Here is a 72,089-nt window from a genome sequence, read left to right on the forward strand (position 1 = left end):
CAATGTGCATAAGGCATTATCAAGATTATCAAGGCCATCGTTATTTTCAGTGTTTGCCATGGTGATAGGTTTGTGATATTTTAATTGTGATGCGAACACTATTAGGAACTTTACCAATCCCGATAATATTTTGAACTTGTTAATATTTTCTATTATTACTATTATCTTATTTTATTTCTAGGGGTATATATGTCAAACTGATAAAGCAACATACCAAATTACCTATTGATATGTCTGGAGCGAGCAGATCGAAAACAGTTAATTATGAAAATCTCGTATGTACAAACGGACAACACTCTCAAATAAAGGGATATTGACACGGAGTTCAAAATCGAACTGAATATCTTTATAACAAAGTCATATTGTGAAGACAATGACGCGTGAAGTTTGTAAAAACGACGGACAAAGGCATCCTTAAATATTCAGTGTTCATTATGCTTCGCAGGTGCCACAAAAATGAACAATTCGAGTAACATTTAGTGGCGATAATTTAAGCTGGGGTTTTGTTTTCTGATTTATAAATTTACGCTTTAAACAAATGCCATGCTTTATTTTTCTTATACGCATGTTCGAGGTATCGTGCACGCATTTTTATACACACATGTTTTTTTTAGTATACATGTACTTATCGTAAAAAAATACGGCATTGCTATCTTTACACCTGTCGACTATAAATCAAGTTGACTTTTAATGGCTTAATTATTTTATTTATTGTTTATGATCAGTGAGGGGACACTTTCCGTGTGTTCCGTTATCGGGTTCGTACCAGCTGCACCGAGTAGGTACGGTATCATATAATGGCATTTATCAGATAGAAGTCACTCTGAACAAAGAACAAAGATAAGAATTTCTTTACTACTTATGTCTTTTAATTGTTCCTAAACGTACAAGTAAATGGCGAATGATGGCCAAAAACTTCAACCAAGTGACAGCTAAAGAGTTGGAGGAAACTGGGAACAGGATATTCCTCCAGACTCAAAAGCTGATACTATAATGTGATGTAAAATGATACAGACTTTCAAAAAAAAAAACAGAGCAATCTGTTGTTTACCAGGAAAATACCGCCAAATGGCAACACTGCATAAATAAAGAGTTGCCACCGCCACAACAGAATGCGAGAAGAATGTCTGGTCAATACAAACAGCATACAAAAATACCCCTCGCCCGGGGGAAAATTATGCCACAGTAAAGGTAGCCGGACCACAAATTGTACCCGGCTACAAACAAAATGCAAGATTTCAAAGCAAAATGCATGTGGTGGGGGGCACCAAAGACCCGCTGACAAATGTAGGCCAAATCCTACATAAATCTACAAGTTGTAGAAAAAATAGGGAGCCGACCCAGACAAAAATATGGGCGATTTGGCGTCCCTCAAAGTTCAGCAAATACACCACACCATATTCAAAAAGCATACTAAGTACAAAAGCAAATGTTCAGAAAACCAATCCACATGGCCATAAATCAAAATTCAAGGCAATATTGGCCAAACATTCTCGCCTGCATGTAAGTTAAAGCCATAACCAAGGACCCCGTTCACCCTTTATGGGCAAAACAGAAGCAGCTGATGACGACAATACTGACTGAAGACCTTGTTGCAACCTATACATTGACTTTTAATGGCTTAATTGTTTTATTTATTGTTTATGATCAGTGAGGGGACACTTTCCGTGTGTTCCGTTATCGGGTTCGTACCAGCTGCATCGAGTAGGTACGGTATCATATAATGGCATTTAATGGAATCTCAAGTGAGTTCCCAAAATGGCGGCCGTCGCTCGCCTCCAGCAACAAAAAACGATTATTTTACCTTTTATCAACGTAATGCATTTCAAATCAATACGTGAATAGTTTCCTAAAAGATAGACATATCATTTATAAAATTTGATTGCAAATGGAGAGCACCCGTATCGTTTTTAACAAATATTACTTTTGCATATCAAATGAAGAATCACAGCTCCGCCATTTTAGATCCAAGTGGTAATCTGAGAAACGATCCACTACAACCGGTTCGGTTCTACTTGAACAGCACGGTCCATTATGAATACAGCAGATTCCTACCGGTACAACTGGTTCGAACCCGATAAGAGAGGGCACGGTAGGGGATTAAATAACCCGTTAAACAATGGTTATCAGAATGTGCTACACTAGGAAGAGTCTGTGACTCAGGGACTTTCCTGATATTGCCCTAAAGTGCCTACTTGGTAATTCCATTGCGTAATATCTGTAATTGAACTAGATCACATAACGTCACAAAATATGTAAATTAACATAGCAACAAAGCTTCAACACGCGACTAATATCTGCCATACCAGTACGGGATCTTCACAGTGTAAATTCGGGTTCGGTACATTCAGCTGTGTGTTGTGAAGTTTTTCATCACAAGTCCAGGTATGTTTAAAAATATTCCACTAATCATACTCGCATTTTCAGGAATGTATGCTCCAAAGGCGGTGTCCCAGATAATTCGCGTTTATGCCTTAAATCCATATATGGTTATACATTTAACAGATTATGTATATTTTTGAACATATAATAAACCGTTATGCTCACCAATGTGCATAAGGCATTATCAAGATTATCAAGGCCATCGTTATTTTCAGTGTTTGCCATGGTGATAGGTTTGTGATATTTTAATTGTGATGCGAACACTATTAGGAACTTTACCAATTCCGATAATATTTTGAACTTGTTAATATTTTCTATTATTACTATTATCTTATTTTATTTCTAGGGGTATATATATCAAACTGATAAAGCAACATACCAAATTACCTATTGATATGTCTGGAGCGAGCAGATCGAAAACAATTTTAACTACATCAGATAACGTCACAAAATATGTAAATTTACATGGCAACAAAGCTTCACCACGTGACATATATCTGCCATACCAGTACGGGACCTTCACGGTGTAAATTCGAGTTTTGTACATTCAGCTGTGAGTTGTGAAGTTTTTTCATCACAAGTCCAGGTATGTTTACCAAACATTCCACTAATCATACCCGAATTTTCAGGAATGTATTCTTCAGTGGCGGTCTCCCAGATAATTCGGGTTTATGCCTTATATCCATGTATGGTTATAGATTTAACAGATTATGTATATTTTGAACATGTAAGCCATTATGCTCAACAATGTGCACAAGGCATTATCAAGGTTATCGAGGCCGTTATTATTTTCAGTGTATGCCATGTTGATAGGTTTGTGACATTTTAATTGTTATGCGACAAATATTATGACCTTTACCACTTCTTCACACTGATGTCGAACTGTTGTTTTCAGTGCGGATTTACAATTGTTGAAATATCGTGGTGAATTATCTCAGTAAATACCTCGGAATGATTGGAGGAACAATATCATATACAAATGTTGAGGCCTTACCATCGCGTAACATAAATTATGCCTACAAGTACAGATATCAAAAGTTTAGTGAACTTTTAAATAGAACTACAGATGATTGTACAGAAATGCTCGCAATTTCAAAAGTCGATCGAATAAATTGATTCCAGCTAATATCACCGATTTTCATTCTCTGTGTATGCATATAATCCTTTTAGAAATACAGCTATAGAATATTTATGAACATACCCTTGGTGTTTAGGAATGTTCAACAACATTTAGGTATATTTTAATGTAATGTTCGTAAAAGTTTCACTGCTTTCGCCTGATTTGACCTGTGAATTTTACGGTCTACAGAGCGAGTATTATCTAGAACAAGTACATGTATATATCATAAAGTTGAAATGATAAGATTAAGCACTTACTATCAACCTTTTGATTAAACATATAGTGCAAGATTGTTTCATGATTATAACTGAAAATGATATATTTTGCACTGCTATGTCCGACATTAGATGGCCACCATGCCACTATTCTCACGCGCCGCAACTCAAAACTGTACATACAAACTCAAAATATACACCGTGGCGTTGTTCCTTTTCTTATTCGTTTTCGATCAATGTCCGTAATATAGAGATTTAATATTGAGATTCCCAACAAATTGAGTCGAAGTTAGTAAATTCAAATAAAACAAGAGCTTTAGCCACTGCATTTTTTAATTTGGAAAGTACATAATGACTTATTTCTTTTATAATATATTTGTAAATTATGAACCGGAGGAAGATTTGCAAAATTAAATATTAGTATGACAATAATTGTATCTTTGTGTGGTTATTGTCAATAGAACGCTTGGATAAACCACTCCAAGCAAATTCAAAGATGACACAACTGACTATCAAACTAGCTTTGTCACTGTGAGATTCAATTATCATTCCTTTCTTGGACTTAGTTGATATGCAATTATTGATTGTGATGTTGTAAAACGTTTATCCTAAAATTTGTTCTTTCATGACTCCGCAAGACAAATGCGTTTCAACAGTATGCTGGAAACTGACCTGGAATACTGAGCACTGTGTTTCACATGTGACAGTGTTATACAAAATGTTGTTATCAATTTACTGGGACGGGACAAGTGTTTTATATGTTTGTGCTAAGGATATAAATTTGCAATAAAATTAAGTGGAATGAATAGTTATTGTTTCTTTATTTGTTCTGTTGGCGACAATAACATACCGAGTGACACTGAACTGTACCAGGGACAAGGATTACGTGTGTGGTATAGACGGAATTCTCGTCGTCTGCGACTTCTGTCAAGTAGCTTAGGCTAATCGGACATTTTGTGGCAAGTGACTCTGTAGTGGTTTTGGTTCTTACTAGGTGTACGTACCCTTAGTCGCGATGTTAGCCGTACTCTGGGGGGTTCAGCCTAGGGTTTTCGGAGGGATATCGTGTCTAGTTTGACATGTGTCTGCTTCGGGTTGTTGTTGCGGCCATCTTTGGAGATGGGCCGTGCTCAGCATGTATCGAGTGCTGTTATTGGTCGAGGCACCGGCGGTGGAGCCAGTCGCTGGGTCTCATAATTAGGTTCACTGGGGTCACGAGGTCACGGGTATAAAAGTCGAGTACGTGTGTGAAATTGTGCCTTTCTGCCGGAGAATTGGTGAGTTGCAGTCGGTTTCCGCAGTATTTCTGACGCTTTGAAAACAGAGCGACTCAGAATAATGAAGCTAGTTTAGACCCTTATGCTTTGAAAACAGAGCAGACTAATGGTTGTTGTTAGGCTCTTTTAGAACATGACACGCTCGGAAAACTGAGCGAGCTTTCGGCATGTTTACATTATTTACGTAGGTTTACTCCAGCTACGCTCTGAAAACAGAGTGGTGGGTTGGACTTTAAAACACGTCAGCTTTGGGCTGGAGTTAATTAAGGAGTTAGTTATGTAATATAAGGATATTAGTACTGTTTGCCTCCACAGTTATGTAGGTTTCGTAATGTTTGACATGTAGTCTTTCCACAGGGAATGGGGTTGGAAGTAAGGCCCGTCTCGTAGGCTCAGTTATGTATTCTTAGTATTAGTTAGGAGTTATAGACACAGCTTTGTCAAGTCACAAGTTCTAGGGACAATGGTTGGTGTGTAATCTTAACTAAGGTATTGAGTGAAGCACCTGCACGGTGACTGTTCCAGCCTCTATGTTAACATAGGTCATATTTGAATTCCCATTTTTCCTAAGTTTATTTATTGTTTATTTTGTTGGTATTTTATTTAGTTGACTATTTTTCTACTGGCTTTACACCTAAGTTTTATTATGTTGAACTTTATTTTTGGTTATCTACAACTGTTTGTTACTTGTTGATTTATATACAGGCTGCCTCCGTGAAACATAATTAAACTTGTAAAACTTATACTGGTGTTGTTGTGGATCTTTCCTAACACTTCGGCTAATCCGGAGAAAGAACCGGAAGGTGAGACCAGGAGTTGACTGTTAGCCACGGTTAAAGTTCTATTTTGTAAAGTTTCGGCCTTGTACAACAGTACATTCTAAAAAATAACACAACGCGAAGTATTTTGTGTGGCAAACTCTCGTCTCCTGACCCCGCCTACTACACGTGTAAGTTAGACGTCGCGACTGATTCATTCACATGACTACAGGTAAGGATAATGAATGAACCACTTTTCTTTCTTTCTTTTTTTTATGAATTTGTAATTCTTTTTGCTCATTCCTGACGATCAGGGTCTGTTGGTCAAAGCGACATATCGCTTTATTTCATAGGACTCAAACCCCAGATTATTCTTTCGTTCCTTGACAACATTCGTCTCACCTAGTATCGCCAATGTTGACTGCCAAAAAAACATGGAAATGTTGACATTTTATTGACAGATGACAACTTTCGTGATTACTTCATTTGAAGATACTACATCGCTTGCCACAAAAATGCAGAAAAGGGCACCCATCATATCAACATGAATATGCACACCCTAAAAACTTGAAAATATATAAGACGCGGCTTATTTTCTTTAACAGCAAGCGAGCACAGGCTTATTTTTTGTTGGCTTGTTTTAGAATGTTAAGGATATCTAATTAAGAACAACAAATAAAAATCAACACCTAAAATTATATTTATTTGACCGACACACACCAAAATAGAGGCAGCGTACTGTATGATTTTTTTGGGATGAAATTATGTACATTCAATATGTATTTAAAAGATATGAAGAGAATATCGAACTTTTGAAAGTTGTCCAAGTGTAAAGTATGAAACTATTGGCATTGTATGAAATATAAAACAGCTTATTCTTGTTTCCAATCAATCATAAATACTTATTGAAGGCGATGTAACAGCTTTGAATTATCTACAATCATGTCAATATATCTCTACTGCTCCATATGTTCCGTGACGCACAATTCCTACCCAACGTTAGCAGCAGCTAGGGCTATCAGAGAGTCTGCATAACGATGCATCCTCATCTCTTTGCCGCAGTTAAATATCAATCGGAACTTAAAATAATGTCTCTTTTCGATAAATTCACTAACGGGAGACTAGCACGCCGAAAGGGTCATATGGCTATAAAGACTTAAAAGAAAGCAGAATTAAAATGTTTTAACTTTCACTGACATCCCCGTAAGAATCAGTTTCCCATTATAGTAGATTTAGTCAGAAGTCCATAACTACTTGTCAGTATACATGTAGTAATTAGAATATGTTCACAGCAAACATTAAGTTTCCCTTTTGGGTCTATGCCCTTCTGTCCAATGGAATTAAAATTACCTCAATTATTTCAGAAATTATTGCCCCCCCTAGATGATGTTTCGAATTTGGTTGTGACATTTTACTGTTAATAAGATAAAGGCCGATAAGTAAAAATAACACATGTCTTTGTTTTGTATACAGAGTAATCTCATTTCAACCATAATCACATATTGATGCAGAGACTAACTGAAACATGAATACGAGACCGCTTGCAAGGAAGACACCGAAAACAGGATCCGTAGTCATCACACAAATTATTAAAAAATATGAAGAATCTTCCAGTACAGAGCCAACCTCAGACCGCATCAATACAGATGAGTATATGTGTGATTTAAATAGTAAGATTAGATAAATGTATTTTTAAAGATAAATACAATATTATGAAACACCTCAAATGTCAATGTTTTCAAGCAGAAGTCATTTGTTCGATATCAATGTCTCAGAGTTCATTCCACAGCCACATAATTGAGCTGTCGTACATTTTAGTGGGCAACACTACGTAGGTTATATCACAGGCCTCTGACACTTTCGAATTTATTAAACATACCTCATAGGTTTTCCCTAATGCTGCGACAAATAACACCTGGTTTTGGTCAACTTGATTCGTGGACAAAGATTCCATTGTTTCTATAAAAGGCCCTTTTGATCAAAGGGGCTTGAAACGTCTCTGTGACACAGAAGAAAATTTTACCCTAGAGCCTGACTCCTAAATCACTTATTATTGACAAATACAGGAATATTCTGACCGCAAATGAAGTTCGAATCTCTCCTGAGTAATGCTCGGGAGATGCTAGATAAACATTTGATATACATGGGCAACCGGTGTAAATTCCCTATTCTACCATGTTTGCTATGTAACGCCAGTTTTGATTGGTTAAAAACCATGTATTATTTTCCAATAACCCACGCTCGTGCCAATAATACACGCTCGTGAGTCACGGCTGTTGCAATTTTAAATATCTAATATTCACCCGTTTCATAAAAGGTTACTATAGCCGAGTGGGCTAATGGGTTAGTCTTTCAATATATTTTTATCACGACGCGAGTTCGAATCCTGCGGAGGCCCCCATTTTTTTTTTCTTTTTTTTTTTTAAATTTTCAAAATCAATGCCATATGATAGATGCTCTAGATCGTAGTACTGTATTGCCTGTATATTTCATCAATAAATAATGCAATACTCAAGAAATAAATTACAAGGTTTTCCCGGGGTTTCTTTGCTGTTTTCCTATTAGAAAGAGGTCGATCTCAGAACTAAACAGTACATGGTAGAATAGAAATAATCAACTTTGACTCGTGTATTGTTGCAGGATATACAACTCGGACTCGGATATTTTGCAATTTTAATTAATAACTCAGGCCTGCAGCCTTCGTTATTAATTTAATTGCAAAATATCCTCGTCCTCGTTGTATATCCTGCAATAATACACGAATCATCGTTAATTATTTCTTAAATATACACAGCTTTATTCGCACAAAATACATATATATATATATTCATATGCTATGCAGTGGTCTCTTGATAGCATCACCACTGATTGATGTCGGAGGTAAATCGATGAATTACTAAATGGTCAACAACATAGTATCCTTGAATACGGCGTCTCTGATTGGTCAGTGTTATAGTAGTTTGCAGCAATAAAGCTAGCATAATCATTTTTTTCAACTATAGTGGCAGAAACATTTTGAAAACGGGTATATTGACGCAATATTGCAATATTGAAGTTCTGCTTTCGAATTCTGTGTGTCGAAATGGTGCTTCAAATAAGGCAAAAACACTCTGAACAGAAACCGTAATTGCTGAATAGGACAAAGGAGTATGGGTAATCCCATGATCCTCTGTAAAAATCGGTTTTAAAATAGTTGACCCCAAAATCAAACAATATGATCGATATTTGCTGAATGAGGGATAAAGGTACAGATTAAGGAGACATTTTAAACCAAATTTACTAAAAAAAATGTATCTTGTGCATGTATGTAACAAGAACTGAAATGATTCAATTTATGGACTGCATAAGATATTACCTTTTGACGAGGATTAATATGATTATTTTAAGTGAGGCAAGGACAAAAACAGACTCTGGCTGTGGTTTAAAAAATGAAGCCGTCAAGCAAAGAGGTATTCCAAGTGAAGAAAGACAAGATCAGTCGATGACTTCAAGTACGGCAAGGTCAGTACACAATGGGAATTATGTTACAACATTGTGATTGATATAAAGATCACAAGTCATTGGTAAAATCATAAACATTATTTTCTGGAACGAAATTTTGTTTCGTTTATCGACCAATAATAGAACTGGACAGAAATAAAACACTCAATTTTGAATTACACTAATATGAGGTTCACTGGAATGAAATTCTTAAGGGTAAAATACATAAAATACACTGATATTTAGAAATGATGAAGATAATGAATGATTGTAAAAGTATTTTGCTGAATCAAAGGTCTAGGGTTAATATCCCAACACCTGAAACCAAGACAAATACAGTGGACAGTGGTGGGGATAACTTACCAAAGAGGAGTATTAGCTCGTCACCCAGACCAATATCAAACACTGTGATTGCGCCTTCCAACAGAACTAGCACGAAATCTATGGAGCATGCGGCCAGAGAGATGAGACCGTCATGCTCTTCTCCGATCAGTGGTCAATCTTGTGCCAAAAGAGTAAACAATGGGCAGGTTTACAGCTTTACGACTGCAGGTAAGGTGACTGAAATGTGTATATGGTATAATGGCCGTAGACTGTACATACAAGTCAATTTCTTTTAACTATTGTCCTCTTAACAAGCATGTGATGGTCGAGTGTCGCAGTGGTAATGCACTCGCCTTTCACCTAAACATCTCGGTTCCGATTCCCTGTTCAAGCGCGGATATATCTATATGTCAGGTCGGCTGATCCTGGACGGGTCGAACTGCTTTTAATCCATCAATTTCTTCTTTCCTTCGGTATAGGATATACCCTCAAAGGATCATTACACCTACATGGGTCATTTGTGCGATAAAACGTGTGTAGCAATTGTTTTGATATGAATGATGTACGAGTTCATAATTTACATAATACGGTTTCTATAACTCAAATTCGGCTACAACTGCTTCAAAATAAAATCCATTGTACAAGATACCTTCATTCTTATAAAGCATCACTTAACATGGCATTTTATGATGAAAATTGTCAATTGCAGAAGATGACCAGTTTACGTTTGAGTTTGAGCGAGGCGGTAGTGGGCCACCCTTCAGCATACAGAAAGCTCAAGACGTTTATCCTACAGTCACCACATCAGAGAACTTTATGTGCATCAAGACGGTATCATCTATTGATCCTGCAGCTGAGAGTGGAAGGATCAAGTCAGGGGATGTGATCCTTGAGGTTAATGGGCGCTCGGTGAAAGGTCTAGATCTGTCTGTAAGTGTGTCGTTGTTTCAGTAGACTCAAAAGTATGATCTGTAGGGAGATTATCCATTTTTTGGTCATCCGATATTTCCGATGATATCGTCACTCATATATACACTGTACTCAGATCAATAATGGAATCTAGGAATGTATGGAATGTATCAGCCAAATTGGGAAATTTAAACTTATTTTACGGGTTTCTTTAGTATTTACTAAGGATTAGGAGCGCATCATTAACCTCTTAGTACATATAGGTGTGCTACTTTCATTACCTTCAACTGATCAGTCTCTGTATATATGGTTCTCTTTGTTCAGTGACGTTCAGTTCATGATAAGTAAATATCTTTAAGTATGCAAGTTAAAATAAAAATAATACAACACGTTATTTTGTTCACATATATTCCATCACACATGTTTTCCTGGTGTCATATTCCAAAATGTGTTATCAGAAAGTATGTCAAGATCAGTCTGGGTCAAAGAAAGGCCAATGATGAAAATAAATTTGAAAAAAAAGTTGAATCGTTTTTTCACCGCATGTTAATTATTAAGTTTATGGTCATGTGATATAGAATTTCGAACTAACTGCACTTTGAAAAAAATTCATGGTTTACTTCCATTACTCAGACACAAAGAAATTATGTATTACAACCTCTACAGCATCCATCGCTGGATACAAAACGTTATGCAAATCGTTGACCTTGACCTACAATGTTCAAGTTCACAGTAGTCAAATGACCGGTAAAAGAAGGGAAGCGAAAGGAAAACGAAGTGAAAACGTATAACAATGACCGTCGGATCGATAACATTTCCAAGATTATTTCCTGGATGGATATCACGGTTTTGATCTTGATCCTTTTTATTATAATTATCATTATTATTTATTTTTTATTTGAAACACTAAATTAGTGTTGAAATTAAGTCTGTTTGGGTTTGTCACTTTTAAAAGTACGAAATACGACTGTTGTAAGTATACAATGTTGTGATGTTTGTAAGGGAAAAGTGTGTACATGCAGCATAATGATTATATTGCAGAAAACTGAAACAACACTGTGGGCAGCCGGAGTACATGTCAATATGCTGCTGTGTCGGCCTAATCATTTGATGTGTCGGCCTAAGCAGTTGCCCACCGGGCCAATGGTAAGTAATAAGACCTTAATCAGGGTTGCTTTGACACTGGGCGCTGTTGATGCCGCTTTTTTTATAATCATCTGAATGATCATCGATGAATTCATTTACTGTATATTATCATTCACAACACAACAATCATCTATCACATTGATATATTTATCTTCTACACCCGACCTTTAGTGGACATTACCAACTTAATCTATTATCAAAATACCTTATTTACCTCAGAGCAAAAATAACAACATCCCACCTTTCCATGATTCACTGTCATGTGTTAGTTGAAAACTAAAATAAACAACAGACTGAAACTCTCGAATGTTCGATAATTTCTGTACTTGGTATTTTATTTACAACACAACTCTATAGAATCCTTCAAAATAATTTCATGCTTGCATCTCCTGAAAGTCACAAGCTGTGTAAACAATTTCAGATTCTTATTGACTGTGTGACTAGAACCCTGACACTTTTCAATAATTATTGTTGTACATTAAGGTAAAAAGCGTAAACAAGGTGTAGTGTTATATACAATACAAGGAGATATGCGAGTCTGAAAACGAACGGAGAAAAGGTGTGTTTGGTCCAACACGTCATTGTTCCGTCTTCGACACAAAGTGACGAATTTATCGAAACGGCGAATCTCATGGCATGCCATTTCTTCACGAACATTTCATTATGATCAATGCTTTAGTCAATTCATTATAGATATTACTAATAGAAGGACTGAAGAAATAGTGATACAAATATGGCAGATTTAACTACCCTCCCCCTTAACCACCATTTCCTAACTAACTTCCTCTTGGCAGTCTTCTAAAACTATTAACCTATTTAAATACTCTCTCATTTCAATTTCTTTTCCTTTAATTACTGACGGTATTACTGTTCTCCACTTAACCGACCGTCTCTTAAAGCTGACAGTGCAAGTTAAAAAGCATCCAATTGAGATTTTTTTAAAAATCACATGTACAGATTTCCAAAAATCGTTTCCGAGACATCCCCCAATTATGGTTGTGTTGTATCTAAGGACGGGCAGACATTTTTGTTTTTTGTTATGCGTAGATACGAGCCGCTATAAAAGCGCGTGCGTTCATTGAGACAAGTATCAGTCTATCGATACATGCGCATAGCGACACATCTCTCCATTATACATAGTGTACGTTCTCAATACAAACGCAAATGAGTTTTTGTTCACATTACGAAACTTGAATATGGAATTTGAAGAGGTAACTTTATATATATACATATATATTTTATTTTACAATAAAAGAAAGAAAAGAAAGTATCGACAAAACAAACTACTTGGGCCCCAACAAAACATGTACCTAATGAAATTATAAACAGAGTAAATATGAGTAAATTCCTACCTGAGTCTTTCCAGTGGGATATGCAGCAAGAACAACTTTACAACTGTTACATCATTATATCACAGGTTTCCATCGAAATATTTTCCGTGTCTTCGTATTATTTGTGCACGTGCCATAACGGAACTCCTCGGACTGTTTACTTGTTATGAAAATGGCTGCACCCACGAAAAACACATGAGAAGATGGATAGAGTATATGGGATTAATTCGTTATGCATTTTCAAGCATTTATTTGGAGACTTTATTTTCAACAAGATTTGAAAGATAATTGAGAGACACTGACCATCTTTCTGCTCAAGTTACAGGTAAGTGCTTCTGTTTGGTGTCGTTCGCGAATACAGTTGTAGGTCACGTGATGTACAGATATAGTGTAGAAGATACAGGTGTGTCACCGTGAACACCTGAGGTTAGAGTGAATGCGAGTGTGACGAAGCACGTTCTTTTTATAGCAGCGGCGGCTTGGTTGTATCCACGCATAACAAAAAAGAAAAATGTCTGCCGTCCTTAGATCCGACACTACCATAACTGGGGAATGTCTCTGAAACGATTTTTGGAAATCTGTACATGTAATTTTTTTTTTAAATTTCAATTGGATACTTTTTAACTTGCACTGTCAGCTTTAAGTCACCTACACTTAACTATCTATTTTAACAACGCAAAGTTACTAACATTAACGGGTCAGTGATCTAATATATCCGTACACAACCTCTAACTTCCCTCATCCCCATCCCATAGCAACCACCCCTTTACATACATTACAACATGTTAACCTTATCCTTATCTACCCACATCTGGACTTTCCTGAATTCAACTATCTGCAACTTAAAGCACACTCACTTTTATCTTAAACTACCAACATCTAAACCACCAACACCTTATCTGTCCATTTCTTTTGTGCCCCTAACCTCAGCTACCCGTTATATGCCAACACACTTAACGCCTCATCTGATGAATATTCACCACGCTATTTAATTTGAGATGTCCCGGCCTTTTAATAGATTATCTGTTTATTTCATAATAATTTTTGTTCCCAAACTGATATTTGTGCATTGATGTACATATACAGAATTGGCGCTATACACATACATTTTGCGAATATGTATAAGTTTCATTTCTGTGCCAACTTACAGTAAATGCCTTCTTCATATGCCAAGGGTCCCAACATAACCACGTTGAATACTCTATGCATCAATCTTTATACCGTCGTCGATTTCTTTACTTCTCGCATGTGCAAATAATGCGTTGATAGTTAAACTGGAGAACCATATAATGAATTAACGCCAGTCTTAAGTCTCCTTTTTATTCATTTTCAGTCTCATTAGCACCAAATATGTATATACCAAACATTCAATGAAACACTTATCTTTATTTCAGATTCCTAAAAAGCCAGAACGTACAACCGTCTTACCAATTTCGAAGAAAAAGGAACCAAATTTGATTGGGCAGACTTCGAACCCGACCTCAGCACTGCAAGTAGAACAACAACCATATTGTATTGCCAGTTATCATCAACATGGCGAGAAATGTGAATCCGACGTCAGAGAGCGGGAACATCATGAAACAGCTGGTTCAGTAACAGATAAAAGTCATTCCGATCTCTTGGACCAGAAGCCGGTCGACACTGTCGAAAGACAAAAATACCCCTACCAACGAGATACCATTGGGGAAAAGCAACAAGACGTGATCCATAAACAGGAAGGGCAATCTGGCCCAAATATGATGAGGGAAAATAGCAAGCACCTCAATACCATCAATACACTTTCTAACCCAGATGATACCAACAATACACCCTCTAACCCAGCTAATACTAACAATACACCTTCTGACCCAGCTCATACCAACAAAACACCTTCTCGCCCAGTTGCTACTAGCAATACACCTTCTGGCTCAGTTGCTACTACCAACAAAACACCTTCTGGCTCAGTTGCTACTAGCAATACACCCTCTGACTCAGTTGCTACTAGCAATACACCTTCTGACCCAACTGATACCAACAATACACCAGCCGGTTATAGATCAACTGGCCCCAACGCACAGGGACCAAATCACAAGTCTAAAACCAAGAACGGTAGGCCTGCTAACCTCGCCGAACATGAGGATATTGATGAAAATGGCGAAATGTATAATGTACCCATAGGGAGTGGCCAACGCGAAAATGAACCTTGTAATGGTGATAATCAACTGATGGCTATTCCAGAGCAACGTAAGTGTTTTTTATTTTGATAATGATAATAGATCAATCCTTTCTTTGTTTCAACAAAGAATATTCTTTTTCAAAAATCTAAACAGAAAAATAATTCACTCGGAATATTGTAGAGGGTATTATTACTAAAAGCTTATTTTCGTATCCATTTATTCTATTAAGATTTTGGAGTGAACATTTTTTCTGTTGCCAGTTGAATTCATCTTATGTGGTTATATAACTAAAACACGACAATATATTGCAAACTGGTTGCGTCAATCTGTCTTTTTTACCTCGACTGTATAAATGTTATATCATTTTCTTTTGAAGAATGTGTCAATTTTGCGAATCATAAATTCAAAAGCTTGAGGTCCCTGAGTGTTCCTGTTTTCCAAGAGTGACATCAGTTCAGAACACACACGCGTATTTCACGTTGAAATTCATTGAATAATCTCCCCTTCTACAATTTTGCTACTTTGTTCTGACCAAGCTTTATTATCCTGATTTCATTTTCTTCGTGATTCTAAAAGAACGAAACAACTGCATGATGCAGTTTGATACCTATAATTATGCATATAATATATTAGAACCTTTTTGTCAAACTGGTCTTATACATTTGGGTTTTATATGATTTGGTGTGATTTAATGTTGTCTTTTTCAGATATTGAATAATGCTTATTTGCGTTAATAATCGTGCTTTGTAGTTCCAACAGGTACAAATCGGTGCACAGCAGATTACATGCCAAATGACACGGTCCCAGCAAATTAACATGACTGTAAATGGGGGGACTACAGTCCTTGGAAACAGGAATATCATTGTTCATGGAAATGGTGAGTTGTGTTATTTCCATCAGTCTTAAATGCATGAATTAAGTAAAATTATACAACTTGGCCCGTTTTCATGAAAACATCTACATGCTCAAGCATAAAATCTGTGCTCAATTTAGCTTCCCTTAGATTTGATTTAATCATGAAATAACAGTTTAAAAGATAAAAACTAATATATGTATCAGAATTAATATATTACTATAAAGTCTTTCGAAATGTCTCCAAATCACTGAATAAATATTCATTTTTATATCAGACTTATCACCAAAAGTATTTTGGTGTGAGATCAAAATATGTATTTGAGCACGAGTCTTGTTTGATATCTACTAACCCTGATTATTGTTGTGTAGGTACATGATGGTACGTATCTATACAATGATATTTCTATTCTGTTCAATGTGAAATATGTCCATTAATTTCTCGTTATATTAATGTTCAAATCTGATGTCACCATGATGATGTCAACTGTAGCTTTATTGACCATTAGGTTATCGTCCGTGTAAACTTTTCACATTTCTTCTCTTTTTCCACCAGTGGAAATCAGCTAAAACTGATCTCGAGATTATCCTGGTCAAGTGCTATTATGTTTCGGGTTTGTCCGAAAATCAAAGATGGTCGCCACCTTGAAAAACACTTTCAAACTTTTTTACCGGTTGGAGTCAAATTTCTCCAATTTGCCTGAAATTATCTCTGAGATGATCCTTATTAAGTGTTGTTATCTTGCGGAACGGTCCCGAAATCAATCTTTACTTGCAATACTGATTTTAAAATCTTTTCTTTTTTTTTACAACATTTTTAATTGGATTTATTTGATATGAATTTTCCTGAAATGACCAAGATGAGGCAATGTTATTTCTTCAAACTAGTCCCGAATTCCCACATAACATCCTAATTGTTGTCCGTTCCACTTTAGTGGTAGTAAGTATGTCTATCACACTAATGCTAGCGTCTATATTATATATATATAGATTATATAAGAAAGACTTTCGCAACAACTCTATCATATAAGTAGGTGTTTCAGTGTATAGTTAGAAATGTAGTAGATACTTGTGTTAAAATAATGCATTGGACCACCTCTATCATATTAAGTATATTGTGAAGCGGGAGATTTGAAAGTTACCAGTGTGAGATATTATGACTTCCTGTTTATCTTAAATTGATGTCACACCAACAACGTAACCTACCATTACCCTCTCCCCCCCTAAATTTCACGTTATTGCCTTATATCACTAGTAGTGAATATCGAACTTCAATGCATTAGGAGTCGATCGGCTTCTATCATGTTAAATCTATTTTGAATTTTATTTTTGCTTTGATTCAACCAATTTAATAATAACTACAATTAAAATGAACATAATAATAGAATGAGCGAAAGATGATGCACAGAAAGAAGCAAACAAATTGAATAAAGAACAGAAGGTTGGCAATTGAAACAGCCTAGGGGAGGGTGAACAGAACTATTACAAAGGAAGAGGCAAAACATTCAAAAACTGTCTAAACACGATTGTTGTTTAGATAACGACAGCCGGGGAAGTGCAAAGGTCAATCGAAGCGTCTGGTAAAAAGATGACCGATGAACACATTGACCAGGTGAGACAAATTGGACAAAAGGTAAAAATCTCCGAGGAGAAGGTGACCGAGGCTATTGAAATTGAAGGGGCAGAAATCAAAGCCAATACACAACGAGAAGCAGAAAAGTTAAAATCGGAACTGGAAGCCAAAATTGACAAATCTACGGGAAAGGTGAACGGGTTTATTAAAGAGGAAGGAGCTGTACTTGCAGAAACCGTCACCAATACAGGACAAGCTATATCCCAAAGGCTTGAGAAAATAACTGAGGATAAATATAATAATTTGGAAGCAAATCTTCAAAATCTCCAGCGAGGTATAAAAGAAGGCAATAAACATACTAAGACTAAGGCTGTCGAAGCACAAATATTGAAGGAAGAGGTTGAAAAATCTGTATGCGAGACCTCCAAAAAAAGCTCTATGGAATTGTCGAAAATAGCACTTGAGATTCGAAATACAAAGCAACACCTGCAGGTATCTGAAACTGTTGGAAAGGAGATTAAACACGACGTGGAAAAGAATCTTAAAAAATTCCAGCAACACATCGAAGAAAGCACCAAACATGCTAAGACTAAGGCAGAGGAAACACAGAAGTTGAAGGAAGACGTTGAAAAATCTTTACGTAAGACCTCCGAAAAAAGTTCACATGAATTTTCAAACTTAGAACGCGAGATGCGAAATTCAGAACAACGCCTACTAGAAACTGTCGAAAAGGAAATTAAACATCTGCGGAAGGAAGTTTCAGCAATACGTCAGTCCTTGAAAGAGGACTTGCTGAAAATCATGAAAGACGTACATGATTCGGAAACAACCGAGATGGTAGGTTGCTTTCAGAGATCCGTAGACACTCTTATGGACAAGCAAAAAAGCGCTGCAGAAGAATCACAGACATTTCAACAATTATTATTTGCTAAATTGACCGAATTGCACAAAGGAATTGACCTTTCAAATGAACATTATCTTAGATATTTTAGTGAATTGCGTCAGCAATTACGCGAGCTACAAACGAAAGTCGACAAGATGGATGAGGGGTTTGGTAATGCAGAGATGATAATAAACATCACTGACGAGAATGGGGAAATAATCGACAGACTTTTACGGAGGGGAGGGTGTCAGAAAACTTACCGTTGCCACCGTGGATTCCCTTTTAATGCTCTGACAGAGGGCGAATTTTCAAAAGGACGTTTCTGATGATGATACCTTTAGAACTACAAGCCAGCATGTTTCTCCTTAAACAGCACATCGCTTGGAAAGATACTTTTGAATGGTTACGCAAATCCACCTAAAAATCGTGCTCGAAAAATAAGACTTGAAAAAAACTACACGTGTCCTTTGCTTGAGAATCTAAAGCGAGATCCTATTGTTTACAAACACGTTGCGTGTCTGACTGTACATTGCATGAAAATGTGAAAATCATTTTTTTTAATGCATTTTAAATATTGAAAATTTGTTTTAAGACACATATGGTACCTTAAAACCTCAAATGTAATTCCCTTTAGTCAAATCAACATTTAAATTTTAAAAGCTATTACCAACCGCACTTTAAGACTAGGCCTATTGATTGTTTTACAAGTTGATTCATCATTTTTGTATGCTGGTGTATGTATCCTATTGTGATGACGATAGTATCCATTGAGCCAGCGTTTACTCAACAATGTATACACTACATGTTCATGTTGTATATACATGTACATATTTTTTTCAAAGATTATCTACATCGTATGTAGACTTTCTGTTTGATTTGTGTATTTGATTGTGTGACGACATGGTAACATTATAGATATATTGGTCCGTTTTGTCAGCATTTCTTTTTATTATCTCAATTAATAAAAATGCAATATTTATTCAAATTGGTTGTCTCTTTCATACCAGATTTGTACATGAACACGTGTTTCGTTTCTGATTTCTTTCTTTTTATCCTCAAGTAATAACATTCATTATGGTTCCAGAATAAGTAAAAAAGGTCCAAACGATATTGCGTGGCGTCAAAGATGAAGAGGCTAGAGAGGGAAATGGCGACGGAAAAGACTCAGCAGATATGATTAAATTCTTATTGTATACTTGGTCGACTTTCTGATACCACAAGATATAAATGTACAAAAGAGACTAAAAAATTTTGGACACTCTTATTTTAAACGAAGAGGTAAACTTGGAGGATATCAGCTGTTTTGGGAATTCAGCTGGGGATTTTTTTTTTTTTTTTTTTTTGCTAAATGTTGGAGGCTGTAGAAAAATGGTATGTCTTACGGGAGATAACTCGAATCAATCAGAGAACCAAACGTTCATGATGTTTCAGTGTCTTTAAAATTTCCAGTTTAGTTTCTGTCTGTCAGATTACAATGGCCATTTAAGCAAAATCTAATCCTAGAATTAAATCTTGAATACGTATCAACAATATATTAATAATACAAATTTCAAAAATCAAAATCAATATGCCGTATAGTTTTAACCATGACTGAATATCATTAAAATATGAAAAAAAAACAGCCTGTTAGAAAAAAAAAGTCCTCCGAGACAATATATCAAACAGAGAGAATCAGCCGTCTGGTCGGTTTTCGTACTAAGTGTGTTGTCTATACACTAATGATATTACTGATAGGCATATTTAAGTTGTTCCTAGTTCCAGATATAACCCCGGCGATATGCTACAACTAACAAACAAATATGATTTTCAGATACAAATAAAAATTACTGATTTTTTATTAATTCATGTATTATGCCAACAACAATATAAAAATAAGTTTTAAACATGCATCAAAATATTTAGTTCGCTACAGGCGTAGTGAATACATATCTACTACGGGGCGTGGTACATATTTTTTTCAAATTAAAAAAAGAACACTACATGATCACTATGACTTTAAATAGAATTGTGACAAAGTTGTTAACAAGTTTATTTTATAATTATTGTTCGGTATAGCCGTATAATATTCTTTTGGCCCCGGATATGACGCGACAGGTGGCGTTACTGGTTAAGATGAAGTATATATATGTGATTGGTCAATGTAGCGGTAAATGCAAAATGCAGATATGCAGTTAAAAACGAAACCAAGTTAAGATTGAATGCAAGCTGAATTGCTATATAGATTATTTCTAAAAAATTTGAAAAAATGTTATCCGTGGGCTGATATCAGAACTAAGACTATATTTCGGAAGACGGGTACTTAAAATACAGTTCTCATACTATACATAAACAAGGATAAAAAACCGATATCTCCCAGAATGCATTGCGGTGTCTCCATATAAGGGGACCACGGTGCCCCCTGGGAGAGATTGCATAAAAATGTTAATGTATGTGCATTTCCAGGTTGGAGCCATACTTTCCCAGTCGTCCATTACGGGAGAGAGTCGAGAGTACGTGGAGGTGCTACGCCTTTTTGTTTCTCTGGTTCTTGTCCAAAAGACTCGTAAAGCAATATCCTGCAATGGGAAAACATACAATCCAACATAAATATCGAAAACCACATATGCATGATTTATCACACTTCAGATTAATTCATTTCTCAAACTACATGTATGGAAACTGACTCATTGGAATATATGTCAGAATTTCGGCGCCATCCGTCCTCAAACTCCATTTTGGTTGCGTTCACTTACATTACGATATCTACGAGAATGGTGCCTTTGAATTTCGAAGATGCTAGAAAGAAAACATTTTGGAAAAGCCACAGGCGCCCGAATCTGGTTAGATGATATTCAGAAAAATAGTTTCTCCCACCCTATTATATCATATTAACGTCCTAAGTAACCTAACTGTGAACGGAGAAAGACATATTCTGGAGTAATTTAACAAACATTAAACGCCTCTGTTTAGGAGGAACTGTTGTACTTGTGAACTATGAACTGTGACCCCATGAACTTACAATCGGAGGATGCAGTTCTTGCTGCCTAACATCATCGTGAGGAAATCCCTGTAGGATATTGTACCAGAATTCCTTGTGTCAACTTGGTCTACCATAGCCTTAATCTCATTGTGTGTTTTAGCCAGCCCCATCTTCTCCAACATCAACTTCAGTCCCATTAAGTCTGTAACACAGAGATTGACATACATCTTTTACACACTAGTGAAACAATTGTCACATAACATGATATACATAGTACTCAACCAAGATTTGGGGACCCGGATGTCACCGCGGAAACATTATAATATTGAACATAGATGATAAGACAAAAATAAAACAAAAAGACAACTTTATCATTACTCATATTAATCATTCCATCATTTTGTAACCACTGTGAAAGTGAAGTTTCCTGTCGATAACTTACTTATATCGCCAGAGGTGTCGAGATCGAATTCCAGGAACTTCTCTGCAAGAAAGAAAAAACGGTCGCGTTAAAGCATACATCTATACATGTAGATTTCGCCAGCGGCTCTCATAAATAAAACTTTTCTAAGACTAAATTCATCAATCCCCCATGAAACTGAATCTCGCGTAATATACCATAATTCATTTCTTAATACAACTTGTTTAAACGTGCGACATATGTCATGGCGATATCGAAAGCTTGATGCTAGCCATTTGTGTTGTTGTTGCATGGTTATTTTTATTATTATTAAATTGTTCGACGGGTACGGAGACTAAAGTTTATCGGACAAAACTATTGGATATGTTGTTTGTATATTTGTAGGTCTACCATTATACACTTGAACACGTTTCTTACTTATATAATAACACACACACCACCCCCTAATTCTGTGTTGACGGAAAGGGAATGATTATGAATCGTGGTGTTCCTTCCATCGTCGTGAACTATGTCGATGGGGGTCAAGTGAACGTTTAGTTTTATACAGTGGCATACTGGTAAATACCAAGCGTTACTGGGATTCTGACTTTTGAATCAATTTAACTTCAGACAAGAATATTCTACGTCCCTTTTGTTGTTGGTTTTTTTTTCGGGACTTTACACCCTTTATCACTTTTTTTTTTATTTCGCCTTGCCCACGTCAGTCAGCGTCGGAAATAAACGTGACTCAATATCAACTTTCTACAAGAGCCCTAATACTAGAGTTTCGCTGGCTCCTGACCATGATGATCAAACATGGATAGTTCTCTATGTTTGACCCCCAAGACTGACCTTTGTACTGGTTTAGTTTCTCGTCCAAGTCCTCGACATCTTTGTATTGGTCGTCATCCCTGGCTTCCTATATATATATACATTAACAATTTAGTGTAATTATTTACACCCGGAGAAACTTCATAAGCATTTCATGACATAGAAACTATTGAATAGATAACACGATAGGGTATAATAATGCATTCCCATGGGATGGGTGCAAACTCATCCTTCAGCATACATGACAAATGTCAACATGATACACACAAAATTCTATTAAGATTTGTAGAAGAAAATCCTTGCAGTTTTTCACAAATGGGTAGGTTAATTCCAGCTTAGATAAGATGAAGTTGTGAGCTCTAAAAAAGAACTGTCAACCTTAGAATTAAGATGAAGTTGTCAGCTCTAAGCCAAGAACTGTCCATCTTAGTAATTAGCAAATAGATTGAATATCACACAAGCCTATAACATCTGAATTGTTCACACAAATGGGTCGACTAATAGACAGACGAAGCCATCTATAGGACCAAAAGGGACGTCGAAGCATTTGTTGCGAACAAGTGCGTCGTACAACGTTAGCAAGTACTGTACATGTAGGGGTTGACACGTTCCTTTGACTTAGAATGAAAAATTAACCCAAGGGCCTGAACCCTTGATCACCAAGCCCTTGTGATTTTACATGATATTACAGGGACCTGAGAATTTGTCACAGTCTATGCGCAATGGGATCTTTTCTAGTTTGTAGCTGGAGAAGGTCTAATTACACATAGACTGTAACAAAATGCAAGGTCCCTGTGCACGATATTGGGATTTCGCCAACTGGCTGTATTTCTGGACTGTAGTAAGTATATATACTTCATTTGAAAATGAATTAAACGACACTCGAATGTTCTGCGTAACTGACTGTACGCTTGGTCGATAGCACCAAACTTGAAATTAATTTAAAGTATTTCTGAGAACTGGAGTAGTTTTCCCCCAGAATCCTAATATACGTTACACATATATGAATAGTTATTTCCATTAATGAAGCGTACGTACTATGAATACTTTTTGTACAACGATTTCTGAGAATGTGATAATTGTATGTTGAAAACGCTTGACGTAAAATATATGTCACGTCACGATGAAAATTAAAGGGTACTTGAGGTTTTGTCAACAAGATTCGAGAGTATATAACTTCCTGATCTGTCCTGACAAGGGCCTCATCTTCCTGTGAGTATCACGTTAGTATGTGGTGTGTACATGTCTGACACCATGTGACCAAAACATAAAGTCAATTGTCTAGTCTAGGAGTTTTAAATGACAAACATCTAAATATATTCATTTATTTTAGTTTACTGTAATGACTGCATAATGACTACAAAGCATTACTTTTTCATCACAAATATTTCGTTTAAACATTGGCCAAAAACTTTTCTATTAAACTTTAAGCCTTTATTTGATATAAAGTCTACACCTTACAGGCTTTAAGAATTCCCCAACCTAGGCTATAGCTGCATACACCGGCGTACCTGGTTAATGTCCTCTAGTTTCTTGTTCCTTTCCTCCATCAACTTGCCAAACGCCTTCCCTCCTGCAATGACAAATAAGAAACAAACATCAACTATAATTGGGAAGTTGAAGCATTGCGTAAATGCATATACATGTATATTAATACGTCTCTTGTGTTATATATAATTATGATAAAACAGTGTTCAATACGACCTCAGTTAGTATTATCTTTCTTGGGTTGAGGGTTGATAAATTCAAGTATCGACCTCACCTCAAGGCTATACGTATATAATAAGCATGGGTTCTACTATAGAAACTAGTTATATCACAATAAAAGATAGCATTTATAAAATTTTGCGACAATATCACTACATTTATCTAAAACTATTTTTAATTCATTTTAACGACGACTCATATCTTTTAACATTCGTCCCCACAGGGACTTGGCATGATACACATACACAAATATAGGCCGTGGGTATAGGGAATTCACACCAAGTCCCAATGTTCGTAGCATTTTCTATTTTTAGACCGTCAACAGCCTTTGTCAGACTGTATCGAACATTTCCGAAGGTTACCAGTCATAAGCTTCCTGTTTCACAGAAAATAATGTAATATTGTATTGATTGTCGACGAAACAGGATTAAAACCTTATATTTCCTCAATTATTGTTTTACTTGCAAGCAGCTATGAGAAATATTACATAAAACTGTCTTTGTGGGCACAATAAACGATATTCTAAATTTTCAGCTTAGCGGGAAATAATTGTCTAGTATGAGTCAGATGTTATATCGATACAATTCACTGGGGTTTTTTTTTTGTAAAAACAAGCGTTAGACACTAGCATGACTTTAAATGACGGCCTGCAGGGTGCATTGTAACATTACACAAAAGATGCAAGCGTTCAGCACACGTGAAGCATAAATAACCTGCCTCGTGTCTCGGTGCCACACCATCGGTCCTTATACCCACAGGGGTATGTTGATTTCTTTTCTGGGAGAGGGACTAGTCAAGTACTATACTTTATCTTAACACATCATATTTAGTAACGTGGAATTTCAACAGGAAATGAAACAAATCTTTAACCGTCCGATGAGCAACATATAGTGCATTTGATACATTGTGTTAATAATTAGATATATAACATAGCAACAAAAATGACGAAGTAAGACAATTTCATGACTCGTGCTTCGAACTTACGATCTATGGCACCTTATCACCTAACCAGAAATACCTGCAGCTTATACCACATCATTATATAGTATATATACATAATGTGTACTAGATTGAACCCTCCTCAATATTATTACATGTCCCTGTGCCATACCCAGCCTGATAAACCGCGTCGTTATTAGTATCACGATTAGAAAAAGTACATGGATAGTTTTAAGTACAGGGTTACGTCACTAAATGGCTTTGTATGCGTGTGCCTTCGCTCGGGACGTGTCCCTGTGCTATATGTATGATTTATACACCGATTTACAATTCTGATGCGATTAATATACAATTGTATACATGAAACTACAGTGACTTGAAAATGTGTTACAGTCTACATGTATTTGGACATTCCCTAGTGTGTATAGCACATTTTGAGACTTTATTTTTATTTTTTATTTATTCATTTTTTTTTTTTTTTTTTTTTGTGTGTGACTGGGGGGGGGGGGGGGGGGGGGGGGGTTGATTAAAATTCGGTAAAAATAACTTCCCTGTGTTCATTATATAGAGCTAACAAATTAACAAGTCCCTGTGCATGTAACTAGCTTTAGGAAGAGCGGTTATCTAACTGATTAATGTTCTATCAAAACATTAGGGTCATTAACAAAACGATAATATCTTCCCCAACATTGAGACCAGAAATATGGGACACTTACCTTGATGGTCAGTCGGGTCTAGCACTGGTTTTTCCATCTTGAATACAACAAGCTGGTCTGCCTGAACTATCAATACAACAAACTGGTCTGCCTGAACTATCCTCGATTGTTATATAATTCTACACCAATGACCGTAATATCAAGTTATATACATGTAGATATTGAAGTGGCCTGGCTCATCCCCTCGCGTGTCCTTCCGCCCGACAGTCTTACTCCATATACCACTTCCTTCCTTGATGCGAGCACAGTGTCACTGACGCAGTTCTCAATTGACGACAGGATGTTTCCAAAACCCCGACAGCTCGCGACTAGGCCGTGTTACTGATGCTGGGAGAAGCACGTGCCCACACCCCGCGTCTAATTGATCAGGGCGACTGTATTGTTTTATATGCCCCTGTTATGTATCCGACTCATCGTGTGTACATGTGTTCTTTTTAACAATAGTGAATTTGTAAATAAAACACACTTGTTCACTGACACATTTACTGTGAGAGGGTCATTGAATCAAAGCACCTTAACTCTAATGATTCCCCCAGAACACACACACCTGCCCCTATTTCTGTTATAATGCCAAACTCATCTTCATTTTATATGATGTCTGCCAAATTATTTACAGTAATAACTAAAGCGGTCATAAACCTTGTGTACAAACTTTCATTCCAACTTCAAAATCCAAGGGTTTTGCTCTAGACAAGTTATTTGTGCAGAGATCGCGCGTGAATAAATGCTTCGTGAATATACTAGTGATTCTCACAAATTCGCATAAATGGCATCTATGTTATATGCATATTACACGTAGCATCAATATTAAAGGGACAATTTATATTTACAGTGGAACTTCGTTAACTCGAACTCGGATAACTCGAATACCCCGCTTAACTCGAAGTACCTCGCCGGTCCCGGCCGAATTCTCTCTTTATCTTAGTAAAAAAAACTCGGAAAATTCGAATTCGGATAACTCGAAAAACTCGGATAATACGAAGTAAAAATTTGGTCCCAACAATAAAAATCCTACTTGAAATGTTCGAATAACTCGAATTATAATTTTCGTCGATCGGTGGCAAACGCCGACATTTTTTAAGAGCTAAATTCCGTTTGTAATACTGAACATATCGGCACTACTACTTATAATGCTATTATAAGTGTTTCATAAATTCATAAAAGAAATTGTCGGTTGAATCTTATAACAACAAGTCTTGGTGATAAAAAGTACTGCTTTACTTACATCAGGTAATTTCCCAAGGCGGTCGCCGATATCAGTACACACGATAGTCAACAACTCATCTACCCGTTCGCTCAAGAGGAACTAATCTCTGACACACCGGTAGATCTACCCGGCTGATGTTTTTACAGGTGTAGAAATGACACAGTCACCGGCGCCTATTAAATCTTTAAACTGCTGAAACAATAGCGTAATTACTGCCGAGGTGTTCAGAGTACAACTGTAACGGTCAGTGCTGTCAATTAAATCGGATAAAACGCCAACTCAGTAACAGTAACATTTTATACGCACATGCGCAGCCCAACTTCCGGTGCTAATACACATGGAAATGGCGTGGTTATCAATAAAAAGTAAGTAGGCCGATCAAACAGTATTTTATATATGTCCAATAAAAGGTAATGGTTCTGTTACGTTTTGTATGCAATCTGTGTTAAACTTAAACGGTTATTTGTTTTGACACTAATAACTTGTTATTTTGTCGAATTCCGTTTTATCGTTTACCTTTTGCAAACATGACTTGCACATCAGATCGTTATTGAAGTGACTAAGTGAAAGAAACTTTATCGTGACTGTATATCGGCAAAACTACACCAAATTACAAGTGACATAACGAAACATTACATATATATTTACATGTATTGACCAGTCTTCACACTAAACTGATGAGCGGCAGAGCGAAGTTATAATGATTATATAATGTTGACAAATATTGACCAAACTTTTCACCAAAAACGATAACTCGCTTAATTCGAACACTCGGATAACTCGAAGTTTTCCCGTGGTCCCGTCGACTTCGAGTTAACGAAGTTCCACTGTATTTTAATTCAAGCAGTACCGGGGGAAAATGCGACAAGATAAAATGAACAAACTCGACTAAATTGTCACTTTAGTAGTGTAATAATAGTATATAGAGGGAGAAAACAAAAGAATTTCTTTGGATGCAATCAAATAATAGTGTAAAGTATGCTATTTTTGGTGGTGATAATAATGTACAACATTCTATATTCTTGTGGTGGTGATGATGATGATGATGATGATGATGATGATGACGACGACGACGACGACGACGACGGCGGCGGCGGCGGCGGCGGCGATGACGACGACGGCGATGAATTAATCTTCGTGCAATGGCAAATTTGCATTAAAACCGAAATTTTAACTATTTAAATGCGCGGTATATTAACGGTAAAACTTAATTTACTAGCTAAATTTATACTCTTAATTTTGCGGTGTTGAAGTTTCCGTGTCGTCAATATCAACGTCATTGTGGTATGGAACAGCCTCTCATACGAAGAATAAACTATGTTTATCCACAGCTAAATAACACAAGTGTATAATAAACAACATCGATATTTATTTATTTATGTATTCATATTATTAATTTTAATTACTTAAGCCATTATCGTCAAACTTTAATTCGCCCTTTACGGAGATAAATGTTACAAAGAAATTGGCAAGGTATTTACTATATTCAGAGACGTGTATATCACACACATCTCTACTCTATTGAGAAAAAAAAAACAGTTTTAAACATATTGATATAAGTAAATTGAGGTTTTGTTAGCACAGTCTGTATAAAGATCTACATCGTAACATCTAAACGGACAATTTGGAGAAATTTGATTTTTCTATAATCAGTATCATCGTCGGATACGCACAGTTGATTGCATTAAGCAATTAGCTAATTAAATGCACGTTATATTGTAAGTAGCGTATATAGACGAAGTTTAGTGCAATCAACCGTGGGTAAAAGCAACCATCGTATGAGAAGATGACTCACATTTTAAAAGTTATCTTCAAAACAAATACTTCTATACGTCCCGTGGTTTTTCATGCAATCACTGAAATGGCTTACCCTGTAGATCAAAACATTGTCGCATTAAAAATCAATAATACAGAAATAGATAAATACATTGAACTTTCATTATCATGTGTACTTTTCTTCTATAAACTGACAACATTAATATCCTGTCATATTTCCAAACATGGACATATATCACATGTTACATTATTCTTATCTAAACATGAACAAATACCAATGAAATGAAAACTGTTGAACAGATAAATAACAACAACAGTCATTTCAAAATGATGAAAGCCGTCAGAACAGTCAGTTATCTTTCTAACTCGACTGAAAATAATAAGTTACATTTTGGATACTGGTACAGTGTATTCTTTCCAGCTAATTTCGGAAGTGAATCTCAACTCTACTGGACTAGGGCACATGGATACAGGGGTGCCTACGATATCAAAGAAAGTAACGCGTGATAAAAAAAATCAAGATTTTTTTTTATTAAACCAAATAATATCAGCATTCTCCGTCACATTTCATACATAATTTAACAAAATAGCAGTAAATGGTACAACGGGACCGACATTATATAATTAACATCCCATATTGTCTCTCAAGTCTCTCAAGTCTCTCAAGTATAAATAAAATCGTATGTTATTGTGGAGTACTAAAATAAACTTAAACTGTGCTAGACACGTGTACACACGTGCATATATTTTACTCAATTTTTGTTATGTAATATTTTGTGTGATACGCGTCTTTTTTTAATTATTTGTATATGTCTTGACAGCTATATACTCCATCTGCCGAAAAAAAATCTTATTAAAAGTTTGTCGTAGTATAGGTCTCACATAATTAATTCAGCCAATCAGGTGTTGCTTCACCCTTAACCAAGTCCCTGAAAAAAATGGGTTGACTTTGGTCTGTAGCTATTTCCTGAGTAAATGACACACGCAATGGGTACTTTCTAAATACAAGAATAAAGAGTAGGGTCTTCAGATTTTGAAAATCAATATATACTCCTAGTATAAATAGAAAGATGTAGGATATCAGGTGTAAAATGGCGGGAATCCCTATGTAGGGGTTTCCCAGTCGACTGTACATATCAGGGTTACTGTCTTCCACGTATTTGTTTGCTCTTATATGCTATTAAATCTATCCAATAACATCATCATTCTTTAAGTTAAATATTTAAAATTTGATTTGATGTAAACTTCACAGCATTTCAACTTCAAATTATGGATTGAGGGGATGGCGTCATTGGTAATAACATATTGTGAAATAATTAGTGGCGTAAGACCTATTTCTAATGTGTGTAGACAAGAGTTATCCCCCTTTGATGTAACTCTTGTTTGTGTCGACTTTTGAGACAGATCTATCGAGCTGTCAGAGAAATAATGACGAGTTTACCCCCACTCCCTCCTAAACTTAAAGCTTTGCAGCATTATCTAAAGACAGCCATAGAACATGACAAACGGGATCCAGTCGTGGCATACTATTGTAAGTATCGCAACGAATCGAATACCATGGCTCAAAAATGTCTTGTAGAATGGCGGACAGCATTTACATTTTGTCGGTTATTTGATATTACTGACTGAAAAGAACCACTGGCATGTTGATTTGCCTGTCGATAACCTGGAAGATACGTATACGTATATGCCATTTAATAAAGATTAAGATAGACCCATAGTTATATTTTGAATGCAAATATTATAAGTTTTAACTTTTCTTCAATTGTCTTCAATTTTTAAATAATCAACTGATGTGGAGTATTGCCATTGGTAATGAGTCATCGATATTAATGGTAACTTGTTAAATTCATACAATCAGCTCTCTTTTCCTTTGAATTACATTTTGAATATTTCCATTTTAATGCGAATCATCCAGTGTTTACTCGTGGAATCCCGACACGATTCAGATAGATCAGTATTTAGTGTCAGTAATTTGAAGAAGTATACTGTAGAAGTTAGAACATGAAGGCCTATTTTAATTTGGTACATGTAATTATTATATGTCCTATATGCATCATGCCAACTCATTTTGAAGGGATTTCAAATATGCTGACTCAAATTTTCTCCGACAGAGGAAAAGGAAATGGGAGTGATGCTCAACATTGCTTTGTTGTTTTATCTTATATTAGAAATCATTGTGGCATATATAGATAGGTTATCATCAAATAGTAATATAAAATTTGCTCTTGTTTTTAAAAGTGGGCATGAGGTTTCTATACAGCTAGCTCCTTTGAGCTCATGCTGCCATTGACATTAGCTGTAGGGCGATGTATTGATACTTTCAGAGTAAATTATTAATATTCTTCTAAAATATTTATTTAGGTCGGTTGTATGCAATGCAGAAGGGTATGGAAATAGACAGAAACTCTCCTGAATGTCGAACATTTCTGGTGACATTGATGGACTACATGGAACAGGTATGACTAAACATACACGAATATTGATTTGTTTTTTCTCTAATATAATGAAAAATACTGTAAAGCTACTAAAACACTAGTACTCCTATTCAGGTTTGTGGCAGTAGGGAATTTCTGGGTACATTGGGCAGGTTTTCCTTAAAATTTGCTGTTACGATCATTATCGAGTCCTAGATCTCAAAATTTGAAACACATTATTTCAAGATATAAGTTGTAGGCTAACTATGTGGTCATAACCAATTTAACCTACAAAATCATGCAAACATAAACCTAGCTGCGATAACGTAGCTCTGGATGACAGACAGACAATTTCTGACAGATGGCCTGGTCATCATCAGAGCTATACGATTCCCTTCCATTGACGGTAGTGTTTCAAAACAGTGAACCTCGAAAATGCTACAAATAGCGGATATCGTGTAACTTTGGAGTAATAGTTTATATAATTAAACATTTCTAATACAATTTTGCAATGTACATATTAACCTACCGTCTAATCTGGAAATCTTTAATTGATATCATACTGCTCGGAGTTGTCTCCGTGATTCGCCATGATACTTCTCGAAGAACTCTCGCGAGGATGCTGACCCAAATATGGGACCCGTGACCATATATGGATGAAGCTACTTCGATAAATAAATACATAATCAGAGATATTTAACCACTGTTTTGTAACTCTTGTGAAGAAAGTGAATCTTACTTTGCGTAATTAAAGAATTTCAGAATGAATTGACCTTCCTCAACGAGGTATATAACTCCAAATCTGTTTTTCTGTTGAAATCTCGCGGGAAATCTCATTAGCATCAATCTATTTTGATTTCCTTATAAGGAAATTGACCTTTACGCTTGTATCAAAGATGGCGGTATGTTTGAACTGATATCTCTGTGTGTCTTGCATTGCTCGTTTTGGATTTTACTATTTATTGTCAAACAATTGACGTAATGTGCAGGTTTGTGGCTTGAATATTGATAATAGATACCAAAATCATCAATTTACATGTGTTTTTTTATCCGAGAACATTTTAACCACAGCTAATACTGCCCGATGTGAAACACATCGGGGCTTGCTATACACTATCGGCAATGGGAGGGACTTCATACCCTGCCAGAGAGCAGTGTAGTGTAGGCAGGGTATGAATATTCGTTCTAACATAAACCATGCACATATTGACTAACTATAAAAGGACTCATTTCTTCCACACATTCAATATTCTCCTGACTTGCTGTCAGTGTTAACATTGTGAAGGGAACCATATGAACGTAGTCCACTTGTATTATAACCTGACAGATTTAGTTACTAAGTCATAATTATATATAACTCATCAGAGAAGAGTTACCATGACTATAGTCTGCTTTATAAAGACTTGCATAGGGTGGGCCGCTGGACACATGGCCACACAGTGTGGTCTGATGTGGCATTGAATTGGGTGGCATAAGGTGGAGAAGGGCAGAAAGTGTGGAAACAATCAGAATAGTACGTTAACAGTATATGTGCACCAACTCTTTATGATTATCGTGACACCCCTAGGGAGCAATGTCTAAGCATAATTGTTGCATCCTCAGTCAGTCATATCATAGGCCTATACAATATTCTGTTTTCAGTGATTCAGCAGTTGTTTTATTCAGATCATATTACTTCAGGAAGTTAACATTGGAATAAGATGTGTTATATATATTTGTAGATGAAGACAACATCACAAGATGAGGCCATCACCAATGAGGTGATTGGGCAAGCTCATGTGGAGGACTATGCCCTCAAAGTGTTTTTGTTTGCTGATAACGAGGACAGAGCAGGCAGATTTAACAAGTAAATAAATATTAATAAATGAATAAACAGAATCAATAAATTCAGGAAGAGTGAAAAAGTCCAAAATAAATAAACCAATAATTGAATAAAAATTAGACAGTTCAGAGAAAATGAGATCCAACGTCCGGTGTAGGTAGTTCTATACGTTCGTAGTCTCCCTAGGATGGATTCCTCATGGAATACACGAGTCCGGTACATAAAAAGTGTGTAAACAATAAGTAAAGATGACCAGACAACATCCGTAGGAAGTTGTCTGGTCATCTTTACTTGTTGTATACTTTATAATTTTGTACAGTACTTGTATAAATGTTGTTATCAACAACCAAAAGTCTTTCTGTTTAGTAAGAATCACTCATGCATACATCTAAAAAAAAAGGAAGGATTCTGTAGGAAATCATTTATCTAAAACAGGAAGGAGATAAGAAATCAAATTTGCTTTATTTTCAGGAATGTTGTGAAATCTTTCTACTCCTCTGGTATGCTGTTTGATGTTTTAAGTGTGTTTGGAGAACCTAGTGAAGATGTAAGTCTACAATATTTGCTTCCTTTAGTTTTAGCGATGACCAGAAACTGCATATGTGTCACTCCAACTGCTGTTTGTTAACTCATGCAACTTGTCCAAAGGACTGGAGACTTTGCCATGGGATGTCATCCTTAAGCTGTATTAAGTACATATTATTGTATAATATGCTACTTGTCCGAACTCCAACATTGGTTTCGACAAAATTTGGAGAAGCTTAAATAGATGAAGCAGAATTAATATTAACCTAACATCGTCAGATGATGGGCTATTCAAATTGCTCTTTGTCAGTGGTCTGGCATCGATCCTCGGGCCGTCCATGAACAATCCTTGTTATAACTATCAAACTTCCCCTTGGTCCCTAGTTTTGCCCATTTGATTTTGATTTTGATCCAGAAATCAAAATGACTGATAGTTGGCCATCTTTGATTTTGACAATTGACAATTTGATTTATTATTGTCATTTCTTGAGAAGCACTTGGAGGATTTTCTCAGTTTATGTGTAGTGTCCCCATCTTCTCTAGTTGTGCCCATTTTATTTTGAGTCTTATCTAGAAAACAAAATGGCTGACAGTTGAAGATTAGTGCTGCTATTTGCAATTCACATAAAGTTCTTCCTAGTTTTCTCTTAGATGTGTATGATTTCACATTTCCCTTGTCATCAAACCACAAAAGTAGAGAAAAAATCAGTCTTAAATGGAACCAATAAAGTCCATTCATTGGTGACACCAAGATCCCACTGGGATCCCTATGTTTTTCCTGTAAAAGCACTTAAAATAGATTAGTGGATCTGATTCCAATATGGATTCAAGAAAAGTATTAATGTATTTTGTCATAAAAGTCAGGAGTGTTTTACAGTTGTAAGGTAACTTTCATGTTCTGATGCCTGAAAATAACACTTATGTAACCAGGTAATGCCGTGTACTACCTAATATCAAACTCACTTCTTCCAAAAGATTATATTTGTTGTTACTAGGTGTTATTTAGCAGATTTCAATGTGGAGAATCTGAAAATACAAATGTACAACATTACAATGAGACACATGTACTAGCAAATATTGAAGAATTTGAATTTTTGTTGCAGATTGAAAATAATAAAAAGTATGCTAAGTGGAAGGCAGCCTACATACATAGGTGTCTGAAGAACGGAGAAACACCTGTCGCTGGTCCATTGAAGGAGGAAGGGGATGAAGAGGAGGATGGTTAGTATAGTATATACATTTCAGTCTCTGGGTGCAGAGATTAAAAAATAAAGATGTAGATGAAAAGTGATGGAAATATTTAGAATAAACTTTATATATAAACTTAGTGAATTATTTTATGGTCAATTTTGGCCCCAGTTTCATCAATATTCTTAAAACTCCAAACTTAAACATTTATCATAGGAAAGCATTACAGATAAAATTGAAAGTTCCTTACTAAGATTTGTATCTTGAATACAATAATGCTTTCCTGTGGGAAAATTTAGATAACAATTTTCTAAGGGAATTTCGATGAAATCAGGGCCAGATAATGTATCTTCCCTTTTCATTGAAATAGTAATTGTCATTGGATGATGTATTGTAAATCCTGTTGATGGTTGCTTATGAATTGGCACCCACAAAATTATCCAGGTTTGCATGTATGATATTTTCACTAAGCCATTAACCATTATACATATTTGATATCAATTAATACACGCACAACTAACAGATATGAACATATTCATAATTCATAATTCGAATTCACAATTTCAGTTAAACAGAAGTTTCTTTAGTTTCTAGATTTGTTTTTTTTTTTCATACTGTCATTTTTACTTTGTCAAATATACTGTATCAAAGATAATAGCCTACCCTTAAAATCAGGCTCTGTAGGGCACTGATCTAGCATACAATATATGTTTTATATTTTAGGTGCTATTGGAGGTGTCCCTGCACCCTCGTCTACATCCCAGTCAGGACCTTCAAACTATTCGACACAGCCAGACCCTGCACCAGGATACCCCCCACCCCAGCAGCCTCCATACCCCCCACCCCAGCAACCTGGTCCTCCACCCCAACAGCCTAGCAACTACAGCCCCTCCCACGGAAACCTCAATCTTCCTTCACCAGGAGGTAGTCAGTACCCTCCTGGTGCCCATGCTCCTCCTCCGACACCCCAACAGCCTCAGCAGCCAGCAGGAGGAGCAGCATCCTGGACTCCACCACCAAACACTGGTATGTCTTTATGTCTGAGAGATACAATTCCTGAAAATGATATCGTGAATCAAAATATGTTTTATTACACTAATTGGAAATCGTACCTCCAAATTATCTCCCTTTAAATGGATTCATAAACGTGTTCTCTCAACAAAAAAAATCGTAAAAAATAGGTTTCAGATTTACAAATTTTGAACAACTATAACTTAATTCAATTCATTACAATGTGTGTATACTTAAGTAAAAATCTCTTAAATATATTTTATAGTAGAAAAATTAATTACATGTTTAACTTATATGCTATACATTTTTAGTCCTCTCCCTTAATACCCTTTAAGTAAAAATGAAATTTTTGTGTGGAGATTATTGATGTAGTTTTCAAAGTAAAATACAAATTTCAGATAGTATGTACATTGGTGTACATACATGCGTTCCCTTTTTGACATTACTCTAGCGACTTCCGTTTTAAACGGATTTCAAACTTAATGCATTTAGTAAAGTGTTTAAATACCTAGCCTGGAACAAGTTCATGTTGGCATGTGAAGAGATTTGTATTGTTTACAAGGCCTTTTTTATCAGAGTGACATGATAATAAAGCCAAATGTTTCTGAACACCAATATTCATTTGTATCTCATTAAATATTCTCTTTTCCTTTACAGCAGGAGTACAGCTGACTGCAGACCAATACCAAAAAGCCCTGAAGCTTTGTAAATATGCAAGTAGTGCCCTTCAGTACGAAGATTCTCCTACAGCCATAGATAACCTTACGAAAGCTCTCAAACTATTGTCTACAGGGAAGGACAGCTAGTGACAAATCTTCAGCATTATGCCTTCCAGATTAATGTGATATCAGTGCTTTTTACCTTGAAGTCTATGTGACACAGAGAATATGAACATAGTGACATTTACTATTATAGCTATCTAATCTAGACTTTTCTTAACTCTCATATGTCAAGGAAGTTTTATATTAAATGGCATTGGAACAATAATTCATTTCAGGTGTTGATGTTCAAGTCTGACACCTAATTTTAGAAAGTTGATGTGTGTTAAATCTACAATCACTTAGTCTCTTTCTACTGTCTTAGAATGTATATATACTGTATAGCATAAAACATTTTGAGTTCTTTATTACTTGAAAGCATTCATAAATATTCATGCTCTGTCAGTAAAATTGAAACTAGTCTCTTAAATTTTTTCATTCATTCACTTAGATATTTGCAGTCAATTTTAACCTCAGAAACGCAAACGTAAATATTAACCTAAAATGTTTTATGTTATACAGAGTGAAATGTTGATATATATAGTTATATCTTTGTTAGATGAATACAATGCTTCAATCAAAGCTTTTGTTATTGTCTTTATTGTACTAATGAATAACCTATATACCAGTTAACAACTGTATGTCTAACCACCAAGTCATGATCAGCAATCTTGATTTACAAATATACAGGTTTATTAAATTTTTCTTATAAAATTTATTGACTTAGTTGAAATTCTACTGTGAACCAAGAATTATTGAAAATTGAATTTAAGCCATTAACTTATTACATGTTGGTTAAGTCGTCATCAATGGACTGTTAAAAGTCGTCATCAAGGGACGGTTAAAAGTCGTCATCAAGGGATGGTTAAAAGTCGTCATCAAGAGACCTATTTAATTGTTAGAGGGCCCTGATCAAAAACTCCTGGAAACAACCTAGATCTGCCATTGTCTACATCTAGCTCGTACAATGGAACTGCATTTTCCAGATACATATTTCATTTCTGTGTGACCATTACCATAATTTTAGTGTATACATGCATACCTAAATCAGAGACGTATATATGATGTAACGTCTCTCCCTAAATGTATCTATGATAGCAAGCCACAATTTAGTTTGTATACATGTATATAAGGGATTAAATTCTCAAAGTCAAACTTTCCTTGTAATGGGAGACCCGTCCTGTCTGCGACCTCTATGACACATCCTTTCCTGTGAATTAATTGACTTTTACCATTGCTTGATAAGAATGTTAATCAGTTGAGTGATAACCTCAACATTGATTTTGCTGCCTTGAACGTTCCTTATCTTAGTCATTGATCACTATCATATAACCTTGTTTCATCACGTTTTGTACATCGTGGTTAGAATTAAGTCATGTTTATTTGTCCATATTTCTAATTATTATTTATTTTGATTATATTGTATGCATTGTATTACCATAATAAAAAAAAATATTTTTAAATTTGTTCTTTTGGAATGTTTTCTTATTTTAACTCAAATCGTGCTACATGTATATCTGTGGTCCATCCATAAACCATCTTTTGTTATCTAAAGAATCAAGTACGCCATTGAAATACTATGTACAGTACTCTTGACCATTATTTTGCGAAATTGCCATTTATGTTCATTTATGCATGCTAATTTGTTTGTAAATTTTGTGTAACATTTTAGGGATATAAAGTCATGTACAAATATTTTCTGTCTCAACCAGCACAATATATTCAATATGACTTAAACAGCATGTACAAAAATTCTTTTGGATGAGATTTCCATGTATTTGTTTCCTCATCATGCAGTCATTTATTTGATTTAAGGAGTAATCCATAATGGGCTGGGTGTTGACTTTTATTTAGAAGGGATATTCTACTTCAGGTTATTTTCATTTTATATGCATGAAGTCCCTATGGAAACAGAGCATAACACCGTTGTAGGTCTGATGTCATTTTAGAAAATCCTCAAGAATATTTGACAATAGAATGGACAGAAAATGGGAAATGGATTACTACATGGGCCATCCTTATACTCCTATAACATAAGAGGCTGCTGGTCGGCTCTTTTTCTATCGGATATGATTTTGCCAACTGCGACAGCGCCTGTCAAAAGTATCTTGCCGTGAAAAACCTCTAACATTGTTGGAGTAGGGCCATCCTACAAAATGTATCTGCTCAACCACTTGAGGTCGGAAGATCATAGTAGCCGTGGCTCTTAAAATGTCAAGGAATTGCATATTCTAAATGAGAAGGAAGCAACTCGGGGATTGATTAATGCATAAAATTTATTTAGATTTACAACACTCTACGTATACATCACAGCACAATAAGGAATAATTAATGGAATATAATTTAAAAGCACCGTTATAATGCTTGCATAATAATAAAAGTAACAATAGAAAGGCTACAAATCCTATTGTATTAATGATAATACAATTATTGTTAGAGACACCTTATATTAAAGTTTCATTCAATATACATATTCTACTGGCTACAACTGATAAAAAGTATTGCTTCATCTTGTACACGACCACAAGCTTCTTTGCCTACATGCATGGTTCATACAGACCTATATATTTGAAGGTTGTTGAATATTGAATTTCTCTATAAAAAGTATGTAGAAATGAAGCCAAAGAATTCTAACATATTAGTCCTTGAATTTACTTTTTAAACTTTATTTATTTTACAACAATTGCGAAACAAGTTTACCAACTTATATAAATCACTCTTGTTGGCCCAGATGGAAGAAGGGGCCGAGTGGTTAAGGTGTCCCAACACTTTATCACTTGCTGTCCAATTTTAATTCATGGAGAGTAAAAAATGCTTGAAAAACACTGATTAATGTGTTCAAACCATGAAACAGAGCAGCGACACAGACACACTGTTCAATATATGGAAAGGTCTTATTGGGTATGGAGGAGGGCACTAGAGTATATTAAATTAAATATCCGAGTGCCCTCCTCGATACCCAATAAGGCCCTTCCATACAATGTTTGGCGTGCTAGTAGATGACACTAGTGCCTGTGATAATGAACACACTATTTCAATCTACCTCTAAATGTCACCCAACAGTGACTGTGACTAGATGTTAGAACTAAAGCATTGTAAGTGGTTTAGTATATATTCGTAGTGTAAAAGGATACATTTATATTAAGATACCGGTACACCATTTAAGAAGATATTTTGGAGATCATAAGAAATTTTTAGTCAATCCATTACATCATCTTCACTAGCCAAGGCTTCCGATTTACATGGAGTGAAACGTAATCAGAAGCCTTGGCTAGCAAAGATGTCTATACACAATTACACACAAACACGTGAGGAAAAACTTATATTGTGCAATCTAGAGCTGATATACACTCTAAATATTAACAGCTCGTCCACACTTTGATTACGAATACAATGTACGTAACACACCTTGACCCTGCACATTTACCATCCCCAGACCTAGAAATGCTACAAGTACATGTATAATAGTCAATGCCTCTAGTGAGACTGGGGGCAAATTATTATTATTTCATTTATTTATTTTTTTACATTTTCAGTCTCAATCTTATAATTTTGTGAAGTTTAATTTAAGTTTGGCACATGTGATCAGCAGCATTATATATATATATTTCTAGAAGGTGTGAAAGAATCCAGCTTGTTAGAAGCAATAGAAGTAAATTAGAGTATATATATATACTTATAAGAAATTCAAACATCTTAAAGTTTCCGGAATGTTCGAGATGCATCAGAAAATTTGTTCCTGACATTGAGGTGCTTATTTGAAGCTTGCATTCATGGGTTTGGTAAATCGGTAAACATGTTATTTCATGTACAAGTACAAATGTTCCTTTGTATAGAACAATGGTACTGGATATTTGCATTGTGTATCTTTCAATAATAACTTACAACAGTTCATCAGACAAACAGTATACATTCAATACATGTATTAATCATTCAACCACTAACGATGCAAGAAGAAAAGTTATTTAATGAAAATATTTAAATATTCCAAAAATGGATGAAGGCAGTGCCATTCTAGATAAATTTGTAAGTATACAATTTTTAGCATACATGTAAATGGAACACATATTGATCCCTGATTCATGAAATTTGTTCTTGTAGCTAAAATGCAATTGTCATCTATAATAGAGATGACCTTGAAGAAGTGTCCATGTTATATTGAGTTTCAAGCTTTTTTGTTATATATCAAATTAATCTACAAAATAAATTCAATACGACATGGGATTGAGTGTTAGATTCTATTTACATTTACAGCATTTTAAATGAGTTCTCAATTCATATGAGATGCTGGATACATTTAGTCTGGCTAAATACATACATGTGAAATATTGATCTTCCTCTGACAGGAAAAGTGGATATTATATACAAAAAAACTCTTCTCCTGGTACCAAGGGAAATTTTATGCTTTTAATGTTGGCAAATTTTGGTCATCTGCCAATATGGCAAACTTCACAGAGTACAAAACTAGTACTATATACAGTTAGAATTCACTGATCCCATGCCACAATTGATAGAGTTGGGAAATATACCGCATTTATCCTTATATCGAGCCCCCGGGGCAAACACACAATCTTCAATTTAACTGAAAGGTAGAGATACCTGGTGTGTGTGTTATATTATATATAATTACTGGGCAATGAAATGGCATTTAGTGGCGTTTCCAATGGCCCACATTAGAAAGGGGTGGGCTTATTACCAGGCATATCCGCGAGCTTACTTCCAAATAAATAAGGACAACCACATGTGCTTTATATATATTAAAGAGAGGTTACACATTCTGATGGCAGTGATAAGCTATTAGGTATCCTATAGCTGTATTCTTGAAACAAATTAAAATATCAACGTGTTACAACTTTGACAAGTACTGTATACTATTAACTATCTATGTTTGAAATATGTCCAGCTTTCCATCTTACTGAGCCATTATTATCGCGACATCTATAACAGAACTTCACGTTAAATCAGACTCTCAGCTTCTCATTCTTCTTTTTCAGTTTTATGCATAAGATAATATATGATATTAATAAAAGTATGGAAATTCAATTAACAACAAGAATAGTAAACAGATACAAAATGTATCTAATTTTTATAAATTTTTGATCCCATGAACCATCATCCCCGGTATGTGGAACACAACATACAATGTATACATGACCAGCATATCCAAAGTACATAATAATAATGATAATTACGAGTGTTATATATGGAGAGGACTGATATAGGCTTGCCTGTTGTCCAATCCATTTGTTTTAATTTATTGCAATAAAATTTGTTGAAATGAAATATACCACTGTATCACAGCAACATAGCCGTCTCAAAGTGGTTCACAAATAATTATCCATGGTTATAGCCAATGTCTTTCTCAACTCCCATAGGAGCACACAGCTGGAGTTGCCATTTCGGTACTAACACCTTTACTGTATCAAGACATTTCATGTGTATATGCATCAATACAATTTTTTTTTTTCTTAAAAAACTGAGAGAAATACGTACATGATGAAAGCATGCTAAAGTATACAAGCAAAACTACTACAACAATTATAGATATTTATAAAGAAAAACAAAAATATCTTTATCACAGACTGAAGAATAAGATGTGCACATAAAAACTACAAAGATAAGATTGGTCATTTATACTAAATATGGATATGAAAACCAGAGAAAACCACTATAATCTGGTGAGATTAGGTTATGTCAGTCCTGAGTTGTAAATTGTGGAGCACAGATGTTTAAATTTCCTTACTCATTGACTCCAAGCTAGTCTATCGAAATCTTGGGTCATGAGCAAGGCTACAGATCAACCACAACATCTCGGCCAATATTCTGTCAAGACTCCGTATCAAACCTCAAAGGTATGAAAGGTATATGTCACGTCATTTGATACATATTTTTGTGCAGTAAAGTAAATCAAAAGTGCATCAATGAAAAAGCTTCCACGGACACTCCACAAGAAAGAAATTTCAACTATGTGTATGTATATAGAGTCTCGTATCTAAAAACACTTTAAGGTACTGTGTCTACGCGTATACTAGAGTGACAGGTAATGCGGTTTCTGATTAAAGCCCCAGGGTATAGACATAATTTTAACATTCTTTCATGATAATTATGATTAAGCACATACAAGAATGTATTTAAATCTGCTAAATTGATTGCATGAGAAAACGCAAATATTAGTACCTGGGTAGTTGTGTTTTCCGTCTAAGGAAATATAGCGGTTCAAGGTTTGATTAAAGTCTAGATGGAATCGGCCGCGATGTTACCAGTGACTGGTGATATGTCCTATAGTATTATACCAATAGTGGAATTATACATTGTAAGAATAAAATAGTTACTAGATTGTACTATACATTAAACTACCTGTATGTTTTCTTGTGAATTGATATCTAATCACTGTTTTTGATCAAAATAAAACTTAAATTGTTATTATTGGTCTGAATTTCATGCCATCTGTAAACAAAAACTCTCTAACAATGTATAAAACAATACAAAAATAAACTTAAATAATATATTGTCTCAGGGTACTGTGACCCTAATGGGGTCAAGTAACCAAATAATAAAAGAAAAACTTGAGACTGCAGCAGTACATTAATAACTTAATTGCTACAAAACAAATGAGGAAAACCCTCCTGGCTAATATAAATGTAACAGGAAAGAATTACCGCCTTACTTGTAACATACACATGCATTCTGGAACGTAAAATCCCCATCCCATCCCACCAAACCACCACCACCACCCCTCAAAAATGGTATCAAAAGCAGGGGATATATGTATGCATGACAAAAACATAGCTCTTCAACCAGTGATCATTTCACAGTTAAATACTTGCCTGAAAGAAAATTACAACATTCCCCTAGTCTGAAATTATTGAAAGGTTACTATCGAGGCATCAAAACCAGCAAGTGTGTATTTCCTTTAAATTTCCAACCATTTTGAAAAAAAATAATAAAATACATATAATTAAAACATTTCACTATCATAACAATACAATCCACTGCCTAATCATGATATTTGTCTGAAACCATTTATATCACTCAGCTGATTTAAACATTTACATGGAACAGATACATGTACCATGAAAACTAGAACGGCCTGCTATCAATGGGAAGATCCAGCATTCATGTTTATATGCTCAGAAGGTGAAAATAAAAAGTAAAATGATGAAAATTCCAATCCCACTGCCATATTAGTGTGACATTCAAGGACTATATATATCTGTCTCCATTTACTGTTTGTTTTGTAAGGATCAGACCCAAAGAAAAATAGATCATGACTAAAACTTCACAAGGAGCACATGTGGATCCAGGCTAAAGTTACTACAAATGATTTCTCTAGCACCACAATCCAATTCTAATCTGACATATATAGGAACTATTCAAAAGACAAATAATTCTTCACATAATTACCACTTGGCAGCTAGTATGTGTGATTGAATGATAAAATCTAATCATTCTCTGACCATTTTTAAGGTATACAGTTTTCAAAAACTGTTGATACTATTTTCAGATGATACAGAAAATGTTTTACTAAACTTTTTTTTGTTGCATATATTGAGCATAACCTGACTGCCAATATCCTAGACACATGTTTTATACTTCTGGGTGCCCCAAAAGGGTTCATTAATTGTCACTGTTGAGGTTATCCCTTGTCCTAGGTATAAACTAAATGGGGCTCCAGAAGGGATTTTACAGCAGTGTTGATGATGTCCCTTTACCAAGGTAAAGACCACTTGGGGCCCCAGAAGGGGTTCTGTGTCACTGATCATGATGTCTGTTGTTCTTTGTATATACTACTGGGGCCCCAGAAGGGGTTCTGTGTCTGTGTTGATGATATCCGTTGTTCTAGGTATATACTACTGGGGGCCAAAGAAGGGGTTCTGTGTCCGTGTTGATGATATCCATTGTTCTAGGTATATACTACTGGGGGCCCCAGAAGGGGTTCTGTGTCCGTGTTAATGTTACTTTCTGCAGCTGGCATTGAGTATGATGTTTGGCGATCAAGGATATCTTTTTCCCGATCATTCCTCATGATTGGATTGGATCGGCTCTTCATCATTGACTGTCAAAAATAATGTATACAATAATATTACCCAACAATGAAATGAATGGATTCCCAAATAGAATGTTTCAATACCAAATAATTTCATCATATATTTTTTTCCAGAAATTATTAAACAAAAGAGTACCTTATTTGAGAGCTTAGAGAGTTTATATGAAGACAAAAACAACTTTACTATAACCAGGGGTTTTAATGTAATATGGAAACAGATAAAAATAGAAACAGTGACCTTGACTTTGACCCCAAAACCCTGAAACTTGAAATTGTCTGACTATGATCATGTATCATTGTGTGAAATTTGATCAAAATCCCTTGAGGAATGAAGTTGTTAGAGTGCTAGACTTCTGAAAAACTCAGGCATTTACATACATACGTCCATATACATGTACATACAAGACAGATGGAAAGGAAACCAAAAAGACCCCGCTGTTTCACTAGTAGGGGAATAATAATTAACACAAATTGATCATATTAATGTGTAGCTGTTACATATATGGTAGAATGTGAAGGAGAAAAAAGGCTACCTCAGAAAACTTATCATTTAATACACTAACTTGTGTTTTGATTACATTTCTACCCAAATGTCTACATCTGTAATAAGATATCTGAAATAACATTTAAGTGTTTTACTTAAACTAATTTAACTTCACCAGAAAAGCTAAAAGCATATATTAAATCTCAACCAACATAAGCAGAAAATCTCTTACTAAATAATCATGCAAGCCAAATCCAATAAATAAACAGAATCTTTCTTGAGCTCAAACCAAACACATATTTCTGTCCAGCTGAACGACTTGGGTTGCATTTAAGACATTTCAGCACTTAACATGCAACACTATCAAATGTATTGATTTTTTCTTTTTTTTTTCTTTTTTTTTTCTTTTCTGTTAAAATGATACAGAATTATCCCAGCCCTCTGTGACACAGGATATTAATTCACAAACTCATTTTTTTTTAATTTATCAATCCACTATATTTGTTTTGTTTCTTTCCTGTTCAATTTGATATTCAAGGAATAAAATTGAAGATTAATTCATTGTTTTTGTAAAGACACTCATGACTTCCTACCTTATACACAGGAATTATAATACATACATAACACAATAGGGACCGATATATGAATTAAATAATATTAAAAAATAAATATAAATAAATACTGCTTTAATTGGGTTATTGTTTGAAGTGACCATCAAACTGGTCATCACCTATTTGGTCACACAAACTGGTCATCACCAGTTTGGTCACCACAGACCCTTGACAGGTACATTTGGATGATCAGCTTCAGTTGTATTGTGTCTCTTTTACATATATATCTACACACTGCCATCTCTTTTTAATTTGTGTCATCTGCAACATCGCACAAAACCATGTGACTCAGGTTAGATATTGATGGATAAGGATGTATGTTAATAGTTAATTCTAAATTGATAGGACAACTAGAACTAAGAAAACGTGACCAGGAGGGTAGACTGGTGCTAAAATTTACATAGGATAAACAGAAATAACTTCATGAGCATTACCACACATGCAGAAAAAAAGCAATCTCGGAAATAAATTTTCAACAGTTTTCAGAGATTTTAAGCAGAAAATCACATCTTTAAGCTATCCTGGCAAGTTATTGTATTGAGTGTAGGGGAGATTAGGCAAATGTTGGAACACACCACTTCAATATGTCTGATCAGTATGTTAGAAGTAGTTGGATTAAAATACATTGTTACATTATATAGCTTCATTAAGCTTTAGGGAAGGAGAGAACAGCAAACAAGCTAGCAGACATCCATATGGAACTCACAAGATCTAGAGATTCCATCAATACCTGAGGGTCAGTGGCGACCCCGGCGACAGCCCCCTGGTTATCCACTGAGACCTGGCGACTATGCACGATCTGTGTAATGGGAAGTGAATGGAATATGGGAAGGATGGAAAAACTAAATAAAGACAACACTGGGGAAGGGTGACACGGCTAATGATGACAACAAAATGGACCTGTACAGACAACACTGGGGAAGGGTGACACGGCTAATGATGACAACATTGGACCTGTACAGACAACACTGGGGAAGGGTGACACAGCTAATGATGACAACAATGGACCTGTACAGACAACACTGGGGAAGGGTGACACAACTAATGATGACAACATTGGACTTGTACAGACAACACTGGGGAAGGGTGACATGGCTAATGATGACAACAAAATGGACCTGTACAGACAACACTGGGGAAGGGTGACACAACTAATGATGACAACATTGGACCTGTACAGACAACACTTAGGAAGGGTGACACGGCTATTGATGACAACAATGGACCTGTACAGACAACACTTGGGAAGGGTGACACAACTAATAATGACAACATTGGACTTGTACAGACAACACTGGGGAAGGGTGACATGGCTAATGATGACAACAATGGACCTGTACAGACAACACTGGGGAAGGGTGACATGACTAATAATGACAACATTGGACCTGAACAGACAACACTGGGGAAGGGGGACATGGCTAATGATGACAACAATGGACCTGTACAGACAACACTGGGGAAGGGTGACACGGCTAATGATGACAACAATGGTCCTGTACAGACAACACTGGGGGAGGGTGACATGGCTAATGATGACAACAATGAACCTGTACAGACAACACTGGGGAAGGGTGACACGGCTTATGATGACAACAATGGACCTGTACAGACAACACTGGGGAAGGGTGACACGGCTAATGATGGCAATAATGAACCTGTACAGACAACACTGGGGAAGGGTGACATGGCTAAAGATGGAAACATTGCACCTGAAGGAACTGCATGTCTAGTTAATGATGAAGAGTTTGTAAACAGAGATATGTACCTGACATATTATTAAACATTACTGATATTCTGTATAGTAACAGGAGTATGTTCATGGTGTGCTGCCCTCAGGTCAGCTGGACTACCTTATAGGATTATGTGATGAGTAATTGGATTAGAAATACAGATGTACATAATTGTCATCAAAATATAATTATCATATATTATACATAATGTACATTATAATATGACATTTAAATGTAATGCAAAAGATGAAGCAACTTAAAACAAAAATCATGCAGAAGAAAAAGCAATCACTTTACTTCAAATTAGAAAATGCCAACAAAAAACGACGAAAATGAATTTGTGAAGATAAGTATTCTAAGCATTAAAAGCAGTAATTAATGACTGCCATCTTGAATCAAGACATTTCTGTATTATGATCAATCTATTTTTAAATTTTAGCAAAATAATTTCAAGCAATTAGTTAATTTATTTTTTTGATTAATTATCATTATATCTTGCTGAACACACCACACTTACCCGGTCCCGTCGAGCTTTCTGTGCCCGTGCTACCTGTATCCGTTTATGAATGTCTACATAAACATCTGTCTCGTCTATTATCTCCTCCTGAATGAGCTCTTCAATCACATCCTCTAGAGTTATGATACCTATAATCTACAAAACAAATAAACAAAATCAGCCATCGATGATCATGGTGACTCAGCTTCATTTGCATGTTAAACATTTTTTAAATGCAAAGTTTGTAAATAGATTCACATTTTCATTTTCTTATTATAATTTAAACCCGGTTTCTTTAAGATGGCTTCCTGATTTTGTTTTTTATGTTGGAAACTCTAGATCACGAGATTTTATGAATACCTGTTCTCATTATCATAACCATTATTTTCATGATTACTTTTTAATTGAAATTAATTTGTCAGTCTGAATTAAAATCTAAAAAATATTTTCAAGACATTTTTAATTCAAAAACTTATCTATCTGACAAAAGAGGATGTTACCAGGGGTATGTCTTCACTGGTTAAGGTGGTTCTAGCATCAGAATTAAAAATTCATAAAATAACATTAATACTGTAATAATATTGAAACCCTTGTATATAGCTGCAATATAACGCTCGGCTAGAAAGAAATTCTCTTTCACACCATTCGTTGAGTAACTCAAGGGCACAGGTTCAATTCCCATCAGAGTTATTGAAATGAATATAATTAATAATGACCTCTGTTACAATATTGATAGCATACAATGATTCACTTTAAATGAGGTCAATATGATAATGGTTTATCAACCTGGTTAAGGTATAATTCCCTATGCTGGAGGCTGTAGAAAAAATAATCTTTAAAAGGTATCAACAATTACACAATTCCACTTTCTTTAAATCTTCAAGGTTTCTTAAAGTTTATCTTGCTCCCTGTCTAAACCTGAAAAATTTTAGAATCATAAATGATCATATACTTATAACTCCTAAAAAAGGTTTTCTAATGCTGACAGAGAATGTTGTTATCTAAAAAGTGTTCTGTAATTAGACTGATTACATTACTAGTTCTATACATAATATCCATATTGGTACCCGGTAATTTAGAAAATAATGCCATCCACTTACTGGTCCTGAAGCCTGAGCGCTACCACAAACTCGATCCTCGTCAGCCGTAGTGACCAGTAAATGGACCTCATCAGTCTGGTCTTCATACCTCTCTCTCGAGGTAGTTTTCTGTACAAAGGCAATATGGCCTGGAAATAAGAGAGGTAGTTTTCTGTACAAAGGCAATATGGCCTGGAAATAAGAGAGGTAGTTTTCTGTACAAAGGCAATATGGCCTGGAAATAAGAGAGGTAGTTTTCTGTACAAAGGCAATATGGCCTGGAAATAAGAGAGGTAGTTTTCTGTACAAAGGCAATATGACCTGGAAATGAGAGAGAGGTAGTTTTCTGTACAAAGGCAATATGACCTGGAAATGAGAGAGAGGTAGTTTTCTGTACAAAGGCAATATGACCTGGAAATGAGAGAGAGGTAGTTTTCTGTACAAAGGCAATATGGCCTGGAAATAAGAGAGGTAGTTTTCTGTACGAAGGCAATATGGCCTGAAAATAAATCCATTTTTAAAGCATATATACTCTAGCTAATTTGATACTGTAATATACAGCTGTCTGTAAGTTTTGCATTCTATTGGTAGGACAAGTGGATTACTGATTAACCTGGTTAAGTAGTAGTGGTGGTGGTGGTGGTGGTGGTAGTAGTGGTAGTAGTAGTGGTAGTGGTAGTGGTAGTACAGTTATGTGATCGCACACGTTCCACGCTGTGCGATGTGCGCACGCACGATGTGTGATGTGCGATATGTGCGATACGGATCGTGCAGGAAAATGTGCGCACGATGGGCGATTGGAACGGTACATGTGCGATATGTATCGTAGTCGATATAAAATGAGGAACGCGTCATCTAAATATTCAATCGTGTGGAACGATTGTAAAAGATATACAACGATTAACATTTTACGAGGCAGCTAATTACCATTTTTTTGGTGAAATATATGCAATAATTATTAGGAATGAAACAACACCGATGTATAGTTAAATAAGTTATCTAAATGATTATTAAAGAAACTTATATAAATTGCTCAGACGTCGTCGAGGACACCACTAGGCCTTGGCGAGTCGAAGAAATGTGTATTCAGCGAGATTATATACAGGCTATTTAATACATGTAGAACTAATCAACAGATAAAACAACTTGTTATGAATAGAAACATTTCTGTTGTGTTTAAAAATACATAATATATGTAATTTATGTATTAAGTAAGATAAATAATCGTAGTGATGTCCGTCAACCATTCTGGTACATGTACATGTAGATGTATCACCAGGCCGTCGAAAACATCACGAATACTTGCGAGACAAAATGACGGTACTTAAATGGTAAAAATTAACAGGTCATACATGTTCCATGAATGAAATCAATTGTTATGCAGCACGTATATATAAAAGCTGACCATCTTATATCATAATTTTAATTTTTTCGTATATCTTTTCGTATAACTAGTTATTCCGTAATATTTATAACCCTATCGTTAGCTGTGCGGTTTGTATCGCACATTTGTGCGCACGATGTCTGCACGGTGTGCGCACGATGTTTTTGGAACATTGTGCGATCACACAACTGTAGTAGTAGTATTTTATAAATCACTATGAATGAACATACAGTACATGTAACTTGTAGAGACTTCTAATACTTGGATCAGCTGATCACCATAACAATTTTTTCATTTTCAAAAGCGATGCTCACTTTTGCCAGTTTGGAATATGTTGAGGAGGTCAAACAGGGGCATATCCTCATCAACAAATAAGACACTCCTCCCTGCCTGGCTATCAAGCAGACTTGTGATGGGCGTGGCATCATCTGGGTCAAGCATTATCAGAGATTTCACCAGTATCACTCCCACAATGTTAGTGTATGGACCGTCATAGATAGGGATCCGGGAATGAGCTTTTTCTGTAACCTGTTCAAACATTTGAAATAAATGTTGTTAAGCAATTTACAATACAGTTCTCAATTCAACAGAAAAAAAAGGGAGAAAAAAGCTAGCACACACATGAATGTGATTTAATTCTATTCACTTTGAGAGAGAAGAAATAAGACAGGATATAGAGTTATTTTTAACCACAACTATCAATGTAGTTTTCATTTAACAGTTAATAAGATAAAAGACTTTCATCCACTGAAAATAAGGCGATTAAAGAAACTGGGCGATACACTGAAGGATTTTTTTGTTGTTTACTGCTATCATACTGAGGAGGATATATAAATGATTGTTAATAAGACACAAATAAGTGGTGAACAATGATGGCAGTAGGCAAAATGTCCAAATCCAACAAATTGAATATGTCTAATCATTAAAAGGAGTTGGATCTAGATCGAGGCACAGCATTTCTTGATGTTGTTGGTAAATGTAATTGGATAGTTTCACTGCTGCTGGCATGGATACCAATGGTATAAAGAGTTTGGATGATATTGTACAAATGTTGTAAACACAATACTGAAGAGTAGACAGTAGTTTATATAAAATCATCTGACAAACATGAGGTATTTTAAAACGTCTGTAAGAGTTACGCCCCCTGACTCACCGTCATCATGGTGGCCTTATCCATCTTGTCAGTGATACTCAGCATGAACACATCATCCAGAGGTAACATGGCTACTTTGACAGTCTTGGTCTTCATGTCCAGAGCACCCTGTCAATATTACAACATGATACAGATTTATCAATTGGATTATAGCATGTCATTAAATCTGCTTGAGTTCTCAAAAAGATACTTGAGGATTTATTCTATAAAGCCCTGCATGGCTCACCTGGATATTCAGTGACCACGACAAAGTTATCATACTTAAGCTTACATTTTTCCATTTCTTTTCTAAATCTTTGAAAGGAATCAATCCTTAGGTCCGCTATAGGGACCTTTCTGCCCCTCCATTACCTTGGGAGCTAAACCTTTTATTTATACAAGTCAATATTCAGATTCCTTCTCCCCAGTAATGCACCAGACTGAAGTTCCATTATGAACCGTTCTGAAGATTCAGGGCTAGAAGTAATTTAAAGGAAATGTTGACTGATGTCGGATGTTGGCCACATGACGTTCAGAACTGACACATATGCTATAGAAATTAATAGCTCAAACATGAAGATATTCTATTAACCTGTATGATGAGAACCTCATCCAAAGTAAGGTGCTCTCCCTGGTGTTCTTCTGACGAGTCATCAGGTGGTAGGTTTGAGCCATTTAGGACCATGTAGGTTTACAAGCACCTTAAGCTGGGCACGTCTGTAGAACGTTGTGTGGTCTTTCCCCAGTAAACAGTCCAGGATCTTCGACAAGGGCCAAGCAATGACATACAACATGGCCATTAGAAAGTACACCAGCCTAGTCAGAGAGACAGAGAAAACATTCTGGAATATATGTACTTGACACATTAATATCAATGATATAGGTGTAGCTATTTTTAGTAACAATACGAAAATACAAAGTTATAATCAAAATTCATCAATATGAGAACTAAAAAGTTTTCTTAGTGAAAATTTTTGTCATATAGGTTTTCCTTGTTATTCTTTCTTTCTTTTTCTATTTTTTTTTTTTTTTTTTTTTCGTTTCTCTTTTCCAAAATTGAAGTTCCTTATGGGAGACAGACTGAGCACAGTTAAACCTGAGTTAGAAACAACCTACTAATTATTGATTATAACTGATTTATAGATAAACTTAAGAATAATTTAATGAAGTTGTCTTTTCCTCTTATCAAAAATACAGTAAAATTGCAAGAGGAACTGAATATGGCATCTATTTATTTCCCATAATCATTTTTCACAAATGAACCAGTACGGAGGAATTTTCTCAAATTGAAATTATGCACCAGTAGATTGTAAAGTTATACTTACGGAGCTAATGTTGATCCTATCGCCAACCCAAATCTTGTACATATTGCCTGGGGGATAACTCTGAAATAGGAAGCCTCTACATATCAGACAAAGAAAATGTACTTGTTTACCTCAAATATTATAAAATTAATATGTATCTTTCGTCTGTATTGATGAAGCAAGTACAGTACTTCTACAATGAACAGAAGGAGATACATTATGACAACTACATTTATCTGGTAAAATCTCAAGAAACGATTCCCTGATTTTCCAAGTACATATAGATCTATGTCTGTGCATATATTAACACTTTGCAGAGATTTTTGTTGATATCGACTCGGACAGTTCAAACTTACACTTATTTCTGAAGCATATATATATAATTTCTAATAATTTGAACAGATTCATCAATATTTATTGAATTTTATTTGAACAGACCGAAGGATTACCGTATGTATATAAATGAAGTGACTTACTCCCCAAATATAAGCACAGCGGTAACTGAGACAACAATAGCAGCGACTGGGTTCGAAATCTTGTCCAGGAAAATTGGCATCGATTCCACAGCAGCAGCATTCCCCAGGAGCAGAGTAACCAGTAGGAGATGGTGACGGGACACGAGGGGTAAAATCTTTTTAGCGTGTTTTCTCTCCTTAGGCGTCCCTCCATCCTTCATCACTTTTAAACTCATCAAGTCGAGTGATAATAGTCCCATTGTTAGGCCAGACATCATTCCTATAATCCACAATAATCTGTTTTACTACGGCTTAAAATTATGACATAGGTATTCACACTTCCTGTAATTGGCTAATTGCTTTTTTTTTCGTCATACAAACTCGGCAATTGGAAATTTGCATTTTTACTTAATCATTGGACCAGAAACCCAGATAATAATGGTATAATATACTTGTTGGGGTCTCAAATATTGACTATATATAGCTGATACTCATTCCTATTATAATCTCTTAATTTTAACTCTACTATCAAGTATGTACAGTGGACCCTCGATAATCCGAACACCTTCGTTCCCAGCCCAAACCGTCCGGATTACGAGTTTTCCGGACTACCGAATTTCGTCTACCAGGTCAAAAAAAATTGTTGTGTAAGAGTTATCTCCCTTGATTATATACAATACGGGACGTTTTAATGACGTTTCATAAACACGTCTAATAGTCAGTCTTTTTAAAAAATAAATATACTTATGTTCTTGATATGATTCTTGTTTTCTTTTATTTTGTAGAAACTAAAAAATAAACAATGTTTTTAAAAGAACATGTGAAGTGAAAGTTGTTTTATTTATAGCGGGCATATGTGACCTACAAACAACACACATGGGTTACGTCCCAGAGGTTCACAAACGAGTAGAAATTACATACGTTAAATACCTGAAATGAAAGACCCACTATGTACAATGTACGTTTTTTTACGTAAATTATGAACCTGAAATGAAAGACCCGGTTTTTACAACTTACCAACAGTCTGTGTTTTTGTGTTTTTTTTACTGTAAGTTAAAAACCTGAAATAAACGAACTGCTATGTACAATGTACGTTTGTTACGTAAATCAGAAACGTGACATGAAACACCCACTATGTACAACTTACCATTAGTCCATGATTTTTTATATGATTTTTACGTAAGTATGAAGATACAATGAATAAGTTGCAATGTGTAGTTTGGTATGTTCACAGTCTTTATATCAGAAGTTATCGCATCACGTTACGCCCATTTATTCTGATTGGATAATAATAATAAAAACTATTCACAATATTGTGTGTTTTTAATCGTGTAAATAAAATTCAGACATACGCCACGTAATAATTAACATTAATTAATGTGGTGAATCGTAACTCACTTTGCTGTACCAGAAACTCCAAGCTACCTATTTAAAAGTACGCGACACCAGCGAGAACTACCCAAGCTGTCCGATAATTATTAAACCCGTATTCACTTAACAATGTGACACTTACTGAAGTAAATCAGCGGTATCTGACGACTTATTAGTGTGTAATTAACCCGGTTCTTGTGATCACTGCTTAATACGTAAATGTACCATGTGTGTAATTAATAACATGCATCTTTCAATGAGTCGTCATTACACGTAACGATGTTACAAGCCGATATCCTTGTTTACCCAATACAATTGTTAGTGATGTTAATTACCGATAATAAATTTATTACATGCATTTGTGATTGATTAAGTATCGTATCACATACTGTATGTTAGTGAATTAATTATTGCTAACTACGAAATAGCACTATGTAAAATAACTATAATAGATATTGTACGTCAAGTTGATCAAAGCAAGACCAGTCTACACTATAATACCCTTTAATACTGCAGCATTTAGGTCGATCGTAAAGAAAAGCAATGTACCGTTATAAAAACAGAGCTACATTGTAACACAGGTAAACACCCGGGGCTATGACCTGGCAGCGGTCGCTATGACTACGCACAGTGTCAAGCGATAGTCTGTACAGCTGTCGACACGGGTGACTTGCCCGACATTTTTCTCTCCTCGTGGTGAAAAAATCGTCCGGATTATCGGGGGAAATTTACTAATGAAAAGTACTTTCCGTTCCCAAAATGGGCTTCCGGAATCGGAAACCGAATTTCCGGACTGGTGAGTACAAATAACGTTACGGAAATCCGTTCCCGTGCTATTCCGTCCGGACTGCGAGTTTTCCGGACTATCGGCGTCCGGATTATCGCGGGTCCACTGTATACTATCAATTAAAGTATGTATTTACAAGACACAAGAAGAAATTCATAGTTTGCATTATCAAGAGTGTTGTCACATAAAAATAGGCCTGAGACAGCTATATTTATATATATATGCCCTATGTTGGCCGAAATCCTTCAATAAAGAAATTGAATTGAGTATATATACATTGTATATCTTAATTTACAGTACATACATGTATTCATCCCAGTACAACTACAACAGGAAGTTCAAAACTTGACCTTAAGATCAGCAACACATAGTGGATATGATACATGTACATCGTTAGAGTGATATACAATGAATAATGATGTGGCTGCAGTAATAGATGTATTCTATGTCATCCTGTTAAATGTCATCATTTTTATATCAATCTAGCTAGTATAATTAGATACCAGCTGCTTTCTACTGACTCTTTTTCAGCTGCCATATGTATAAAAATGTTAATTCCCACAAATGTTAGAGGTTAAACACAGTGAGAAATTTTAACAGGTGCTGCATGCCATAGTCTGCACAGTAATGTCAGATAATGAATTGGCTTACCAGTGGCCTTTTATGTTATAGGAGTATATCAGGTAGAGAGAGTTTCTCTATAGGTCAATACTTTAGAGCATCACCTAACAAGATTAGAGTGTCATACTAGTGTAACTTAGCCATATATAGTCCTGGGATCAATACTAAGTAAATTTAAAGGCTATGAAATAAAATAATTGTGAAATAACGGGGAAAACAGATTCCCTCTCAGCGCTGTCCATACCCCCTCCTCAGCTGGAATCAAACCAGGGACATATTGCCATCATGATAATAGCTCCTGAGCCAAAATACATGTTCCATTAGCAAAGTGAAACAGACCATATTTATCAGATATATATTAAGCCCCTTTGACCAGATCTTTTTACATAATAATGACCTCTATATGCATCAATGCCTTTATGTACCAGTACTAAGGCTGTCCTTATCATCATGTAGACAACTGATAGATCAATTGTGTAGTTAGGCAAGAAATGTATGGATGCTTTATAGACTTTTATCTCTCTCTTGGTTTTTTCTTTACACATTTTTCATAAATTTCAGAAACAAAATTGTGGATGCTTTGGCATACATGGTAGCCAGGCCACTGTATATGATTCTACTTATACATGGATACATAGTTCAGGTAAACTTTAACAACTTGAAGGTGGAATGCAAGAGCGGAGTGGAATAGAAAAAAAAAATGTTTTTTTATAATGTATATACGTGTAGGTTAAAAAATGGATGAAACAAACTGATTTAATTGGTGCGTGAGTCATTGGTCGCTGAGGACCGACTGATCACTGTCACCTGTTACTAAGGTTTACCTATATATAGATACTTTTGGTTAATCTCATCACATATTAATAAGACTAGACATGTCCCTGTTCTGTTACAGACGTACCAGCCATTAGCACGAGGCCGACATAGATGCCGAGATATATCCAGAACCATTCGTCGCTATAGGTCAGTCTTTCCTCTGCTGTGTAGTCCGTTCCATTACATCGCACTGTTTCTTTGTCGATGACATCGCATATGATTGATGCCATTTTTATCACAGAATAATCAGGCTACGAGCACAGACCCATGTCAGTTCCGTCTTGTTTACACACCATTTTATTGTACCTCATGGAACAAAAGAGTTCCAAAACGGCGAGGCGAGTCTCTGGTTCAATTTATTTCACGATGAACACTTTTGACGCTGTTTTATTAGAGAAATCACTTTAAATGTTATCTGATTTCTGTTTCCAATGTGTTTGTATATTTAAAGTGATTATCTTATGCACACTACGTGAGATACATAAAGACCGTATGTACTTTCGTTTTACCTATATAATATATATGACGGAGTCTATTTTTAGATGGAAGGTACATGTATATTTAGCGGTAGTTATATTTGGCTTTCCAACTTCTGATATCAGGATATACTTAGCCTAGTAGATAGACAGTTATTGTAGATAATGAACCTATAACTATCACGGTCGAAGACTGAATATACACATGTTTCTATATAATTATATATTTTACGTGTATGAAGTATGATTGCATACATGTATGTACCATACCCTTTTTCGTGTTAGGACCTTTGCTATGGACTACAGTGTAGGTGAGGTGATGAAATGAGAGAGATTAATATGTTCTTATTTAGTGTCTTAATACGTTAATTACTCTGGAAGTTATTTTAAAGCAACGACGAAAGTATCAGATTAGTCCAAAAATAAAGATGTTTTTGAGAAAATAAAAAATATTTCACAACCTGTTGATAGGCAATTAATTATTGACATCCTTGTATGACCAATACGTTTATCTATCCTAAAGGGTGGATTTCCAAAGTGTCCTTAAACGCAAATCGTTTCTTTGATAATTTAGTTCTTTTATTCTACACAAGAACTTATTCATTAAATTCCATCCATGTACATAAGCAGAGACTTGTGATATACAAGTCTCTGACATAAGCAAGTATATAGCACCCTTTTGTGAAAAAAAATTGCAAAAGGTCGAGTTTTGAAGAAAAAAACCTAACTTCATAACTTCCATAAAAGCATCAAGTGTAAACATGTTAATAAATCTAGTAACATGAAAAAACCCCACTATGTGACAAGCTAGAAGAATGTGGTTTGTGTAGTTTTAGAATGAGGGATAAAATATGATGTGGTTTGGGTCAAAAATCGCATATAAACAATGCCTTCAAATGTGAAATCGCCCCGAAAGCCAAAATGAAAAAAAAAATCTAATTCAGTCTATATCACAAAAAATCTCTGAATAGCGTACAAACTACCAAAACACGGTAATCATTAATTTTGGAATTAGTAGAGTGATTTTCAAGAATGGTAAAGACTAAGCCAAATATTGATTTGCCCAATTGATTTAATAGATGGATGGATTGATGGATGGATGGATGGATGGATGGTTTGGTTAATTATATAATTATCTAAGTCACCCAGATCAAGTTCATTTAATATCTCAAAATACAGAGGTTTAAATAATGCTTTATCATCAAATCTTACAAGAGTTAGCTCCCTTGTTCAGATCGATTTATAGTTTCCCGTCAATTTTGCACCAGAATGATTTCGACTCGTTCAATTTTCGTACTTACTTTTCCATTTTTCTCTTGGTTACTTTTATAGTGCTTATTCAAAGTTTCCTTTCATTAAATTCTGGTTGTAGGGGCCTGTGACAATATATCATGTTACTTTAGATGATATTCCCGAGTAATCTTACCCTGGGAGGAAACCGGAGTACCCGGAGAAAACCCACATGGTCTGGCAGACAACCCTTTATACTTTTCATGATAACCAAAATTAATCCAACCGGCCGCTTATACACACTCTTTTAAAGGGACATAACTCGTCTTTTCTTCGTCAACATAACCGTTGCTCCCTGTTAGACTATTCAATTATATTCCATAAATAACAATTTAAAGGGGTCTCTGATTTGATAGTGATTATGGTTTATTTATGTGATGCGTGTCAGACAATATGAACATTTTTATTGCAGTTCTAGAAATTGAAAATTTGCGCAGTCAAGTTTTAAAAATATGATAAAATGATGAAACATTTGCCATGAAAGCAGTAAAATGATAAAGTATATTATATATATTCCAAAGTACTTTGTAAACCATATGGCTTATGCACACACGCACAGACTGTAGTTGTCATAAGAAATCATTTTCTTGTTTCTTTTCCAGACGGCCATTTCCTGTTAATTCCAGGAAGATATTGAAAAGTGAATTTATGACTGAACAGCTCGCCAGACAGGACTGAACAGAACAATTTTTAATATCGTCGAACTTTTCCCCGATACTCCCATCACGCTGGCTATGATACACCGCGAACAATCACTCGTTTTGTTTGACAATCTATAATTTTCTTCATATGATCTCTCGGAATACTACGTAATAGACACACAATATAAAAAATCAATGTCAGAGATGTTTTGTTCCCCGTATTGTTCTGGCAAGGGGGTAGCCATATGGGCCTGGTACGGAGTTCATACAAGAATGACTGGTCTCATATAACAGGGACATCGATCATTACATTTGTAGGTCATAACCAATTTGACGGAAACGTAACACCGATTTTAGTAAATTTTACGGGGGTCATTCAGAGCTGCCTGTTTACACATTGTTAGTTTAAACAATATTTATTTGAGAATAAGTAATACAATACAATAAATCAAAATATACAAGAGGATTTGGTAACAAGCTTAGAGCTTATGTAAAACCATCTTCTTTACACATTGTTTTATTATGGTTGTTCAGCCATTCAGTTCCAATGTGTGAATGTTACACATAGAGATGTCTTCAGGTTTTATTTCAAGCATACAAAACTTCCGGCTTTAAGTATTACTGACAATTGGGGTACATCTGTGGATTGAGGATCGGTTTTATTCGCGTAGTCCTTGTAAAGGTAAGGCCTACCTCTCCCCAACCTCCTAGCCATATGTGGCCCTATAAAAACCAAATCCTTCCGAACCTGAAGTAGTGCTACGAGAACTTACCCTTTCGAGCCACATGTGGTGCTGTATGACCCTATCCACCCTAACTAAACGTGGCTCTTTAAAAAACACATTCCGAGCCACGTGTGGTGCTGCAAAAAATACACGTAGCGCTATGAAAACCAACCCTTCCGAGTCACATGTAAAGCTGCAAAAACCGACCCTTCTGATCCACGTTTAATGCTGTAAAAACAGCCCTTCCGAGTCATTTGCGGTGCCATTAAGACCAAACCTTCTGAGCCAAGTGTGGTGCTGTAAACACTAACCTTTCCGAATCACACATGGTACTATACGTCAACCCTTCCGAGCCACATGTGGTGCTGTTTGACCCAATCCTCCTGAACGCTAGCGGTGCCATAAAAACTAACACTTTCGAGCCACATTTAATTTGCTATTATATGACCTAATCTTTCCTGGCCTCAAGCGTTGCTGTAAAAAAAAACAAGTCTTCCGAACCACAAGTGGTGCTGTTAAAAACTAATCCTCCCGAACCACAAGTGCAATTGTAAAAAAAAAACTAACCCTTCGTAACCACAAGTGGAACTGTAAAACACTCTCCTCGGTACAATAAAAAGTAACTATCCAAGTTCAATATGTGAGAAATGATTCTGAACAGCATGATAAGGGTAGTTATTACCATAATGAGTCATTCCAGCTCCTTTAATTACGTAACAAGTTGGTACGTCCTCTGAAGAACTGACGTCATAATAAAAGAAAGTTGTATGTTTTTGTTGAGTGTAGTTCTGCCAGGGGTGTATTTTAAGACATCAAATGTGTTGGCATCAAGAGAGAATTATCACACCACAGTGAGTTTAGGTTTAAACTTTATTGATTTTTGTTGGAAAATTCGAATATTAAAAACAAGAGCAGACGATGCCGACATAAGCCATCTGTAAGAGGTCTCTTACGTATTTATACTTATAACCCAGCATGTACATCGGCTCCTGGGAATAAGTATCGCTCCAGGCAATACCGATGGGTGTCATTTTTACCAAGTATTAATGTTTTGATTGAAACAAATTTTATTTGCTTCAAAAGCATATTAGGGATTAGGCAAACATTATTACAACATTAATGGCCATTAAAGGCCTTCTCCACAATACATAATATAAAACTTGAGAAAATAGCAAAATGTGATCTCAATGAATGCCATTTTTTTTTTTAACAAATGATTTAAAAGGTGTATATTATATTAATATTGCCCCTTAAAACGTCTAAAATGTGCTAACACACTCTAAATACAGATAGGCTGTACCAAATTCTCCAGCCCCTGTACTATGTGCATGCGCATGCGCAGTTTAAGTCTTTTTTAATGAGCTGAAGTATAATAACAGATTATCTACATCTAGTTTTAAAGCGACTGTAGGCCTAACTTAAAAAAATCACTGTTGGAAAGTGTTATGAAGCTTGATACATATATATATATACATATGTACGTCCAGTTACATGCACAATGTAATACAGCATAAAACCATAGTGGTACACAGGCGGATCCCGTTATCTCGAAGTCGATTGTTGGGTAATCCTAAAACTTCAAGATATCCGATTGTTCGAAGTAACAGAGTACATTGTATATGTTTTACATATTAGTTACTCTTGCAACTGAATTTTTTGTTCGAGTTAAGCTGGATCTTCGAATTAAAAGAGACAGAAATAACGAAGTTTGGGGTGAAACGGATTGTTCAAAAGACACACCAAATATTTTGATGATTTTAGTAACAAGATGGCGACTGAGGAAACTCAGAGAAAGTAGAAAGAAATGTCGAATTCTGACAGTGGGGAGGCAATAGCGCAGTAATGCAATAAATTGCAGAGTTTCCAAATATCGGGTTATAAATGAATACCAAACACGTGTGCATTTTCTGAACTATATATCACTATTCGAATGAATGAGAACGTGGTGTGCAGGTTACGGCAAACTTCTTGGGCTATAAAGGTCCACCAGCTGTGTCTAACACCAGCAAAACATCTTACGTGTACAGTTACGGGTATAAACACGAATAACAGCTAGTTAAAATTTACAAAAATGTACATAGATTTAGGCTGCATAGCTTAGCTCTATTTTAATTATTTAAGCTCCTATGTCCAATGGACAGTGTGAAAGAAATTTAACACAGGCTGATATCTGTATAAGGGTATTCGTACTTAACTTGATGAAATGTATACAACTTTCACTTGTTTTTTTTTCACTTTTTCGTTCATTTTTTTTTAAATTTTGGGTGATCTTTCAATACCTTCAAGAAATCTGATATTTTGGCATCTGTCTTTCACAGATAACTAAAATAATGACGTATAATTTTAACTATCCATAATGTTTTTATTACTTTTGACATTAAGACGAGAAATCACTATCTCGACTCATTTCCGGTGATATCTTCCGGGAGTCTATGATAGACCGTTGACATAGGTCGGGATATTTTCAAATACTTTTTTGAAATTTGAATTCTGTTGCCATGGCGCTGGAACTAATTTTTATATAGATATTATCATGCCGGTGATTCAGATAACTGGAAAAAAAGGCACGAAATTAATATGAGGAATACATCAAGTGAACGGTGGTAATATCGAGATAAAAATACAGACAGTTCTCACGGCGGATATCTTGACAGCTGTCACGTGCATGTCCACCATCCAAATAAAATTCCACGAATGTTTCAGGACAACGTGGTCAACAGGTGCACCAGATCCACGTGAATCTATTTGCCACATTTTTACTTAATTGTTATAAAATCTTGATAATTATATAATTTGTGAAACATTTTCACAAAGTCTCGTTCTAAGTCTCGTTCAATCTATTTCCATCACGATACTCTACAGCTGTAACCCTCTCTTCACCTGCCACCTGCTGCTCTAGGCCTTATTTATTTTATAAGATCCTTAACGTACATCTGTTTCCACGTACTAAATAAACTTTATATAAAATCATTATGGAGTAACGAGCTTCACCAACAATACCCTAATTATCACATGTATAAGTTTTTGGCGCCAATCCTATCAGAGGGGAGTTCACGACATTAAACATGTCTTATCCTGTGACGTACCTAGAAGAGTGGTTTATCGACCCATCAACGTCCAGGGTCATTGCTAGGTATCATATCTTTGAAGTAGCTGGTGGCTACCTCGCTTAACGACAATGGGATATATAAAGTGCCTCGTCTAAGGACACGACGACGGCTGTACAGCTGTGACTGTTCTTAAAGCCGCATAATCCCAATTAACATATAATTCTAGTTGCACACATGTATTAATGTCAATCCAAGATGCTAAATCGCACTCTCCTGACATTAAAATGACCATTGGACTGGACGCTTAACTGGGGGGATCCTTGCGACAACAGTGTATGAAAATAGCTCTCCGCATTTATTTTTATCGCGAAAAGTGTCACGGAGTCGAGAACGAGGCTACAGCATCACTACCAACATGAACCACACACATGACATTATACGTGAACTTGCCTAAAAATGCGTTTATTAACATATTAGGAAAATATTTTCGTAATAACTGATCAATATAAGCAAAGATACAACTAAATATTAATTGTGAAATATAGCAATATGTATACAACAAAACATCGACAAAATTCAAATCAATGAAGTTGACAATGCGGAAAAAGCTAACCAGCAATTCAATAGACGTCCGGCGAAATCGGAATTCGAGTCTATTCTTTCTTCTTCTCTTGCTACGTTCCAACGAATTGGTTCTTTTCTTAAGGAAATCCTCCATGGGGTTTGGCCAATTCCATTTCCTTTTTACGTTTCTTTTTGACAGAATCTATCTCCGTTTTGGCAGGGCCACGAATTCGACGTTCCGCCATTTTGTGTTGACAGTTAACCCGCCCGTTGCATTGTGGGACCAATTTGCATAGAAACTTGGTCCGTCGGACCCAATTATTATTTTGTGACCCGTATACTTTCATAAATGCACAGTTTTTGATTCGCAATGGTTTGTTAGGTATATATATTAAGCCTGGAAACTTTAAAGAGGTCAAAATGTAAACATTTATATATATTTCTTTGGGAGTATGGGGCTTTAACGAAATCTTCATGAAAACAAGCTACCCAGTGTAGTTTGTGTTCACTTTTGCGATGTCTTTCAATGTATTTTCCCCTTTTCTTACGAAATACGCCCCCGAGTACAATGCAAAATGCAATTGTTATGATTAATTGAAGAACCATCACCAATACATCCCAGTAATGTTAGAGAGAGAGATGTTTTAATTTGTAACACACCACTAATACATTCATGAGCATCGAGTCCATACTCTCTCTATCCCACTAACATACTCTCTCTACCCCTCTAACATACTCTCTCTACCCCTCTAACATACTCTCTCTACCCCTCTAAAATACTCTCTCTATCCCACTAACATACTCTCTCTATCCCACTAACATACTCTCTCTACCCTCTAACATACTCTCTCTATCCCTCTAACATACTCTCTCTATCCCTCTAACATACTCTCTCTATCCCACTAACATACTCTCTCTACCCCTCTAACATACTCTCTCTACCCCTCTAACATACTCTCTATCCCTCTAACATACTCTCTCTACCCCTCTAACATACTCTCTCTATCCCTCTAACATACTCTCTCTACCCCTCTAACATACTCTCTCTATCCCTCTAACATATTCTCTCTATCCCTCTAACATACTCTCTCTACCCCTCTAACATACTCTCTATCCCTCTAACATACTCTCTCTACCCCTCTAACATACTCTCTCTATCCCTCTAACATACTCTCTCTACCCCTCTAACATACTCTCTCTACCCCTCTAACATACTCTCTCTACCCCTCTAACATACTCTCTCTACCCCTCTAACATACTCTCTCTACCCCTCTAACATACTCTCTCTATCCCACTAACATACTCTCTCTACCCCTCTAACATACTCTCTCTACCCCTCTAACATACTCTCTCTACCCCTCTCCTTATCTACCATATTTGTCTCACATCGATTCGATTTGTCATTTTGGACAATAAAATATGTTTATATTTCTTACACATTCTAGTACATTTATCTGTATGTTCGCTACAATTTCTCCGAGATGGTAACGAGTCTCTTCAAAAGCAACCAATTATTTTCCATCTCTTGGTTTTAATGCCCCGCGGAAAAAAAGAGACAAAATTTTTTTAAGTAACATCTTATATCTTGAAAATTTTGGAAATGATATTTCTTTCTCAGTAATTTAGAATAGCCTTTAATTTTTTTATCTTGGAATTTCTGACATACATGCAAATATGGCGCCAAACAGCATGGACTTCAAAGACAATGACGTTACACGTATATACGTGTCTATGGAGGGTCCATATAAGCTTACAATTACAGATTCAGTTTCAGATTCAGTATGTTTATTTCAGTGTCACGTATTGATACATACATTATACATAAAATACAGACATAGTTTCATTAAAACATAAAAAAAAATACAAATCTTTCTTTTAATGGTGTTTTAACATGTATATACATGCTGTAAATGGCAATATACTTTTGCGAGGCTACGACTGGTTAGAAACACACACACATTTCGCCAGCCCTTGATTTCGTTGGTGACCAGCATTCACGAAATTTAAAATTACAGCTATTAAAAAACTCACGACTGTTAATAAATGCGAGGACATATGAGTTCGTTAAATCAAGAATATCCCCGAATCAGGCGAAAATAATATACCAACTATTTATGAATTTACAATATTGACACAGAGTGTAAAGATTGTTTTTCAAAGTTGTTGTGCAATTATAACGTCAGTTATAACCAAGTCGGATCACAGGGACTTGAGAAATAATTACAGTCTACTTGTATTTGGACCTTCCCTAGTGTGAATAACACTTTTCAAACGTTTTTTAGGCTAGATTAAAATTCGGTAAAAATGACGTATATATGAACACCGGGGATGTCATTTTTAACGAAATTTAGCCCCCCAAAACATCTAAACACGTGCTATACACATTAGGGAAGGTCCAAATACATGTACATGTAGACTGTAACAAATTCTCAAGTCCCTGTGAGTCGGTTTGCATTTTTGTGTGCGAGTAAACTGTTGGCATCCGTTTACGTGTACGTTTTGTTCTTGCATACAAAATGGAGCTCACTGCATGTAATCAAGCAAATATGAAGTTTCCACTTTCCTGAACTTTGATGGTCAATTTATATTTTACCGGACATTTTGTTGTACATATCTAGATGAATTTTACACCAAGATATGAATAAAGTTTAAGTGCATACTTACCATTTTTCTTTATAACTTTCAGTCTGTCACTTCATGAATCGGACAATTGTAATTAAGTATATATTTTTGCATTGACGTTGTGACAAGCGATGTAGGTTTTTGGCATGAACCTACGATTTTTGTAGAGAAGTGCTAAGCTGCATTCTAGTACTTGATTATCTCCCCTCTTTTAGAATCGACCATATCAAAATTATAAAACTCAGTCTCATTTATTATTCTAAAATAATTGAGAAAGGCACCAGACTATAAACGATATCGAAGTGTGTAAAACTACGATCTTTCGTTTCAAATAAGTATACGTGAAAAGTGTTGTGAAAGGAAACAAAAGAAATTCGACAAGATCTATTGTATATATTTTTCGGTATTTTCGCCATGCTGTTTAAAAATGATAATAAAAGAAGGGCAAAGGCATTCAAATATGCACACTTTTCCGGAAATCTAATATGAAGTTTCGTGTATATGATTGTATCTATGTTGACTGAGAAAATATAGCCGATTCTACTAGATAGATAGTTTAATATTTAATTTTTGTCAAATTCCTTTACTAGCACCATATGTGCTCGATGAAATCTCATTTGTTCCGACCCTAAAGCCAAAATAATTGACGATGTATCTCAACAAAGACTATATCTAGAGTGATCTCGTCTATCCAAGTACAGCAACTGACCCATCGGGGCTGCCTTCTTTGAAACAAGAGACGTGCACCCTGCTTCATTGAAATTTAAAACTATTACACCGTTTTGTGCGCACGCGCTACCACCATAGGAGGTCGAACTCTGAACTCTGAAAAAAAGCGCCTGAGCATTAACCGATTTCAAGTAAAGCTTGTGTTATGACTTGTGGTTTGACACCGGGCAACACGTACGATATCGGTAGCAGCCATCTGTTGTTGCGCGCTGGACACGTTCCAGGAATGTCCCGCCCGGCCTTGAACTCCGAATTATTTGGAGTTCAGAGAAATGCATGTTTACACCGCGAGGACGATCTTATGGACCCCCGTCACTGGTGAGGATACATCCTGTTTTTTCTCTGTTTTATTAAAAATGCATAATGTAAATAGTCTAATGTTGTAAACATCGAATAGGTCAGTGGCATTATCAGGACAAATGTTTGCGCCAACATGCTTGAACTAATTTAGCAAAAACAGCACCGAGTAGACTGACAACCTGTCTCTAGAATATTAAAAGTACATTTTTGTACATTTGTATAAATAACAATTTTAGTGAAGTAATTTTAGCAAACTGGTGGCCAGTCTAAACATCGGTAGTGAGCATTCAGCATCGAACCAATGTAATCAATATCGGACGAATCCGAAATGCGGCCATTTCGACGACAATATCCGATGAGTTCATGATGCATCAGTAGGTAAATGATATAGATAAACTTGACCCCCAGTGGAGAGCGATAATAATCAAACTCAATGCTATTGTCAACGTATATTACCAACCATGCACAATTAAGGGCTCGGTTTCGGGATTCTGAGTAACATTGTGATATCAGTTAACAACCACAACAGTGACAACACTATACATTAAGTATCCATATACATTCTGAAACCTTATAAAAAATCGGAGTTATCGATGTATAACAAGAGGCCCATGGGCCTTAACGGTCACCTGAGTTTTGATATTATGTTTTAGCACAAGACCTTGAATGAAGGTCAAGGTCATTAATTTGAACAAACTTGGTAGCCCTTCATCCCAGCATGCTACAGACCTAATATTGGGTCTCTGAGCCTTTTGCTTATCAAGAAGATGTAATTTAAGGTTTTCGTATATTTGACACCGATACCTTGAACAAACTTTATCCCAGGATGATACAGATTTAATGTTTCGTCTCAGGTGACCTAAAAAGGATATTAGAATGTATATGAATACTTTATTTATAATGTTGTGGTTGTTAACTGATGTCATATGTTACTCAGAATAACGAAACCCAACCCCTATGCAAACATGTAGACAATCAAAATTGATATTACATGTTATTTGCTGTGGCAAGAATTGTGGCGGCGCCAACTCATTGTTCTTAAGTTAACTCTGTTATGCACTAAACACATATATAGCACATATATATAGTATGTTCTTTTGATATGACTATCAAGTTCGAATACGTTTCTTTTCATTATACCCTATAACGTCAGCCCCAGCTTATTACTCCAGTTGTGGGAGCTCAAAGTTCTACTATAACGTGGTAATGTGGAGCCGAAATAGCCAGGGTATCGCTGGCAACAGTGTCACTGCGTACACTGTTAGATGTTCAAAAACAAACTCGTCCGCATCTTAGAGTGAAGTGCGTCATTAGACTACATCTCACGAAATATCACATGGGTAATGAGACTTGGTGTGGCTTACTTATAAAACAATAAATATAGTTTTCCTAGTCATTAGAAGTAAGCCCCACACACGCTGTGTCGATCTGTGGCTAGATACTGGAGGAAAAGAGAAGTTTTATTGATAGGGCTCGTCCCACGCCTTCGGGAAAAATCAGATTGATAGATATGCCGTGTATGTCACTGAGTGTAGAATTGTAAGCTGGGCACATTGACATGGAAGTTGGGAAATATAAGTATAGCACATCATTTGCTTCTCAAAATCTTCAAAAAATTATTTATTTTACTTCCGGACTGAAGTCACTTCAAAACCACCGAGCCAGAAAAGTGATCCGGTTTATCTGAACTTTATCACAGGGTCACGTGAAGGACATTTGGCTCACTCGCTATATCTCCATGACAACAGACACACCTTCCCTGTGTCATGCCCGGGACAAGTAGAAGTGTCCATTGTAGATAATGTGTAAGATCGCTGTAGTCCGCCAACATTGGCACTTGTGACCTAGTCAGCAATTAAGTTGTGCACTGGTCAAGGTCACGTCCCTCTTGACCATGGTTATCTACAAAGTGTTTTATGAGGTCATATACAATATCTGGACATGCTGAGATATATTAGCGACTGGCTAGTTCTGGGTCACCACTGGTCAGTCATTGTAACCCACATCTTTGTTTGTGTAAAGTTTATGGCTACCTAACCGGAAAGAAAGACATTTTGCCAAAATACTAATGAAAACAACCTCTGGATAGTAATTAACTAATTACAAGTGGTCAAGTGGAGTGGTCAATAATTAATACCAGACCACTGTTACTATGCATTTTATGGACGGAATGTCTGGTATAGTGTCTTATCCATCGACAAAAGCTTCGGCAATCCTCGTCTCAGATAATATTTAGTCTAAAGATGTGGATCCGTAGCTGCATCATATAAGTCATATATTTGAAGCTCACATATTTTTAACGTTACAAAATTAAACTAAGTGGTGTCATTTGGTCTATCGGAAGTCAATCTATAAACCAATTTCAGTCATATCTTCGGAAAAGCAAGGTACTTTTCTGATGATTCGTCGAACAGTGAACGAGTGATTTTCCGATTAGTCGTGAGTCTAAACAGTCGGGAACCGTCGTTACTTTCCGTAAACTGCGGATAGTGCCGACAGCTCTGACTGATGTGGAACGAGATTTTAAAATACTGTACTACTTATATGTAATTTAGGCATGAACACTGGTCTGATAGTGTTGTCAAGGGATGGCAGTGTACCCGAGCCGGAGGCAATACACTTTTTAGCACATCAATTTCATCACTAGCTGGCTTGTCAGCGCAAACCATTTTCGGCGTCTGCGTCCGGCGTAACAACGACGTCACAATGGATTTACGTTCAATCTCGCGCCAAATTTTATGGTGCCCAAGAATAGCGGCACTATCGCTCCATTTAGGAACCTATGTGTGTGTGCTAGATGATGCACAGAAGATGTACAGCAGAGTTCATTGTTTGTATGACGTTACATGACCAATACTCTAGAGGTCATCTCCAAGTATAAATTGAACTTTATACCATCGTCAATATGAAATTATTGGAGATGAGTTTGCTTTATTGAATTTACTATATATATGTTACAATTTGTCAGAGTTTCCTTTGATCTCAACACCAGACGTTAGAAATTTGGCCGGCCAATTTCTCACACCAGATGTTTGTCCGTGGAAGTGTCAAAACATCGGCGGATACCCCAAGGTTGACCCACAGGGGCATGTCTAGTCTTATATTAAAAAATAGACAGAAATACTTATATATAAAGATATTTAATAAAAGACTAGACATGCCCTTGTGGTTGACCGCACTACGCTACTCATACGTAGTGCAATCAACCGTGGGGTATCCTATTATGGGGTTAGAGAAAACTCGGGCTTCATATAAAGCACAATTGTAAAGTTTATTTTATTAAAAGAATTTTATTTTTCGAACATGAATTAATAAAAGTCAACCCGAATCGTAACCCATATGACAAATCTGTACTCTCGATATACATCATATCCCTTTAAATCCCCAGGGTTTTCGGGACTGGATAAAATAATAATAAACAGTGACTCAATACCGTCTTCCATTTTTAATATGTTGTGTTGTTGAAATCTTTTATAACATCTAGTTACTAATTTAATTCAGGCATTACCTCGAAGATTTATGATTTTTTAAACAAACTTCTCTCTTATGAGATAAACTGGATGATAAAATTGTTGATATCATGATTTGTTATCATAGATATTTATTTTTATTGTTATTATATTCGTAAAGAAATAAAATAGCCATTTCGATACCATATCTTTTATCAGCGTTCGGATTTTCCGCCCCGAGCTGATATCTTGGTCTCGACAAGGTTCTGATAAAGTACATATATATGTACGAAAGCTATCATCTGAAAATATTATGAACGGAAATGGTCTAACTGTTAATTCATATACTGTTTAATTAAGTGTCTTACATTGATGATCAATTGTATGAATTATATTCTCGGTGAAACATAGCATTTGAAGAAACGCCCAAAAGCGGCCTGATACGGTATTTCCGTTCAATGGTTTTCTCGCGAGTGTGTACCACATAATATCCGCCGACGAATGTAGAAAAAAATGGTACTTATGGTGGCTCGTTAGGGCCAAGTATCAAATCTCGCATTCTCGCACTCTCGACCTTAGGTCGAGAACGCGAGAATGCGAAAACGCGACGGCGAGGGAGCGAAAACGCGAGATTGCGAAAGAGCGAAAACGCGAGAATGCGAAAACTCGACGGCGAGAATGCGAAAACGCGACGGCGAAAACGCGAGATTAATCTCGCACTCTCGCCGTCGCGATTTCGCTCCCTCGCCGTCGCGTTTTCGCATTCTCGCGTTCTCGACCTAAAGTCGAGAACGCGAGAACGCGAGATTAGTCATTAACGGCCGTCCTCGCACTCTCGCTCCCTCGCGTAAGGATGTTCCCATAATTTCACATGCGTATTTAACCCAAAGCGTCTGGAGGATCGGGATGCTTCACCGCGCGCCTTTACAAGATGGCTTCAACTTCTGAAAGTACAAGTAAGTACCCCTATCAAGAATTTTTTTTACATATTACACCTTTGCATTGAAAGTATTTCAACCTTCGTTGTTACTACTAGCTAAGGAATGTATTCCCTGCTATCTGGCCATAGTAAAACGACCAGAATCATTCGGGCTACTCGACCACCTGTCCACGTGGCTGGACTGATTTTTAAAATCAAACTTAAGATGTCATACCGTGTATTTAGTTCGTGTAATATTTTTCCTTAGGATTCATTGATGTGAAAAAAACTTTGTTAGATTTGTCGGTTTGAAATGACTGTTGAATAGTATGCATATATTGG

At 35.9% G+C, this 72,089-nt stretch overlaps 5 protein-coding genes across 5 annotated transcripts in view; 3 read left to right on the forward strand and 2 right to left on the reverse strand.

Annotated features, from left to right (window-relative positions):
- Window positions 1-8,528: 8,528 nt before the first annotated feature.
- Window positions 8,529-17,460, forward strand: LOC117327200. Its single transcript, XM_033884053.1, has 6 exons — window positions 8,529-9,253; window positions 9,528-9,784; window positions 10,266-10,486; window positions 11,507-11,611; window positions 14,337-15,165; window positions 15,849-17,460. The coding sequence occupies exons 1-6, from the start codon at window positions 9,054-9,056 to the stop codon at window positions 15,911-15,913; spliced, it is 1,677 nt and encodes a 558-aa protein (XP_033739944.1). The 5' UTR covers window positions 8,529-9,053; the 3' UTR covers window positions 15,914-17,460.
- Window positions 17,461-20,213: 2,753 nt separating this feature from the next.
- LOC117327201 (allograft inflammatory factor 1-like) lies at window positions 20,214-26,111 on the reverse strand. Its single transcript, XM_033884054.1, has 6 exons — window positions 25,959-26,111; window positions 24,108-24,169; window positions 22,618-22,684; window positions 21,808-21,849; window positions 21,405-21,567; window positions 20,214-20,961 (listed from the first exon to the last, which is right to left on the reverse strand). Exons 1-6 carry the CDS (start codon window positions 25,993-25,995, stop codon window positions 20,877-20,879), a joined length of 456 nt encoding a protein of 151 aa, XP_033739945.1. The 5' UTR covers window positions 25,996-26,111; the 3' UTR covers window positions 20,214-20,876.
- A 4,190-nt stretch (window positions 26,112-30,301) lies between these two features.
- Window positions 30,302-38,099, forward strand: LOC117327203 (vacuolar protein sorting-associated protein VTA1 homolog). The gene is made up of 7 exons (XM_033884057.1): window positions 30,302-30,472; window positions 31,306-31,400; window positions 33,080-33,204; window positions 33,652-33,727; window positions 34,809-34,926; window positions 35,617-35,919; window positions 36,562-38,099. Exons 1-7 carry the CDS (start codon window positions 30,370-30,372, stop codon window positions 36,708-36,710), a joined length of 969 nt encoding a protein of 322 aa, XP_033739948.1. The 5' UTR covers window positions 30,302-30,369; the 3' UTR covers window positions 36,711-38,099.
- Window positions 38,100-38,920: 821 nt separating this feature from the next.
- On the reverse strand, window positions 38,921-57,299 carry LOC117327202 (DUF21 domain-containing protein At1g47330-like). Its single transcript, XM_033884056.1, is given in 11 exon segments — window positions 38,921-44,718; window positions 46,511-46,603; window positions 48,055-48,189; window positions 49,134-49,261; window positions 50,811-51,024; window positions 51,650-51,757; window positions 52,221-52,305; window positions 52,307-52,444; window positions 52,954-53,013; window positions 53,409-53,667; window positions 57,068-57,299. Coding segments are annotated over 11 exon segments (1,518 nt in total). The 5' UTR covers window positions 57,213-57,299; the 3' UTR covers window positions 38,921-44,565.
- Window positions 57,300-71,530: 14,231 nt separating this feature from the next.
- Window positions 71,531-72,089, forward strand: part of LOC117327206 — a 6,322-nt gene continuing 5,763 nt past the window's right edge. The window contains exon 1 of the mRNA XM_033884066.1: window positions 71,531-71,784. The gene's annotated coding sequence lies outside the window, so the exon portion shown is untranslated. The remainder of the gene's footprint in view (window positions 71,785-72,089) is intronic.

The sequence above is a fragment of the Pecten maximus genome, chromosome 5, assembly GCF_902652985.1.
Source record: "Pecten maximus chromosome 5, xPecMax1.1, whole genome shotgun sequence".
In the NCBI taxonomy this organism is placed as follows: Eukaryota; Metazoa; Mollusca; class Bivalvia; order Pectinida; family Pectinidae; genus Pecten; species Pecten maximus.

Bases quoted from the DNA above. Each gene is read 5' to 3' on its own strand.
- LOC117327200 (XM_033884053.1), top strand. From the start codon at position 9,054: ATGTATGTAACAAGAACTGAAATGATTCAATTTATGGACTGCATAAGA. The intron at 9,785-10,265 runs GTAAGGTGACTG...TGTCAATTGCAG, and splicing joins TTACAGCTTTACGACTGCAG to AAGATGACCAGTTTACGTTT. The intron at 11,612-14,336 runs GTAAGTAATAAG...TCTTTATTTCAG, and splicing joins AGTTGCCCACCGGGCCAATG to ATTCCTAAAAAGCCAGAACG.
- LOC117327201 (XM_033884054.1), bottom strand. From the start codon at position 25,995: ATGGAAAAACCAGTGCTAGACCCGACTGACCATCAAG. The intron at 21,568-21,807 runs GTAAGTTATCGA...TCTGTGTTACAG, and splicing joins CGACACCTCTGGCGATATAA to ACTTAATGGGACTGAAGTTG. The intron at 20,962-21,404 runs GTAAGTTCATGG...TTCCCATTGCAG, and splicing joins AAGAACTGCATCCTCCGATT to GATATTGCTTTACGAGTCTT.
- LOC117327203 (XM_033884057.1), top strand. From the start codon at position 30,370: ATGACGAGTTTACCCCCACTCCCTCCTAAACTTAAAGCTTTGCAGCAT. The intron at 33,728-34,808 runs GTAAGTCTACAA...TTTTTGTTGCAG, and splicing joins TTGGAGAACCTAGTGAAGAT to ATTGAAAATAATAAAAAGTA. The intron at 34,927-35,616 runs GTTAGTATAGTA...TTTATATTTTAG, and splicing joins AGGGGATGAAGAGGAGGATG to GTGCTATTGGAGGTGTCCCT.